The sequence below is a fragment of the Rhinopithecus bieti genome, unplaced genomic scaffold (genome assembly GCF_001698545.2).
Source record: "Rhinopithecus bieti isolate Rb0 unplaced genomic scaffold, ASM169854v2 scaffold_3856, whole genome shotgun sequence".
Lineage (NCBI taxonomy): Eukaryota > Metazoa > Chordata > Mammalia > Primates > Cercopithecidae > Rhinopithecus > Rhinopithecus bieti.
In genome coordinates, this window is record NW_016804410.1 from 423,706 (window position 1) to 495,794 (window position 72,089).

Here is a 72,089-nt window from a genome sequence, read left to right on the forward strand (position 1 = left end):
ATTAAAAAGTAAGAATGGAATTTATGCTGAACCTTGTCTCATTCTAGCAGCTAGTAATATTCATTAAGGTAAAATTATCCTAGTTTGAAATTTAAAAAAATAGATCCACCCATCTCCTTAAGGGTGCAATTCCAATAAAAGTTTAGCTTTTGTTTCTAATAATTGCATACATTTTATATATTATACTTCTCTTATGTACCAATGTATTGTTTCATTGAAAACTCGAGAAAGAAACTTTAACACTCAGAGCTTTAGGATCACAAAATGTCATTTTATAATTCAATTAATATGGATATTATTGTTACAGAAAAGTATGATAGGGTGATCAAAATAACATTTTCAAGCTTAAAAACTACATTAAGATAACAGTATAAAGGGAGAGTAGAATAAAAATCTGAGTTCAAAGAGAAGGAATTATGTGGTAATTAGGACTGTTAAAAGGGAAATTGTTCATTCATATATAAAAACACTTATTATGGAAAATTTCAAACATATACAAAAATAGAGAATGATATAGTAAACTCCTACCACCTGGCTTTAACAATTACTAGTATTTTGCCAATATTATTTCATCTATTCTGCCTTTGTTTTTTTTAGCTAAAGTTTTAAAGGCAAATTTTAGATATTTGTTTATAATAAATCATGTATTTGTAAAGCAAATTACGATAGGTATCAATTTAGTATTGTACTTTGAGTTAATTAGAAACATTACAAAAGAGTAATATTTTTTAAAGTCAATTTTTTTTTGAGACAGGGTCTCACTCTGTTACCCAGGCTGGCGTGCAGTGGTGCCATTTTAGCTCATTGAAATCTCTGCCTCCTGGGTTCGAGCAATTCTCCCACCCTAGCCTCCTGAGTAGCTGGGACTACAGTGCGCCTGGCTAATTTTTTGTACTTTTTATTGAGTTGGGGTTTCACCATGTTGGCCAGGCTGGTGTCAAACTCCTGACCTCAGGTGATCCACCTGCCTTGGCTCCCAAAGTGCTGGGATTACAGGCGTGAGCCACCACACCCAGCCTAATGTCAAGATTTTTAAATGTCAATATTTAAAATATATAATATACAAAATTTACAATATACAATAATTAGACTATTTTGTTGATTCTAAGAAGGACATTAGTTTAAAAGGATAAGCATGACACATTGCTTTTCTTAAATTATTTTGCTTTTAAAAATACATATTTTGTTTTGGACATAAGTATAAATTATAACAAGAGAAGAATATAATATTTTGCAGCTTTAGATGCCTTGTGACATCATTATAGTCTGTCCCTTCTTTACAATTCCAAAATACAAGAATTCTGAACACTAAATTTTTCGTAAATTTAGTGTATGCTTATTGGGCAGCAGAATCTACCAGAAATTATGTGAAGTTAATTGACTTAATGTGAATATATTTTTTATTGCAAATATATTCACTATGTTTGACTAGGAAGTATTGCCTCAGACCCTGATGGAGTATTACATGCATGATGAAAGGTAGCATATGTTTTTAAAAATGTCTGAAACATTTTTAACATGTGACCTCAAGGGTTTCAGGTAAGATGTTCTCACTTGCAAGTGGGAGCTAAGCTATGAGGATGCAACGGCATAAAAATGATAGAATGGACTTTGGGAACTCCGGGGGAGGGCGGAAAGGGGATGAGGGACAAAAGACTACACACTGAGTACAGTGTACAATGCCTGGGTGAAGGTGCACCAAAATCTCAGAAATCACCATGAAAGAACTTATCCAGGTAACCAAAAACCACCTGTTCCCCCAAAACTACTGAATTAAAAAAAAATTTTGGCCGGTCATGGTGGCTCACATTTGTAATCCCAGCACTTTGGGTGGCCAAGGTGGGCGGATCACAAAGTCAGGAGTTCGAGACCAGCCTGGCCAACATGGTGAAACCCTGTCTCTACTAAAAATACAAAAATTAGCTGGGTGTGGTGGTGGGTGCCTGTAATCCCAGCTACTCGGAAGGCTGAGGCAGGAGAATTATTTGAACCTGGAAGGCAGAGGGTGCAGTGAGCTCAGATCGTGCCACTGCACTCCAGCCTGGGCAACAGGGCAAGACTCCATCTCAAAAACAAAAAGCAAACAAACAAAATTTATTTTTTAAAGTTTCAGGTAAGGGGTTGTGAACCTGTAGTCATACATTTAATTTAATTTAGCTGTAAAAAATTGACATGGTATATTTTCAAACCATTTATTGCATTATTTACTTTGCAGTTGGCAGTCTGCTCTCTGTTGAGTTAATGAAATGGAATATAGTATAAAGCAAATAAGCACCACATTCACATAGCCGAGGGCCACAGAAGCAGAAAGAACTATGCTTATAAGTAAAAATACTAGGATCTTTAAATGTAACTCAGCTAACACACGACAACTTTTTTTTTTTTGGTATTAAACTTATTTTGTCTAAAATATAATCAAATGCTAAAAGCCTGCATTATTATTAGACCCATTTCCATCTAGAAATAGCAACTGATTGGTGAAATCACTAAAGAAACTCCATGCTGGAAATCTTAATCATTTGAGTTATTTCTTAAACTCCTCTTTGCTTCAAATACCTTATACTTCCCAAGCCCTACAGTCCCTCCTTCAAATAATATAAATGGGACCTTTATGGCTTAAGTAAACAACGAAACATGCTTTGTCTTTTAGAAAACGTTCTGCAGAAATTTTCCAAAATAGAAATAGTATGCCTTCTTCACATTTTGACTGTGGCAAATGTTCTATTTGTACAATCTAAAAAAAATCTCAATTGTTCAGTGTTATATCTGACAATCCCCAAGAACCAAAACCCTAGTGAGTGTCAAAAATAGGCTGAGCACAGTGGCCCACACCTGTAATCCCAGCACTTTGGGAGGCCAAGGCAGGGGGATCACCTGAGGTTAGGAGTTCAAGACCAGTCTGGCCAACATGGCGAAATCCTGTATCTACTAAAAATACAAAAATTAGCCAGGTGTGGTGGCAGGCACCTGCAGTTCCATCTACTTGGGGGGCTGAGGAAGGAGAATTGTTTGAACCTAGGAGGCAGAGGTTTTTGCAGTGAGCCAAGATAGTGCCACTGCACTCCAGCCTGGGCAACAGGGCAAGATGTCATCTAAACAATAACAACAACACAAAAAGTAATAAAATAAAATAAATAAAGCCACAGCAGTAAGCATGTGAATAACAAAAGAATCTTAAAATTTGTTAGGCCAGGCATGGTGACTCACGCCTGCAATCCCAGCACTTCGGAAGGCTGAGGCGGGTGGATTGCTTGATTTCAGAGTTTGACACCAGCCTAGGCAACAGAGCAAAACCTCATCTCTACTAAAAAAAGCTAGTTGTGGTGGTGCATGCCTGTGGTCTCAGCTACTCTGGAGGCTCAGGTTGGAGAACTGCTTGAGCCAGGGGAGGTCAAGCCTGCAGTGAGCAGTGATTGTGCCACTACACTCCAGCCTGGGGGACAGAGTGAGCCTGTCTCCAAAATAAATAAATACATAAAAATAAAATAAAATTTGCTTAACAAAGAGCGTAACACTAAAACAGCAAAATTAAAGTATTATTTAAGCCAGCTTATTGGATTTATGCTTTTCTTAGGTGTTCAAAATCAATTCTAGTTCTTAATAAGAATTACCTAAGTTATGGAGTTGTATTTACTAAGATATCTAAAATTAAAATAACATCATCAGGATGCTAATCAAAAGTTGCAAATTCTAAGATCAGTGAAAAATGTGAACCATAAGGTTTTATATTTTCTTCTAGTCTGGCAGGAGGTTTGGTTATTATTTTATTACAATTCATTTCTAGTCTCAGAACTGCTGTGTTAACTGAATAGTCACAGGACTAGGAAGAAGGGAAGACACTTTTTTTCCCTCCTCTTTCTCTAGTCTAATATTCTGGCTAATTTTTAAGTGATTTTTCTATTAATCACATGCCTACTGCTGTGATTTTACTTTTCACTGGACTATACTGCCTCCAGCCCTACTTCAGAGTGATCACTCTATCCCCTTATCCTCACCATTTAACAATCTCTCCCCAACATTTGGCCCTAACCTGTGGCAGTGCAAGAACCATGGCAGTCAGAGGTGCCAGGGCAGTTAAATCGGTAGCAGCCACCGATTTAAAATAAAAAGCAGTGGAGAGGCAGACCACAAACTAGCACGAAGTCAACCAACAGGCATAACCAAACTCCTCTTGACTGCTGTCTAATGTTCACTGTCCCTTGAACCCCATCTTGTCCTAAAATATACACTCTGAAAAAGGCATGTAAAGAGTCAGCTCTGGGAGTTCCAACAGTAGTGAAAAGAAGTAGTAACATAACATCATCATCAAGGGAGATCTCACAACTGCTAGATATTTCCGCTTAAAACAGTATCTTGTAGCATTATACAGGTTCATATATATAAGATCATTTCCCATGCTCAATAATTTTCTAAGGCAGGTAAATCAGGGGAGGAAAAGTAGAGAAACTGAGATATGCAGTGATTTGTCCAAGTATACATGACTAGGTGCATATGGCACTGATGTTTTCAGAGTATAGTGGTTTAGAGTGTACTGGGTATCCAGACTTTGAAGGCTGGAATTTTGACTTCACCATTTCTGAACTGTGTGATCTTGAGTAAGTGATTTAATCTCCTTATACTGGATTTTCACTGGGTTGTGTTAGGGATTAAATATATTAATATATGTAAAGCACTCTGGGACAATGGTCAAGCTAAGTGTGTGCTTCTATTCACTTCCCAGGAAATAGTATTTTCTAATCCCTTGATTTGTTTAAGTAAAAAGAAAAGTCAACATTTTTGCTTCTGGCTTATACTGCTTGTCCAATCTTTAGATAAATAGCCAGGTAAGATTCTAAAAGAAGCAACTAGTCTGGGAGAAGTAACTATCCTAGGAAGGCACTAAATATAGAATATATTACTCACCAGTAATAAGCTCAGAAGGCCAAAATCCACCTGCTCTCAGAATGTAAATGAGAACCCTGGTCGCTCTCTGAGCTGTTCAGGCTGCACCCTCTCATTCTGCATTAAGTAGTAATCTACCCATCCTTTAAAAACTACTGTTAACACTCTATTATCTGAAGGTAACTCAAGAATTAGATCCTCCTTGGCTTCGTTTATGTCCAATGAGTGATATACAAACAAGATTTGTTATTATTAGGAATAAAATACATTTTATAATAAAAATATTTCCTTGGTGGTGTGAGGCTTACATGGATTAATATGTATAATGCTCTTAGAAGTTCTTGATGAGTATTCCAGAAGTGTTAATTATTAGTATGTGCCCTCTTCCTTATTTTCACCCACTGACCCCTGACAATCATGCCAGTCACACACTCAACCCTGCTTTCGGCTGTTTTCACTAAATTAACATAATACCTCTGGGACAACAATCTCAAGATGTAGTTCACTGTTCTAACTTCCACATTATCCAAGGTCTCATTAAAGGTTCATCTAGGGAAGAAGCCTGTGGGACATTTGAGACATCTGGAAGTGGCTAGGTGTCCTTGCTGTAAACCCAGTCTGTGTTCTAGGGTAGAGCCCTCCCCCATTTCGGTGAGGAGTGAAGAGTCCTTGCTGAGGGCTTTAGGAATGGACTGTTGTGAGCTTTCCTTCTCACTCCCATTCCCATCCAGCCCCTTGTGCTCCCATTACCAACCACGTTTCTAAATTTTCATTTGGATAGCTTTATTTCTGACGTAGCTTAGCTAGCCATGAAGCTCTGTCTTATTTACACAATTATGAGATTGATTTTTAAAACATATATAAAAGGGTAATATGAGTCTTAAATTTCTCTTAAAAATTTTTTTTCTAGCTGTTTGTCCACATCTCCATGTTTCCATTTTCAGAACAAATTAGTTTTTCTTAAGACATTCTCTGCAGAAAGACAACACTGCATACTCAAATTCTTTAATTCATTTAAAGATTGTGTGATTCCAGAAAATAACTTGTTTTCTGGTAAGAAATAACTTACCTTAAATGAATTCCTTACTTCTCTTAAAGCAGGGAGGAGCCTGATCTCTAATATAATCTGTGGATGTAACATTCATTAGAACACAACATGGTTTGCTTTCCACTCTTTCATTTAAAGAGTTTTTTTATTAGACCTTGGCCATATATTTGGAGAGGAGGAAGAGAACTGTGATAGAGATATGGCCATGACCATCTAGTTTTCTCAATGGACAACTGGATTTGATACAAAAAGACCTCAACTCTGAGCCAACCCAAACCTGTAGTACACTGGGGGATAAAAACACAGAAAACAGCCAGGCGTGGTGCCTCATGCCTGCACTCCCAGCACTTTGGGAGGCCGAGGCGGGTGGATCACGAAGTCAAGATATCAAGAATATCCTGGCCAACATGGTGAAACCCTGTCTCTACTAAAGTACAAAAATACAAAAATTTGCTGGGCATGGTGATGCGTGCCTGTAGTACCACCTACTTGGGAGGCTGAGGCAGGAGAATCGCTAGAACCCAGGAGGTGGAGGTTGCAGTGAGCCAAGATCGCGCCACTGCACTCCAGCCTGGACGGAGCAAGACTCTGTCTCAAAAAAGAGAAAACAAGGAAACAAACAAAAAACACAAAGAAAAGTTCAGAATGGGACTTACCTGGTTTAGATGTTTAAGTTAGTAAATCCCATGTTTTATGCCTAAAGGCTCAACAGGAAGGAATATAATTAAATATGTTATGATATAAAACAATAGTGTAACTATTAGGAAATTATTAAAATAAGATTTTAAGAGAATGTTAATAAAAGTCAAATTTTGAAAGTATGTGTATATATATCTAGTATATGTTTATATGGGTACATATATGTATATTACAGAAGGAAATATACAAACGTATTAACAGTTGTTACATTTAGCAGTATGATTCTTATATCTCCAATTTTCTTTTATTCTTTCTTTCTTTCTTTCTTTTTTTTAAAGAGCCTTGCTCTGTCACCCAGGCTGGAGCGCAGTCGCGCCATCTCAGCTCACTGCAACCTTTGCCTCTCATGTTCAAGCAATTCTTGTGCCTCAGCCTCCCAAGTAACTGGGACTACAGGTGTGCACAACCACGCCTGGCTAATTTTGTATTTTTTTGTACAGATGGGATTTCACCATGTTGGCCAGGCTGGTCTAGAACTCCTGACCTCCAGTGATCCACCCACCCTGGCCTCCCAAAGTGCTGGAATTACAGGTATAAGCCATCACATCTGGACTCATTTTCTTTTTTTTTTACAGAAATATATACCCTTTTTCTTAATTTTCTGTAATAACCATATATTACTTCTAAAGTAGAAATTTAAATATATTTTAATGGAAGAGGGTTATTAGCTTAAACATGTTTGAAAATTATAGAGAATAAATGTTTTAAAAACATTCCAGGCTGGGCATGGTGGCTCACACCTGTAATCCCAGCACTTTGGGAGGCCGAGGCAGGTGGATCACAAGGTCAAGAGATCGAGACCATCCTGGCCAACATGGTGAAACCCTGTCTCTACTAAAAATACAAAAATTAGCTGGGTGTGGTGGCACACGCCTGTAGTCCCAGCTACTTGGGAGGCTGAGGCAGGAGAATTGCTTGAACCTGGGAGGCAGAGGTTGCAGTGAGCAGAGATCATGCCATAGCACTCCACCCTGGCAACAAAGCAAGACTCTGTCTCACAAAACAACAACAACAACAAAAACAAAAACAAACAAACAAAAAACACTCCAGATATTTGATAAAGCCACAATGTCTCTTCCTAATAAAATTCATTTTTCAAGAATTACTAAACTGGCCAGGTCAGTGGCTCACACCTATAATCCCAATGTTTTGGGAGGCCAAGGCAGGAGGATTATTTGAGGCCAAGCGTTCTAACCAGCCTGGGTAATGCGGTGAGACTGTTTCTACGAACATTTTTTTTTTTTTTTTTAATCAGCTAGGCATGTTGACATGTGCCTATAGTCCTAGTTACTCAAGAGGCTGAGGCAGGAGGATCACTTAAGCCCAGGAGTTTGTGAGGCTACTGTGTAGCCCGGGCAACAGAGTAAGACCCTGTCTCAAAAAAACAAACAAACAAAAAAACAAGACAATAAAAAACAACCCAATAATGGGCAAAAGATGTGAATACCCACTTCACTAAAGAAGATATATGAATTGCAAATAAGCACATAAAAAGATGCTCGGTCAGGCGCAGTGGCTCATGCCTGTAATCCCAGCACTTTGGGAGGCCAAGGCGGGCAAATCACGAGCTCAGGAGTTCGAGACCAGCCTGGCCAACATGGTGAAACCCCGTCTCTACTAAAAATACAAAAAAGTAGCTGGGCGTAGTGGCGGACACCTGTAATCCCAACTACTGGGGAGGCTGAGGCAGGAGAATTGCTGAAACCCTGGAGGTGGAGATTGTACTGAGCCAAGATCGCGCCACTGCACTCCAGCCTAGGTGACAGTGAGATCCATCTCAAAAACAAAACAAAACAAAAAGATACTCAACAGTATTAATAATTCATGAAAAGCAAATTAAAACCACAATAAGATGTCACTACATATCACCAGAATGTCTAAAATCAAAAGACTGACTAGCATTAGGTGTTGGTGAGGATACTGAGTGACTGAAACTATCAGGCATTGTTGGTGAGGATGGAAAATGATACTGGCACTTTGGAAAAGAGTTTGGAAGTTTCTTATAATGGTAAACATACTCTTGGCTGATAACTCAGCATTCTCACCCTTAGGCATTTCCTCAAATAAAACAACATATATATTTACCCAAAGACCTGTATACAAATGTTTAGCTTTTAAAATTTGTATTTATGAGAGCCCCAAACTGGAAACAACTCCAATGTCCTTTAACTGGTAAATGGGTTGTGGCAGTTCATACAATGGAATTCTATCTCATAATAAAAAGGAGGACATTCCTGGAAAAAAGGATGCCTGGCACAAAGGCTCAAGACAAGGAATAGCTTGGTGTATTGATGTAACTACTAGGATTTCAGGATTGCTGGAAGGTTGTGTAAGGGGGTAAGCCATAGTTAAAACAGACTACATACATTGTAGAGTATGCTAAGACATAGGGCTTGTATTCTTGGTGAAGGGCATAACTTCTACAATGGGATTTGGGCAGAATAAGATAAACAGGCAGACACTGAGATGCACAGAAAAGAAAATATTTGTTCAACGAGCATGAGTTAGCATATTGTCAAGGAGTCCTAACCTGCACCGGTAGGCTAGGAAGTCAAAGACAGGGAAGGGAACAGTGGCATCCTTCCGAATTTTCCAGATAGTGTAATTTACATATATAGGACAGGTAAGCTCTACATGTGTTTCTATGTAATTTCTGCATGTTTGCATTAGATTTACAGTTTCTCTTTCAATGTTCAAGTTAACACATTATTAAAATCAGAGTAGTGACTGTATAGACACTATCAGAAATTCGATACTTTCCAAGTAATCAAAAGACTATGGAGGGAAAAATAACATAATATTTTCTTCTGTCAATAGAGTTAATAGGCCAAGTGCAGTGGCTCACGCCTATAATCCTAGCACTTTGGGAAGGCAAGGTGGGCATATCACTTGAGGTCAGGAGTTCGAGACCAGCCTGGCTAACATGGTGAAACCTCATCTCCACTAAAAGTACAAAAATTAGCTGGGCATGATGGCATGCGCCTATAATCCCAGTTATAGGAGGCTGAGGCAGGAGAATTGCTTGGCCCCCAAGAGGCAGAGGTTGCAGTGAGCTGAGATTGCACCACTGCATTCCAGCCTGGGTGACACAGAGAGACTCTATCTCAAGATAAAAATAAAAAATAGTTAATAAAGTTTTAACACTATTTTACTCCAGGTTTTGGCACTAAAATATATCTTCATAAGATGAAGCTAAGAAGCATAACGCATTTCTATGTAAATGAATTACACAGAGTTTATAGGCCACCATTCAATTTAAGAAATTTGTTGAACAAATAAAGCCCATTAGGATGGGTTGGCCATAGCTATAGGAGTGTCCCAGATAGAAATCTAAAATAGGAAGAAGCTGGATCATGGTCATCAGGGAGAAGTTGGAACTAAAGAAGCAGAGGAGCTAGCAGAAACAGCCATCAGAGTTGTTCCCAGAAAGACAAGTTATAGTAATGGAGACTTCTTGCCTTTACACCAAGTTTCCTTGGCAGTCCTGCACGCTCTGTATCATGTGAATGGAGTAACCAGAGGACCATGCTGGAAGGAAAGAATGCATATCTAAAGGAATGAATAAGTAGGGGACTGAAGAGAGAGTGTAAGACAATGGATCAGTTCCAATGGGCTATACCACTTCTCTAAGAATATTTAACTAATTGGACTCGTAACTTGTGGCTGTGACATGTATGTCTAAACTTAGCTCAAGCATGGCTTTGTCCACTTTGTGCCCCAAATCTGCTAACTAGATTTCTATTGCAAGCCAAAACTCTTGTGCCCACTTTTACTTAATTCAGATTAAAAAATAGGTCTGCTTTGTTCCATGTGTCAGTGTCAAATGTATTGGTTTTCCTAACAGTTCAGTCTATTTAGAACTTTCTTGGCTTTTGCTAGTCCTACTCTCATGGAATGGAATTCTGACTCTGAGTAATGAATAATTAAATGTAAATGATTCTGCTAAAGTGGTTTCACTGGCTGTAACTAGATGCCAAATAATAATAAAGGTATTAAGTATTATGCATACCAGTAGTGACTTCAAGTTCAAAGTTCTGGTTTGATCCTTTTGGAAAAAAAATAATTTTACTGTGCCCGAGGAATGATGGTCATTTAGAAACCACATAATATTAGACTAAACTGAGCCAACTATTTCAAGGGGGGGGAAACAAAAAATTCTTTACTTATCACCTTTGTATCCATGATACAAGTAAATGTTATTATAATGATAAGGAAATGATTAATAAATCCAATCAGAACTCCTAAGAAACTATAATGAAAGATTAGAAAGACTTGCAAATATTTAATAAATAAGTGAATTGTAGGTTAACATATCAACACAAGCTGATATTAGAAAGACTTCTTCCTCCCAATACAAACACATGGATCAAATATAATAATGGAAGATTTGGTTGCAATGTCAAGCCTGAAATTGACAGGAAAATCTCCAAACTAAATTCCCTGCATACAACCACGAGTAGTAAGGGGCTGACCATCCCATGAAATGGAAGAAGCTCAGCCACTGACCCTGCCTAGAAAACTGCAAGGAAGCTTTGCCCCCTGTCTAAAATATTGGGTGGAAAAGAAGTTACCCACTGGAAGCCAGCACCTCTGCCTGCGGGTAACTGTGGAATGATCCTAAACTGAGATGTTTGCATTGTAACTGGTCCAGGTATGGTGAAATCCATCAGCCTAGGCAGGGGCAAATATAAAACTACCCTGTGGTTCAGATTCCATATCCTAAGTACATAACAAGAACACCCAAATCAAACCCCTGCTGGAGAAGAATTTACAGATGGAAATTACAATCTGCTTCAGGAAATGAATGAATCACTGTAAGAAAGTATTAGCCAGACACAACAATAGGAAAATCCGTAAGCCAAGGAAGAGAAAGAAGGATATAGTTTAGTTATAAAGATACTTTGACATAAACATTTGTAAGGAAGGAAAGAATACAATGACAACGAAAGAACAAGGCTGTATGGTACGAGTAGGCAGATTTGTACAGGAGCCAAATTGAATCTTCCTGCAAATAAAATATACACTCATGAGAAAAAAAAAAAAATACTTAAATGGATAGAGTTCAAATCTCTTTTCTTTCATTAGTTTATCTACAGCTCTGGTGGTCTTTTGTTACTTAACTCTGGAGATTAACTCTTACATACATGTTTTTTTAAACAGGAAAGACTAATTTCCCCTGCCACCCTGGAATTGCACATAGAAGATTAGATATGCGTTACACCCTTTTTTGGAAATTGATTGAAAACTCTAGTTTTGAGCTCTGGATGCCACACTAAATTTCCAGCATACTTAGCAAGAGTTTTCATTGAATTCTATTAAATTAACATAAAATACACATAAGCACATTTCTTAGCACTCTCCCAAAAAGACACACTTTTCAAACATTCTAGTTATAGTAAAGTAACAGGTAATGAGTTAATCAAATCATTATTTTAACTGTGTTATGACTGGTATATATTCTAAAACAAAATTTAAAAAATAATTTACATTTATAATTAAAGCTATGATTTCTGGTACTTATAAAATCTGTTTTAGTCTCAGAACAAGGAAAATATGGATATTCTAGTAATACTATGTAATTGATAATATCACTATTATATAAATGAAAATTATCTTATTTTTAAAAGAGTTTCACAATTTAAATACCTTAGAATGCCAAGTTAATAATAACTCTCCTACCATAGAAACGTATCAAGAATAAATTATATAATGGTGGAAATTCATGTTTTCTTTGAAAATAACCTTGTATTTAGTATATTTGGCATTACAGTTGTTTCCTTCAATTCTATAGAGAATAAATGCAAAATTGTAGTGGATGTTCAACAGAAATGACAGTCTTCCAATAAGTCACTGTTACCTGTTAAATACCTCTTGTGACTAACATCCAAATCAATAAGCCATGTAACAACGAATACACATACTATACATATACAAGAACTGCTAGGTCATACAAACTTTGACTGGGGAGACTAGTCTTTTAAAATTGAAAGAAAATAAAGGGCAAAATAGCAAAAATATACTTAAATGGAAAAAAATAATATCGGTGTCTTTATAAAAAGCATCCTATTCAGTGGCATAAATTTAAATTCTGAAGGCTCTGGGGTGAAATGTGGAAAATCAGTCCCTTTCCAAATGTAAGTTTGCATCTTAAAATTTTCCCTGATTTAAAGAACAAATTAGCACTGAAGAAGATGATCAGGTAAAAGAACATCAAAATACAAAGAACAGTTGTATTCTTTTTTTTTTTTTTCATCTCGCTCTGTCTCCCAGGCTGGAGTGCAGTGGCGCAATCTCAGCTCACTGCAACCTCCACCTCCCGGGTTTAAGTGATTTTCCTGCCTCAGCCTCCTGAGTAGCTGGGATTACAGGCATGTGCCAACATGCCCGGCTAATTTTTGTATTTTTAGTAGAGACAGGGTTTCATCATGTTGGCCAGGCTAGTCTCAAACTCCTGGCCTCAAGTCATCCATCCAACTTGGGCTCCCAAAGTGCTCAAAGTGCTGAGATTACAGGCGTGAGCCACCGTGCCCGGCCAAGTTGTATTTATTCTAACTTTTTTAAAAAAAGATAAAACAGATTAAGGGAAGGTAATGTACTTTGCAAAATACTGATTAGATAGGTTTATACAGCACCAACCATACAGCAATATTTAAATCTAACTCTGATTAAAAAAATAATAATAATAATCAATTTTCCAGTGGTGAAAATATTCTTAATAACTTTGCTAATAAAGGCTGAGAGACTGAATATGCAAATAGACAATGGCCAGAACATATATAAAAATCAAACTTTGACCAACAACCTTTAGAAACCTGTCCAGGGAAGCAACCCCCTTACCTACAATAAACAGTCCAGAAAGTCAGTCTGATATAAGTCAGAATTGCAGGAAGCCAGGTTGTTCTCTCTAGTGAAAATCCAGGAAGCTAAACAAAACCATCAGTCCCAAATCGTTAGGACTTGATTAACAACTGACAGCTTCCCTAATTGTTGTCCCCACTTCCAACGTAGAACCAACTAGAGAAAGCCGAATATGTATCCTAATCAATCACAAAGATGCTTTGCTTCTGGTGTTTGCCTGTATCCAGCATCCCCATGCCAATAGTCTCTGATCAGGGCATCCCAGAAGCTTTTCCACTCTTTTGCCTGCTTCTGAGTGTCTGCCAAAATGCCAGTGAAAATGGCTGACTCCCTTGCTATAGCAAGCTCAGAATAGCCTTTGCTTTTCTCATTTAATTGGTCATCATTTATTTCCACAAACCCATGTAAACAGAAGGTATTACTAAAGTTAGTATTTCATAAAAAGTTAACAATCATTTATCCTTATCATGAATCACGTAATGTATTAAATGTTTTTGTATGAGTTATCTAATTTAATTTCATAATATAAAAATTGTTACTGAAATTGATATATTACTATATTCATTTTACAGATGAGGGTATTGAGGCAGATGATTGAATAACTTGTTTAATACTGAGATAAGGGTCAGCGCAGTGGCTCACATCTGTTGTAATCCCAGGCCTTTGGGAGGCTGAGGCAGGAGGACTGCTTGAGTCTAGGAATTTGAGACTAGCCTAGGCAACACAGCAAGACCCTGTCGCTATAGAAAAATGAATCAAATAAATAAATAAAATTACAGAAAAAATACTGAGGTTATAAGTAGTAAATCAAGGGTTAAAATCAAGACAATTTGATTCCAAAGGGCATAGCTCTTAACTACTGTAGCAAATTGTACTTGAAATATGGAGATACGTGCATGTTTTAATTGCTTTCAGAAGAAAATAAAAACCACAAAATTAACATTTTATTGCATTTCAAGCTCATATGTGATCACAAAGTACTATACAATAGAAGAGGAAAAAAATTGGAATTCATTTATATCAACCTCTTTCTTTTATAAATAACCTAAGTGACACTGAGAGAAGTGAAGTACTTTGATCAGTATTATATATCTATTTAAACAGACAACATGAGATTAAAGCCCAGATCTTCTGACAGCCCAGATATCCAGCAGGCTTCACAGGGGGTACAGAACATTTGCCTGGTGAGATATATAATTCTTCAAAAAACTTTATGCAAGTGTGTAATGCTAGCACATTCCAAACATATTATATAACATGGATAAACACTTATCTTTCATGGAAATAACGAGTTAATGTTATTTGAGAGGTCACTGAAATTCAGCAAGTATTTATTGAGTGCCCAATCATGTTCGGTATTATTCTAGATACTTGTTTCATCAGTGAACGAAATGAAAAATACCTGATCATATTTGTTTACATTCTAGTGGGTGGAAACAAACATTACACAATAGGTACAAGAAGTGGGCAAATTCTATGTTAGACACTGATAAGTGCTACGATAAAAAGAAAGTAGAGCAGAGTGAGCTTGGGAGTACCATTTTGGGGCCTGGAGGGCAGGTCAGTCTCATTGAGAAGGTGAGGTAGTTAGCTATGCATATAGGAAGGGAAAGTGTCCCAGGCAGAAGGAACAGCCAATGCAAAATTCTAAGGAGCAAGTTCTCTTCCTTAGAATATCAGGTTGAAAATCGTTGACAAAGTGGTTCAATGCTCTAATTTGGTTTTGCCCAATTCAATCAATTGTGCAGAAACTGCAGGTGACTTTTTTATTAATGATTTGAATCATGGGACTGAGGTCCCTTCACTAGATTTTCAATTTATTTGGTAGTGGTGGGAGTTGGAAAGAAGAGCGTCGAAAGGGGAAGAGGTGGTGTCTGGGCACTGATGTTTTTAAAAGCTCTTTGGGTGATTCTAATATACAGTCATGGTTGAGAACCACTATTCCGGCATAGGTGAGAAAGAGAAGGGTGTTGTTTTTTTTTGTTTGTTTTTCATTCCTGTTCTTAGTAGTAGTCTGCTCAATATGCTTATCAAGCTTGCTGCTCCAGTTGTCACCACCTGGAACTTTAAAACCACAAATCCCCTTCACAGAAATCCTGGGACCTCCCGTCAACCCCACTGGAGGTGAAACATAGGAGAGGTCATATTTCTCTTTTATGGCTCCACTTGTGAGTTCCCCACAACACCAACAAACAAGACTGTGTATGGGTGTGAGATGACTGAAAACGTTGTTAGAGAATGAGAATGTAAGAGGAACGGAGAGAAGACGGTAGCAACATGGTTGACATAAAATGCCTAGCAAAAAGTTTTAAGAACAAGTCTCTCTAATATTCAATTTTAAATCTGGCACTGTGGTGATAGAAAATATCTCATCTCCCCAAATCTTCAGTAGAGTCATTTCATTTACATGTGTTTGGCACATTTTTGGCATACAGTAAGTGTCTGTTAGATGAAAGAACAAATGAACTCAAGGGGGCTGAATGCAAAAGCAACAGGCCCCCAAGCCATCCCTTTCTATTCCCTCCAATGTTGTTTTCCAGAGGCAACCACATTAACCTCATTGTTTTTAGTTATCCTATGTGTAAACAATCTGCTCATGCTGTGAATTTTCGATGTCTCAATCTTAGATGTTGCATACTCACTTCCTGCCAAGATAGACAAAGATTTCACTACGTTAAGCCACCACAAATTTTCCCTACTCATAACAGCTAATAAATTATATCACTAGTTAGCATTCCACTTATTACATTTGCAATTTTAAATAATATAACTAAACTCACAGTTCTTGCTTCAACATAAACAATATCTCTTCACTTTCCCAGGTAAGAATTTTGTATCCCTTACCCTTGTCTTCACCTTTGGTTCCTTTATCACACTATCATGCTTCACATTTACAACCTGTTCTGTAACTATAGTTAAACAAGTCTTGCTTTGCCTACAGGTGGACTGTATTTTTGAAAATCAGTAAAGGATATTTATGCTACATCTGTGTAAACAGTATTCACTGTCCGGGAAAGTTACCTTCTATGTCTCTACTTGTTTTTTTTGTACAGCTTTTTGTCATATATCCCACTCAACTAAATTATAAATTGCCTTTTTACTTTGTCTTGAATTGTCTTCCTTTATGGCATCATTAGACTAGGCTCTTCCAACATTTCCAGAATACTAGCAAATCCAGGAACTCCTTTTTTTTCTACAGGCAGTTCTTACAGTGCTAAAGTCTTTCAATCTGTATAGGCAGGCTTCCTGTTGCATAACTATCCTGGAAGTTGCATTCATTGCATTTCTGAATTTGTTCCACTGTTTCACAGACCCAATCCACTCCATTTCCTTCAACAAGTCCCTTGTTTGCTTGGCCTATATTCTCAAGAAACATCCTAAAAAAGAATATTAGTGAGGTAAAGCTTTCTCAAAAGTTTGTGTTTCATTTTCTTTTTCATTCTGCCCACATATTTTATCAATAGTTTGGCATGGTATAGAATTCCAAGTTCAGGAGGCGTGGTGGCTCATACCTGTAATCTTAGTATTTTGGGAGGCCAAGGAGGGAGGATGGCTTGAACCCAGGAGCTCATGACCAGCCTGCGCAACGCAGTGAGACCCTGTCTCTATTTTTTTTTTTTTAAGGTGGAGTTGTGCTCGTGTCTCCCAGGCTGGAATGTAATGGTGTGATCTTGGCTCACTGCAACCTCCGTCTCCTGGGTTCAAGCGATTCTCCTGCCTCAGCCTCCCAAGCAGCTGGGATTACAGGTGCCCACCACTATGCTCGGCCAATTTTTGTATTTTTAATAGAGACGGGGTTTCACCACGTTCACCAGGCTGGTCTCGAACTCCTGACCTCAGGTGATCCACCCACCTCGGCCTCCCAAAGTGCTGGGATTACAGGTGTGAGCCACCATGCCTGGCCCTGTCCCTATAAAAAATAAAAAAAAATAGCTGGCATGGTGGCTCACACCTGTAGTCCCAGCTACTCAGAAGGCAGAGAGGGAGGATCACTTAAGCCCAGGAGGTCAAGGCTTTAGTGAGCCATGACTGCGCCATTGTACACCAGCCTGGGCAACAGAGTGAGACCCTGTGTGGACAAAACAAAACAAAACCAAAAAAACAAAACAAAACAAAAAAATGGAATTCTAAGTTTAAAGTCATCTCTCCTAGGAACTTTTAGGGTGTCTTGTATCTTAATACTCACTCAAAAGTTTGTTGCCAGCCTGATTCTCATTCCTTTACAGAGTACTTGAACTTTCTCCCTGGAAGCTTTTAGAATCCTCTCTTCATCCTTGCTATCCTTAAATTTCATGATATATCTATGTATACACATATTTTTCTTTTTTCTGTTCAGTACTCAGTAGCTCTTCTACATTTGCAGAATCATGTCTCCCTTTGGTTCTGAAATTTTTTTCTTATTGAGCAAGTTTCATCCAACCACTTTCTCTTTTCTAACTTTCCGAACTTCTACTATTCTGATGTTGAAAATGTACATTCTTAGGATTTATCTTTTCTTTCTCTGTTGTTCTCTACTTTTCCTCTTTTCTTTAATCTTGTAGTAATGCAAATTGAGCCTACCAACTGACCTTACAGACTATGAGAGAAATAAATCTCTCATGACTTATGTTTATTCCTTCCATTTAGTTAAAAGGTTTATCCAACATCAGCCCTGCTGGGTTTAGTGGGTGAGTGCTACCTATGATTGTGAGTATTCACTCCTACTACAAGTCAAGATTCATTCTGAGTGCTGTGTATACAGCAGTGAACAAAGAAAAAAATTCCTGACTTCTTGAACTGACTTTGTAGTAGAGGGACACAGACAATAAAAAAATTAAAATGTTGCATGTCCAGTATAATTCTGGAGTCAGCAGTTGTAGCTGCAGCTTTCTGATTTTGTAGGCAGCTTTTTGTTCAGAGACAGGCAGCAGCTTCTTTGGTGGTTCGCTCTTATAGTGTGACTCTAGGAATTTTTCTCAGAGTTCTACGTTTCTTTAGCCCTCCTATGATTCAGTAGAATATGTAATACTTGTTGAGAAATTCTTTTTATCCTTAAATCATAGAGCATATAGAGTGATTTCTATGAATTCTATTCTCTGTAACTGAATCTGAACCTTACTGCTACAGTAGTCACAAAAATAAATTGTACTTTTCAGCAAGAAGCCTCCTTGGTATTTTTCTTTCTGTCCTCTGAGACCAAACTGTAGGGGCAAAGCTCATTTAAGTTCCCAGCACAGGCCCTGACCTCAATTTTGTATGTACTCAGGGAAGCATTCCTACTATTTGCCATCTAGACAGATAATTTAGCTGATGAGAATTCCAAGCTGACAGTTAAACGGAATACTGTACCAAAAAATATCAATGAGCACTGTACCAAAAAATATCAATGAGCACTCTGCGAGGCTAGGGCAGGCAGATCACGAGGTCAGGAGATCGAGACCATCTTGGCTAACACGGAGAAACCCCATCTTTACTAAAAATACAAAAAACTAGCTGGGCGTGGTGGCGCACACCTGTAGTCCCAGCTACTCAGGAGGCTGAGGCAGGAGAATGGCGTGAACTCGGGAGGCAGAGCTTGCAGTGAGCCGAGATCGCACCACTGCACTCCAGTCTGGGCAACAGAGCCAGACTCCGTCTCAAAAAAAAAACAAAAAACAAAAAAAGTATCAATGGGCTTGAGGATTATAAATCTGAAAGGCATATGAGCTTCCCAGAGCTTCAGGTTAATAAAGGAGAAATACACAAATGTAACCAGGTTAAGCCTAAAATTTGGTAATACTCACTTTACCATTTGATCTGAAAATACTGCAAGAATACTCAAAATGAAAATGAAGACATCAAGCAAAAATTTATATATGCTACTTATAAACATTCTGAAGGTGTCAGATATTATGTTTACTAGAACCCGCTGAGTTTTACACTGTCAAATTACGGCCTTTTATAACATGGCCTGTTGACAGATTTGCCTAGAATTGATGAAATACAACAGTTTATCCTGAATAGTTTACATTAGATTTGCTTTTGAAAAAATGCATAAACATACCATCTTAGTCACCTCAGGCTACCATAACAAAATACCCTAGACTGTGCAGCTTAAACAACAGGAATTTATTTACTCACGGTTCTGGAAGCTGGGAAATCCAAGATCAAGGATTAGTTGATTGCCAGTCAATTTGGTTCCTGGTGAGTGCTCTGTTGCGTTTGTCGATTTCTTGGAGAGCCAGAGAGAGTGAGCCCTGGTGTTTCTTCATCTTCCTATATGGCACCAACCCTATCAGATTAGGACCCCACCCTTATAGCCTCGTTTAACCTAATTATCACCTTATAGGCCCCATCTGCAATACAGTCAACACTGGGGACTAGGGCGTCAACATAAGGATTTTGAGGTAGACACAGTTTAGTGCACAGCACATACTTTCCAGAATTTTGCTTTTAGAAAATATACAAATATTTTATAATATTGATAATTGTAAAAACTAACCTTTATTTAGTGATTAACATGAGCCAAGTACTATGATGTCTTATAAATGTTTTCTTATTTAATCTTTACAACCAATGAGATAAATTCTGTTATCCTCATTTTACAGATGACAAACTGATGCGCAGAGGTGCTAAGTAACTTAACCAAGATCACATGGCTAGTACAGTAAAGATTCCAACACAGAGGATCCTCTTAGCTACTATGTTATAATTTAACGTATAAAATGCTCATATATTATATATCAGTAAGAAGAGTTGTTCAGTAAGGATTTTACAACAGGTGACACTGGAGACTGAGAAGGTACCACGAACTGGCACAGTTGAGTGTGTGAGATAAGCCCTGCTGTAAATATACTACTGTGGGCACTGAAAGGAGGACTCAGTTCCTATCATGTAGGTGTTGGGAGTTTTAGCTTATACACCAATTTGCACTCTCACCAACAGGATCTGAGTTGTTTCTCTACAATCTCACCAACTCTGGGTTTTATATTTAAATAAGACCTCACCTATAACTTCAAAATAAAAATATGAAAATACCGATATAACCCATCTGCTGTAAGAATAATCCCTTATGTAGTCATTGTGGCCTGTTTTAATCACGTCATTATGAAGTGCAAACCATGACAATAAATTCACAAGGTGAAATGCAAAGCTAAGATTAAGGCTAAAATTTGATATGCTCGCTTTATTATTTAACCTGAAAATACTGCAAGAACACTCAAAATGAAAACAAAGACATAACGGAACAATTTATACAAAGGTCTTATAAACACTCTGTAAGTGTCAGATATTATTTAAATTATCTGGATTGGGGAGAAGGCAAAGCAAGATGGCCAAATAGAAGCCTCCACCAATCCTCCTTCCTGCAGGAACACCAAATTGAACAACTACCCCTACAAAAAAGTACTGTCATGAGAAACAAAAATCATGTGAGCGATCACAGTATATGGTTTGAACTTCGTATTACTGAAAGAGGCCCTGAAGAGGGTAGGAAAAACAGTCTTCCATTGCCAACACAACCCCTTCCTCATTCCCTGGCAGTGGCCCTATGGTGCCAAGAGAGAACCCGTGCACTTGGAGGAGGAAGAGTGCAGTGATTGTGCAAACTGGCATGGAAACACAGTGTTCCCCTGTAACGATGGAAAACACCACCAGGCAGAACTCAGGCAGAACCCATGAAAGGGTCATCTGGACCTGCCCTAGCCAGAGGGCTCAGCCCACCCCAGTGCTCAGAATGCATTCTGGCAGACCTCATACCACAAGCTAAAGTGCTCTGGGGTCCTAAATAAAGTTGAAAGGTGGTCTAGGCCATAAGGACTGCCATTCCTGGGCAAGTCCTGGTGCTGTGCTGGGTTTGGAGTCAGTGGACATAGGGGGCACGTGACCTCGTGAGACACCAGCCAGGGCAGCCAATTAGAGTGCCTGCACCACCCTTCCTCATAACCCCAAGCAGCAGAGCTCCAAAGAGACACCTTCCTTCTGCTTGAGGAAAGGAGAGGGAAAAATAAAGAGGACATTGTCTTGCATCTCGGACACAAGCTCAGCCACAATAGGACAGGCATGACGCAGAGTCCTGAGGTCCCCATTCCAAGCTCTAGCTCCAGGATGACATTTCTAGATATACCGTGGGCCAGAAGGGAACCTGCTGCCTTGAGGGGAAAGACCCAGTCTTGGCAGGATTCATCACCTGCTGACTAAAGAACCCTTGGGCCCTGAAAAATCTGCAGTGGTAACCAGGCAGTACTTGCTGTAGGCCTTGGGTGAGACCCTGTGCTATACTAGCTTCAAGTGTGACCAAGCATATTCCCAGGTATGGTGGCTACAAGGACAGACTATTGTTTGAGAAAAGCAGAAGGAAGAATAAAGGGGTCTCTGTCTTGCAGCTTAGGTACCAGCTCAGCCACAGTGGGGTAGAGCATCATGTGGGCTCTTGGGGGTTCCAGATTCCAGGTCTTGTCTCTTAGATGGAATTTCTGGACCTGCCTTGGGCCAAAGAAAAGTCCAGTGCCCTGATGAAAGAGTCCCAGACCTGGCAGCATTTACCAAATTGACTGAAGAGCCCTTGGGCCTTGAATGAACAACAGCAGGTAGCCAGACAGTACTTGCTGCATGCCTGGGGTGGTGGTGGCCATGGGAGAGACTCCTATGCTTGTGGAAAGGGAAGGGGAGAATGGGAAGAACTTCGTCTTGTGGCTTGGGTGCCAGTTCAGCCACAGTAGAATAGAGTACCAGGTAGATTCCTAAGGGTTCCAACTCCAGGCTCGGGCTTCCACGTGGCATCTCTGAATGCCCTCAGGACCAGGGGAATCTTACTACCCTCAAGGGAAATGTAGCCTAGCTGGTTTTGCCACCTGTTTATTGTAGAGGCCTAGGACCTTGAGTGAACCCAAGTGGTAGCCAGGCAGTGATTACTGTAGGCCATGGATGAGACCCAGTGCTGTGCTGGATTTAGGTCTCACCAAGTGCAGTAACAGTGTTAGTAGCCACAGGGGTGCTTGTGCAACACCTCCTGGAGCTCCAGGCAGCTCAGCGGAGAGAGAAAGACTCCATTTGTTTAGGAGAAAGTAAGGGAAGAGAACAAGAGGCTCTGCCTGGCAATCCAGAGAAGTCTACCGGATCTTACCCAAGACCAGCAAGACATACCTCTTTGAGTCTGCAAGAGCCATAGTGTTACTGGGCTTGGAATGCCCTCTAATCCAGATACAGCTGTGGTGGGAAAAAAAAATTAGAGCACAATTCTCAAGTCCTTTTGAGTAACTGAAAAGTCTTCCCAAGAAGGGTGAGTACAAACAAGCCCAGACTGCAAAGACTACAATAAATACCTAACTCTTCAATGTCCAGACACTGACAAACATCCACAAGCATCAAGACCATCCAGGAAAACATGACCTCATCAAATGAACTAAATGAGGCACCAGTGAAAAATCCCTGTCCCACAAAGACAGAGATATTGCGACCTTTCAAAAAGAATTCAAAACAAGTGTTTTGAGAAATCTCAAAGAAATTCAAGATAACACAGAGAAGACATAGAGAAGGAATTCAAAATCCTATCAGATAAATATAACAAAGACACTGAAATAAGTAAAAGAAATGAAGCAGAAATTCTGGAGCTGAAAAATGCAACTGACATGATGAAGACAGCAGAGCCACTTAACATCAGAACTGATCAAGCAGAATTAGTGAGCCTGAAGACAGGCTATTTGAAAATACAGTCAGAGGAGACAAAAGAAAAAACAATAAAAAACAATGAAGCACACATACAAGACCTAGAAAACAGCCTCAAAAGAGCAAATCTAAGAGTTATTACTCTTAGAGAATAAGTAGAGAGAGAAATAGGCATAGAAAGTTTATTCAAAGGTTGTGCAGGATCTAGATTTTATGCAAAAGAAAAAAAAAGTTTATTCAAAGGGATAACAACATAGAACTTCCCAAACCCAAACTTAGAGAAAGATGTCAATATCCAAGTACAAGAAGGCTACAGAGCACTCACAGAATTAACCCAAAGAAGACTACCTCAAAGCATTTAATAATCAAACTCCCGAAGGTCAAGGATAAGGAAAGGATCCTAAAAGCAGCAAGAGAAAACAAACGAATAACATACAATGGAGTTCCCATATGTCTGGCAGCAAACTTTTCAGTGGAAACCTTCCAGGCCAGGAGACGGTGGCACGACACATTTAAAGTGCTGAAGGAAAAAAAAATTCTACCTTAGCGTAGTACATCTAGCATAAATATCCTTCAAACATGAAGAAGAAATAAAGACCTTCACAGGCAAACAAAAGCTGAGGGATTTTATCAACACCAGACCTGTTTTATAGGAAATGCTAAATGGAGTTCTTCAATCTGAAAGAAAAGTATGCTAATGAGCAATAAGAAATCATTTGAAGGTACAAAACTAACAGGTAATAGTAAGCACAGAGAAAACACAGAATATTATAGCACTGTAATTATGGTGTGTAAACTACTAATATGTAGAAAGAGTAAAAGATGATCCAATCAAAATAATAACTACAATTTTTCAAGACATAGATACTACAACAAGATATAAATAGAAATGAAAAAGTTAAAAGCAGGGAGACTAAATTAAAGGGTAGAGTTTTATTAGTTTTCTTTTGCTTGCTTGTTTACGCAATCAGCGTTAAGTTGTCATAAGTTCAAAATAATGGGTAATAAGATGTTATTTGCAAGCCTTATGGTAATCTCAAAGCAAAACATACAATGGACACACACACAAAAAAACAAAAAGCAAGATATTAAAACATACCACTAGAGAAAATCACCTTCGCTAAAAGGAAGACAGGAAGGAAGGAAAGAAGGAAGAGAAGACCACAAAAGAACCACAAAACAAAATGTCAGGAGTGAGACCTTACTTAACAATAGTAACATTGAATGTAAAAGGACTAATATCTCCAATCCAAAGACATAGAGGGCTGAATGGATAAAAACAACACCCAACAATCTGTTGTCTAATAGAAACATACTTCACTTATAAAGAAATAAATAGGCTGAAAATAAAAGGATTCAAAAAGATATTCCATGAAAATGGAACCCACAAAAGAGCAGGAATAGATCTATACTTGTATCAGCCAAAATAGATTTGAAGACAAAACTACAAAAGAAACAAAGAAGCTCATTATATAATGATAAAGAGGTCAATTTAACAAGAGGATATAATTTTAAATACATATCACTCAACACTGGAGCAACCAGGTATCTAAAGCAAATATTATTAGTGCTAAAGAGAGATGGACTCCAATAGGATAATAGCTGGGGACATCTCAACACTCCACCTTCAGCACTGAATGAATCATTCAAACAGAAATTCCACAAAGAAATACTGGACTTAATCTGCATGATATAACAAATGGACCTAATAAATATCTACATAACATTTCCTTAAAACATTCAAAAATTTAAAGTATAATAATATAAAGTATCTTCTCAGACCACAGTGGAATACAAGTAGAAATTAATAACAGGAGGAATTTTTGAAACTATACAAACACATGGAAATTAACAATATGCTCCTGAATGGTCACTGAGTCAATGAAGAAATTAAGATGAAAACTGGAACTTTTTTTGAAACACATAATGGAAATTCAAAATACCAAAACCTATGGAATACAGCAAAAGCAGTACTAAGAGGAAAGTTTATAGCTATATACTATTATCAAAAAAAGTAGAAAAACTTCAAATAAACTAATGATTCATTTTAAAGAACTAGAAAAGCAAAGGCAAACCAACTGCAAATTAGCAGAAGAAATAATAAAGATCAGAGCAGAGATCAATGGAATTGAAACGAGGAAAACAATAAACAAGATCAATGAAACAAAACGTTGGTTTTTGAAAAGATAAAATTGACGAATCTTTAGCCAGACTGAGAAAAAAGAGAAGACCCACATAAATAAAATCAAAGACAAAAAAGGAGACATTATAACTAATACTGCAGAAATTCAAAGCATCATTAGTGGTTACTATGAGCAACTATATCCCAAAAAATTGGAAAACCTAGAAGAAACGAAAAAATTCCTAGACACATACAACCTACCAGAATTTAACCACGTAGAAATCCAAAAACTGGGCAGACGAATAACAAGTAATGAGATCAAAGCCATAATAAAAAAATCTCCCAGCAAAGAAAAGCCTGGTACCCAATGGCTTCACTGCCGAATTCTGCCAAACATTTAAAGAAGAACTAATACCAATCCTACTCAAAGTATTCCGAAAAATAGAAGAGGAGAGAATATTTGCAAACTCACTCTAAGAGGCCATTATTACCCTGTTACCAAAACCAGGCAGACACATCAAAATAAATAAACAAATAAAAATAAAAAATAAACCGCAGGCCAATATCACTAATGAATACTGTTGCAAAAATCCTCAACACAAAATACTAGCAAAGTGCATTCAACAACACATTAAAAAGATCATTCATCATGACTAAGTGGGATTTATCCCAGATGCAAGAATGATTCATCATACGCAAAACAATGTGATACATCATATCAACAGAATGAAGGACAAACACCATATGATCATTTTAATTGATGCTGAAAAGCATTCAACATCCCTTCATAATAAAACCTTAAAAAAACTGGGTATAAAACTCAACATAATAGAATCTATATACAGCAGATCCACATCTAGTATCATACTGAATGGGGAAAAATGTAAAGCGTTTCCTCTCATACCTGGGACATGACAAAGATGCCCACTTTCACCACTGTTATTCACCATAGTACCGGAAGTTCTAGCTAGAGCAATCAGACAAGAGAAAGAAATAAAAGGCATCCAAACTGGAAATGAAGAAGTCAAATTATCCTTTTCAGATGAGGTGATCTTATCTTTGGAAAAACCTAAAGACTCCACCAAAAAACTATTAGATCTTATAAACAAATTCAGTAAAGTTGCAGATACAAAATCAACACACAAAAATCAGTAGCATTTGTATTGCCAACAGTGAACAATCTGAAAAAGAAATCAAAGAATTAATTCCATATACAATACCTAGAAATAAAATTAATTACCCAGAAATTAACCAAAGTGAAAGATCTCTACAGTGAAAACTATAAGAAATTGATGAGGACACAAAAAAGTGGAAAGATATTCCATGTTCACAAATTGGAAATATCCCTATTGTTAAACCGTCCATAATATCCAAAGCAATCTACAGATTAAATGCAATCTCTATCAAAATACCTATGACATTCTTCACATAAATAGGGGGAAAAAATCCTAAAATTTATATAGAAACTAAAAGACTCAGAATAGCCAAAGCTATCCTGAGTAAAAAGAACAAAACTGGACGAATCACATTACCAGGCTTCAAATTATACTACAGAGCTATAGTGACCAAAATGACATGGTATTGGCATAAAAACAAGACATAAAGATCAGTGGAAGAGGGCTAGGCACAGTGGCTTATGCCTGTAATCCAAGCACTTTGGGAGGCTGAAGCAGGTGGAACCCTTTGTGTCAGGAATCGATGGGTTCTTGGTCTCACTGACTTCAAGAATGAAGCCGCGGACCTTCACGGTGAGTGTTACAGTTCTTAAAGATAGTGGATCCGGAGTTTGTTCCTTCAGACGTTCAGATGTGTCTGGAGCTTCTTCCTTCTCGTGGATTTGCGGTCTCGCTATCAGGAGTGAAGCTGCAGACCTTGGCAGTGAGTGTTACAGCTCTTAAAGACAGCGCGTCTAGAGTTGTTCATTCTTCCTGGTGGGTTCGTGGTCTTGCTGGCTTCAGGAGTGAAGCTGCAGACCTTCGCAGTATCACAGCTCTTAAAGGCAGCATGGACCCAAAGAGTGAGCAGCAGTAAGATTTAGTGCAAGGAGGGAAAAAACTAAACTTCCACAGTGTGGACACGGACCCCAGTGGGTTGCCACTGGTTGACTCGGGCAGTCTGCTTTTATTCCCTTACCTGGCCCCACCCATATCCTGCTGATTGGTCCACTTTATAGAGAGCTGATTGGACCGTTTTGACAGGGTGCTGATTGGTGCATTTACAATCCTCTAGCTAGACATAAAAGTTCTCCAAGTCCCCACTAGGTTAGTTGGATAGAGTACCAGTTGGTGTATTTACAAACCCTGAGCTAGGCACAGAATGCTGATTGATGTATTTGCGATCCCTTAGCTATACATAAAGGTTCTCTAAGTCCCCACTAGACTCAGCAGCCCAGCTGGCTTCACCTAGTGGATCGTGCATGGGCGCTGCAGGCGGACCTGCCCGCCAGTCCCTAGCGGCCCCTGCACTCCTCAACCCTTGAGTGGTTGATGGGACTGGGCGACATGGAGCAGGAGGCGGTGCCGGTCGGGAGGCTCGGGCGGCGTGAGAGCCCACTGTGAGTCGGGGTGGGAGGCTCGGACATGGCGGGCTGCAGGTCCCCAGCCTGCCCTGCAGGGAGGCAGCTGAGGCCCGGCAAGAACTCGAGCGCAGTGCCGGTGCGCTGGCACCCTCTGCAGCTGCTGGCCCGGGTGTTAAGCCCCTTACCACCCTGGGCCAGTAGTGCTGGCTGGCTGCTCCGTGTGCAGGGCCCACAGGGCCCGCAGAGCCTGTGCCTGCCAGAACTCGTGCTGGCCCACGAGCACCACGGGCAGCCCCGGTTCCCTCCCGCGCCTCTCCCTCCACACCTCCCTGCAAGCAGAGGGAGGCGGCTCCAGCCTGGGCCAGCCCAGAGAGGGGCTCCCACAGTGCCATAGCGGGCTGAAGGGCTCCTCAAGCACTGCCAGAATGGACCCAAGGCCGAGGAGGCGCCGAGAGCCAGGCTGCTAGCACGTTGCCACCTCTCACCTTGATGTCAGGAGTTTGAGATCAGCTTGGCCAACAGGGTGAAACCCTGTTTCTACTAAAACTACAAAAATTAGCTGGGCGTGGTGGCTTACACCAGTATTCCTAGCACTTTGAGCACTTTGGGAGACTGAGGCGGGCAAATCACTTGAGGCCAGGAGTTTGAGACCAGTCTGGCCAACATGGTGAAACCTTGTCTCTACTACAAATACTAAACTTAGCCAGGTGTGGTGGCACGCACTTGTAATCCTAGCTACTTGAGAGGCTGAGGAAGAAGAACCGCTTGAACCCGAGAGGTGGAGGTAAAAGTGGGCCGAGATCTCACCACTGCACTCCAGCCTGGGCGACACAGGCAGACTCCATCTCAAAAACAAAAACAATGGAACAGAATAGAGAACCTAGAAACAACTCCATACATCTACAGTCATTTTCGACAAAGGTGCCAAGAACATACATTGGAGAAAGGACAGTCTCTTTAATGAATGGAGCTGGGAAAACTGGATAGCCATATGCAGAAGAATGAAACTAGACCTCTATTTCTCACCATACACAAAAATCAAATCAAAACGGATTAAAGACTTAAATCTAAGATCTGAAACTATGAAACTACTAAAAGAAAACATTGAGGAAGCTCTCCAGGACATTGTGCTGGGCAAAAGAGATGTTGTGTAATACCCTAAAAGCACAGGCATTCAAAACAAAAATGGATAAATGTGATCACATCAAGTTAAAAAGCTTCTGCACAGAAAAGGAAACAGTCAACAAACAGACAATACACAGAATGGGAAATAAATATTTGCAAACTATACATCTGACAAGGGATTCGTAACCAGTATATATAAGGAGCTTGAACAACTCAATAAGAAAAATTATAATAATCTGAGTTTAAAAAGCACAAAAGGGCCAGGCACAATGGTTCACACCTGTAATCCCAGCACTTTGGGAGGCCAAGGCAAGAGGATCACTTGAAGCCAGGAGTTCAAGACCAGCCTGGGCAACATGGTCAGGCTGTTTTTTTTTTTTTTTTTTTTTTTTTTTTTTTGTAGAAACCCCAACTCTACAAAAAAAAAAAAATAAAAAAAAAAAAAAAAAAGAAAATTTAGCTGAGTGTGGTGGTGCACACCTCTAGTCCCAGCTATTCAGAAGGCTGAAGTGGAGGGGATTACTTGAGCCCAGGAGTTTGAAGCTGCAGTGAGCTATGATCAAACCACTGCATTCCAGCCTGGGTGACAGAGCAAGACCCTGTCTTAAAAAAATTTTTTTTTTAATGGGCAAAAGATGTGAATAGACATTTATCAAAAGAAAACATACAAATGACAAGTATATGAAAAGGTGCTCAACATTACTCATCACCAGAGAAATGCAAATCAAAACTACAATGAGATATCATTTCATCGCAGTTAAAATGGCCTATATCCAAAAGACAAGCAATAACAAATGCTGATGAGGATGCGGAGAAAAGAGAACCCTTGTACACTGTTGGCAGGAATGTAAATTAGTACAGCCACTATGGAGAATAATTTGGAGAGTCCTCAAAAAACTAAAAATAGAGCTACCACATGATCCAGCAACGCCACTGATAGGTATATACCCCAAAGAAAGAAGATCAGTATATCTAAGATATACTTGCACTCCCATGTTTATTGCAGCACCGTTCACAACAGCCAAGATTTAGAAACAGCCTAAGCGTCCATCAACAGACAAATAAAGAAAATGTGGTTTATGTACACAACATAGTAGCATTCAGCCATAAAAAAGAATGAGATCCTGTTATTTGCAACAAAATGGATCCAACCGATGTCATTATGTTAAATGAAATAGGCCAGGTACAGAATGACAAACTTTGCATGTTCTCACTTATTTGTGGGAGCTAAAAATTAATTGAACTAACAGAGATAGAGAGTAGAATGATGGTTACAAGGCTGGGCAGGGTAGTGGGGAATTAAGGAGTGGAGTGGGGATGGTTAATTGGTACAAAAGTATAGACAGAATTGGATCTAGTATTTAATAGCACAAGAGTGACTATAGTCAACGATAATTCATTAAACATTTAAAAATAACTAAGAATATAATTGCATTGTTTGTAGCACAAAGAAAGGATAAATATGTGAGATGACGGATACTCCATGTACCCTGATGTGATTATTACTTATTGTATGCCTGTATCAAACTCTCATGTACCTCATAAATATATATACCATGTACCCACAAAAAATAAAAATAAAAAAAATTAAACGAATTTTCTGGATTAGATTGGCATAACTTTCAGGAATTTATGTGTTTATTTTTAATTTTTGTGGTTACATAGTAGGTGTATATATTTAAAAATATGGAACCCTTTCACGAATTTGCATGTTACCCTTGGGCAGGGGCCATGCTAATCTCTGTATTGTTCTAATTTTAGTACATGCGCTGCAGATTTAAGCACTGCTTTCGGAATTTAAGTACTTTATTTTATTATTATTTTTTTTGAGACGGAGTCTAACTCTTTGGCCCAGGCTGAGTGCAGTGGCACGATCTCAGCTCACTGAATCTCCGCCTCCGGGTTCAAGCGATTCTCCTGCCTCAGCCTCCTGAGTAGCTGGGATTAAAGACACGTGCCACCACGCCCTGGGCTAGTTTTTGTATTTTTTAGTAGACACGGGTTTCACCATGTTAGTCAGGCTGGTCTGGAACTTCTGACCTCAGGTGATCCACCAGCCTCGGCCTTCCAAAAGGAATTTAGGTACTTTAAAATGCTGTTATGTATGTTAATGGAAAAGTAACTACATGCTTCATTTTCAGAACCAACAACATTCAAATGAAATGAGCGCGTCGAACCGACAAAAGAAAAGTTCAAAAAAAAAGAAAAAGAAAAACATGTGGTGTTAGAGGGTCGTTTCTGTTTTTTTTTGGTGGAGCGGAGTCTGTTTCGTCGTCTGGCGCCCAGGCGTGGAGCTGTGTCGCCTGCAGTGGCTGCGTGCGAGTGTGCTCACTGCAAGCTCCGTCCTGCGCTGTTCACTGCCGATTTTCCTGCCTCGGTCCTCCTGAGTAGCTCTGGTTATCCATTCCAGGGCGTCCCGGCGCATGCTCGCGCTTAAGTGCCGCGCAATTTTGTGCTATTTTTATAGAAGCTGGTGTGTTGTCAAGTCCGATGTTCGCTCGATGTCGCGTGACCTGTGTTGAATCCGCTTGGCCGCGCGTGGCCTCCGTGAGTGCATGTCGATTACAGTCTGGACCACCCTGCGCGGTGTGCCCGCGGCGCCGCAAAAGTGGTTAATATACTCTTAGATTGCATAACCCTGGTGGCAGTCTGAGTCCTGATTTTCTTTTAAGCTTCTAAGACTCTAAAATACCTGCTCATTACAAGTCTGTTCAGTGACAACATTCAGTAAAACTTACATTTGTTTTACAAAATTATATTGAAATATATAAACGTACGTGTATTTTAAGCACAAAAATAATTACGGCTGTTTTGGAAGCGGAGCTAACCATTTCCGTAGAAAAGCAGATGCAATCAATCTCTCCTGGGTTTTGTCCTCCCCACCTTTAATTCTTGACAAACCGAATAAGGACACTCACTACTGAATACTTTTCTAACTCTCTATTGCATCACAAACGCCTGCAGGGGCTTAAAAAGTAGCAAGCGTTCCCGCCCTTCCCCACAGACCGGTGTGGTCTGGGGCGGGCCTGAGCACCTGGATTTTCACCCAGCGTGCTGGTAATTCCTACACTTGTGTGTGTTTGAGAGTCATAAAGAAGAGAGGATGACCTCTTCCCGGAAGCGGGACTTCCATAAAAGAACCGTGGGGGGCGGGTCCCGGGCACCTGTGGTTTGGTGAGTCCCCCAGGTGACTGTGATGCGGGAGTCAGGGGTGGAGGCACCCGGAAGCTCCCGCGGTCTACACCCCAGCAGCGCGAGGAAATACCCAAAGGTGGGTTCTCAGGCGTGGGAAGCTCGACCCTTCCTGGGGTCCTCGGCGAGGTGGCCGAGGCCGCGCCTTACGCCGGGACCTCCGCCGGGCCATCTGGGTGGCCCGAGTTCTCAGCAGCTTCTCTTCCGTTCGTCCCTCGGCCCTCTCGGCGCGCACCCACCAGGCTCACCAAATCGCACACGGAGGGGCGGCGGGGAGCAGACCGAGGTCCAGGTCCCGATTGCTGCCGCTGGGGCCGCGCTGTTTGCCGGCAGACCTCGGCTCCCTGCCCGCTCAGCCTCGGCTCCGTTAGGCCCGGCCCCTCGCCCAGGCCCCGGCTCCACCAATCGCAGACTTCGCCCGCCGCCGCCGCACCTGCGAGGAGGAGGGGCCGCCGGCCGCAGCCGCCGGCCGGCGCCGCAGGCGTCCCCTCCCTGGCTCCCGCCCCTACCGCGGCGCCCGGAGATCACCCGCCTTCCGCGGCCCTGGCTCCACACAGGCGAGGGAGGAGGAAGCCGCTATGCTGGAGGCGGACATCCGGGGGGCCACAGACGCCGGGGCAGGCCCGCCTGCAACGGTGAGGTGCGGGGGCAGGGCGCCGGCCAGACCGCCGCCCGACCGCCGAGCGAGCGGAGGCGCCGGAGGCGGGCAGCCCCGCCGGGAGCGGAGGCGGGAGGCGGCCACGGCGGCCGCGCTCGGGCGCCCCTCGCGCAGCGCTCCATGCCCGTGTGGTGCTGCCGCTGCTCCCTGGCCGGTCATTTCAGGTGACTTCCTCGCCGGGGATGGGAGGGGAGCAGGCGGGGATGCACCGCTCTCGAGCTCTTTGGCCTGGCCGGAGTCGGGACCGGGGTGGAGGGCGAGCGCCTGGACCGCAGCGTTCCTACCGCCTCGGCCGTCCTGCTGGGCGTGGGGGTGGTGTGGGGTGCGGTGTGGCGGGGTCCTTGCCCCGGGGAGCCTTGTGCTGTTGTTCCCTTTTCTCGCGCTGGACCGCGCCGGTCACGGGACTGCGGGACCGGCTAGGCCCGGGCTGAGTCGGTTACGGCGAGCTGAGACTTCCCAGTAGTGCAAAGTTTTAGCGAAGGGATCTACGAAGTGCTTGCCTCCCTAAAAAAAATTATTTCTTAAAAAGTCTTCTAAATAATGTAATGAGTGGGAGGAAGGTAGGGAACTACATTTCAATGTCATCTAGTTACAAATAGATTCTGCCTTGGTTAAGATGTTAGCCTTGGTAAGTCGTGTGTGTTGTAGAAATTTAAAGAATGAGGCGATTTTACACTCACCTTATGGGGAAAGTTTTTAGGGATGATAAAAAATAATACGTTTCTAAAATAAAAGTATGTTTTCTAGATCTAGCACATTTGGTCAACACCTCAGTCATTGGTGGAAAGACCAGACATTAGAAACTGAATTTAACCCTGGGGTGAAGAATTGTTAAGCTTAGGGAATACCTTAGTACCTTGCTTTACATGTACTGATGTTCCAGAATAATTCTATGTAAGACTTCTTTCCTGGTAAAATACGAAATTCTGATCAAGCGTTCCTAAATTACGGGTTTTCCAGATAGAATTTAGGTAACACATGAACTTAGATGGAAAGAAAGGTACATCATTTCTCTAAATTTTAAAAACTAATATTCAGTTACAAATATAAGCAACAAATCACAGTAGTATGTGTGACTGTCATCAGTAGAGATCATAAATATGTTTATATCACATTGCAGTTGTAAATATAGAAATACTGTGTATACTTATTCAAAATTATAGTAACACATTACTGAATTTATTGAATGCAGTGGAGAAGCACATATACATATATATCACTTTTACTTTGATTGTTTTAATAGAATTGGTTTTCTTGTAAATCCTGTGTATATTTAAGAACAGTATTCAGAGAAGGACGAAGCATCATTCTATAGTAAAAAAGATGGAAGGCACAGAGAAAGTTCGGAACTTCTTTTGTAATAGTGATAATCCAAGCTTGTCTAACCTCTCAATGAGTTTAGAATGAGTCTCTAAGTTGTGGATATTAAGGAAAAATAGTTTCATATAATAAACTGCTTGATTTTAACTTTTAGGTAAATTTGTTGACTACTAAGACAGCGGTTTGAGAGTATCAGATTCTCTATGGAAAGTTTTAGGAAATAGGTTCCCCTAGTGAAACTTGTTAAACTAAATAAAGCCCATGAGAAACATGCGTTTCAGAAAATATTGTGTGAAAGCTATTTGACACCTTTTGATATACAGTGTAGAATTCATATTCTTTTGACTAACTCTGGGTCTTGAATACCATTTGCTTCCTGCTGTGCACAGAAATTTGGAGTAGGGAGTGAAAACAAAGTATTTGCTATGTTTTGGTCTTGAGGGACAGAAAGGAAAACAAGCTAGCTGCCAGAGATAAACATTATGATTAATAAACCACACTTTTTATTCCAAAAACAGTTCTGTTGTGTCTAAAGGTTTTTTTTTTTTTTTTTTTTTTCTTTTTTAATTGTTTACCAGCTCCTTCAGGAATATGTTTCTGATTTACCAATGCTATTTCTCGAGCAGTTTCAGGTCAGGAGTTCAGGTCAGCATGGCCAACATGGTAGAAATCCCGTCTCTACTAAAAACACAAAAATTAGCCGGGCATGGTGGTGTGTGCCTGTAATCCCAGCTACTAGGGAGGTTGGGGCAGGAGAATAGCTTGAACCCAGGAGACAGGTTGCAGTGAGCTGAGATCGCACCACTGCACCCCAACTGGGCGGTAGAGTGAGACTCTGTCTCAAAAAAAAAAAAATACAGATTATAAAACAGGTTGTGACATCTGTATTGTCTAACATCTGAATGGATAAGTAGTGAGAGAGCTGTCCTAATTTTCCAACGGAAAAAACATCTTTCGTGTTCTGGAAGATGAAGAGTGTGACTGACTTCATTTGTGGCTTTAGAACCTACTTTCCATGTGGTAGTATACATTTGATAAATTTTAGGATCATGGTTCCAAAGACTATAAAAATTCAGTTAGTAAAGCATTTCATTTTAGTTTGAATGATCATTTAAACAAGTGCTTGTGCTATAGTATAGAAAAGTCTTTTGTTGTCCAGATACTATGTCTACACTATCCTTTGAAATGTTCTCTGAAACTTTGTGCTGTAATGTTTCAAAACAAAAAATGGAAGGCCTCTAAAAGCGTCTTAAATATCAAATAGGCTTTTAACTTGCTTCCTAACAATATATTAACTAACTTTGCATGTAAAGTGCTGTTTTTTAGTAGTTGCTAAATGTAATTGTACATATTTTCCAATTTTAATTTGTGTCTCAAAGAAAAGTGGATTTTATTACTCAAAATAAGTTCTTGTTTTAAATAGAATATCAAATTGGAAATCTAGAGATTAACACTGTTCATAGACTTGTGATATACTGTGCATGTACTATAAAACTTGTACAGCAATACTGCGTTTACAACTTAAGCTCTAAATTTTTTAGAAAGAATAATTACTGAAAGTCTTGTTTAATTAATGTTTTATGTAAAACCATTGAATCACACTTTCTGTTTTTTGTTTCCTTGTTTTTCTTTGTGTTAAACCACTATCAAATAATAGGCAGGTTTACGGCAAATAGTTTATCACACAGTTTATACCAGTGGCTCCTGAAAAATCAGAGCAAATTACCTGTACTGTGTAAATTTAGATAAACTAATGTGTAGGAAATTTGAATAAACTAAACTTTGGTTCTTCATTGCTTGAGGGCTGCACACGCAAAAAACTACTAGACCTAATATATAAATTCAGTGATATTGCAGGATGCAAAATCAACATACAAAAGTGAATTGTATTTCTATACATTAACATTGAACAATCTGAAAATGAAATTAACAAAGGAATTTCATTTATATAATGGCATCAAAAAATGAAATACTTAAGAATAAATTTAATAAAAAATGCAATACTTGTACACTGAAAACTACAAAATGTTGAGAGAAATTCCATGCCTTTGCTATTGTGAATAGTGCTGCAGTGAATGTACACGTGCATGTGTCTGTATAATAGAATGATTTATATTCCTTTGCGTATATATCCAGTAATGGGATTGCTAGGTCGAATGGTATTTCTGTCTTTAGGTCTTCGAGGAATCACCACACTGTCTTCCACAATGGCGGAACTAATACACTTCCCCCCAACATATAAGCATTCCCTTTTCTCCGTAACCTTGTCAGCATTTGTTATTTTTTGACTTTTTAATAGCCATTTTGACTGGTGTTAGATGGTGTCTCATTGTGGTTTTGATTTACGTTTCTCTAATGAGTGATGTTGAACTTTTTTTCATATGATTGTTGGCTGCATGTATGTCTTCTGAGAAGTGTCCGTTCATGTCCTTTGCCCACTTTTTTATGGGGTTGTTTTTTCTTGTACATTTAAGTTCCTTATAGATGCTGGATATTAGACCTTTGTTGGATGCGTAGTTTGCAAACATTTTCTCCCATTCTGTTGGTTGTCTGTTTACTCTGTTGGTAGTTTCTTTTGCTGTGCAGAAGCTCTTTAGTTTAATTAGATACCATTTGTCAATTTTTTTTTGCTTTTGTTGCAATTGCCTTTGGCGTCTTCCTCATGAAACTTAGCTTATGCCTGTGTCCTGAGTGGTATTGCCTAGGTTGTCTTCCAGGGTTTATACAGTTTGGGGTTTTATATTTGAGTCTTAAATCCATCTAGGGTTATTATTTGTATGTGGTATAAGGAAGGTATCTAGTTTAGATCTTCTGCCAATGGCTAACTAGTTATCCCAGCACTATTTATTGAACAGGGAATCCTTTCCCCATTGCTTATTTTTGTCATGTTTGTCAAAGATCAGATAGTTGCAGATGTGTGGTCTTATTTCTGGGTTTTCTCTTCCATTGGTCTATGTGTCTGTTTTTGTACCAGTACAATGCTGTTTTGGTTACTGTAGCCCTGTAGGATAGTCTGAAGTCAAGTAAGGTGATGCTTCCCGCTTTGTTCTTTTCACTTAGGATTGCCTTGGCTATTTAAATTCTTTTTTGGTTTCATATGAATTTTAAAATAGTTTTTTCTAGTTCTTTGAAGAATGTCATCGGGAGTTTAATGGGAATAGCAATGTTATCTATAAATTGCTTTGGGCAGTTTGTATGAATTTGTATGGCCATTTTAATGATACTGATTCTTCCTACCCATGAATATGGCATGTTTTCCCATTCGTGTTACCTCTGATTTCTTTGAGCAGTGATTTGTGTCATCTCTGATTTCTTTGAGCAGTGGTTTGGGGGTTTCTGATCAAACTGACTTTGATCAGAAGCCTCCAAAGGTACAGGAGAACCTAACCTTTGCACCTACTTTGGAGAAATATCAGGGACACAGCAGAAAATAAAACATGTTAAATGCAGTTGCCAAGAGGTGTAAGCAGGCACAGGCAAGACAGCCGATGCATCTGGATCTGATCAGAGGCAGTAGTTGGAATGAATCAGAAATCGATGGATTGAGCATATAAAACTTCCTCACAAGGGTAGGCTTGCACTGTGAGAAAGGTTTTCCCTTAGTAGCCATGTCTGATTGGTGTCTGTTTTGGTCAAAAGAGGCTATGTAAGAGGAAACCAAATAATTGGGGTACAGGTTACTTTCTTTGCTTCAAGAAAGCTCTCAGTGTGTCCTGAGTAAGTCTGCCCTATCCTAGGGTAGATTGGGATTATAGGGAAGTAGAAATTCCTGTCTCTGCTTGATTCTTTTCTTTGTGTCAACCTCCTCTGGGATCAGTGAGTTCAATCCTGTGAGATAACTGATCCATCCCATGCTTGTTTATCATTTCAGAGTAGTAATAAACACACCCACTAGTAGGTACTTAATTTAATACTTCCAGACATTGTGGTTGTTGCTGACTGTATGAAGATAAAATTAATTAAGGGATTCTATTCTAAAGTAATCTGTAGTATAATGCAGAACATTAGCTGTGTTCAGGAGATACTCCATGTATTGCATGAAAATGTGAGAATGCCAAAACTAATTTCTAGAGAGCCAATTGAGAAAGAAAAATTGGAAAATAACATTAAGATATAATTTTAATATATTTTTGAAATATATTTAATATATTTTTGGTAACATAGCGAGATCCTGTCTCTACCAAAAAATATTTTTTAAAATTAGCCAAGTGTGGTGGCACACCTGTAGCCCCAGCTACTCTGGAGGCTGAAGCAAGAGGATCACATGAGCCCATAAGGTGGAGACTGCAGTGAGCCATGCTTGCGCCATTGCACTCCAGCCTGGGTGACAGAGCAAGACCTTGTTCAAAAAAAAAAAAAAAAAAAGGTGTATATATATAATATATATATATTATATATATATATATATATATAGTATATAATGGTAATACATTTCTGAGTAAAAATGTATAAACCTAATTTTCTTATACCAAAATGCACAATTTATAATGTATAAATACCATAACTTTTCTTAAAATATGTATGACTATATATTGTCTTTAATGCACTCACCTTTTAAAAAGAAAAATGTAGAGGAGAAACTAGCCCTTTCTAGACTAGTTTCAGAGAATTATGAACTCCCCAACACAATGCTGTCTTTGATCATGAGAGAGCTGCTTATTTCATAGGGACTTGACTACAAGATACTTGTGAGAGAAAAGCAGCTATTAATATTTGGAATTGTTGAGAAAAGCAGCTATTAATATTGGGGATATTTGGCCTTCAAGTTGGTATAGGTTGACATGTAGCGAAGCCATTAATTTGAAAGCATTAGTCGGAAGGTATTTCTTTCTTTTATGGAACGATTAAAATATTTTATGTCAAAATCAACTCAGAGTAGAGATTGATTTTTGTAAAGGCTATATTGACTATATCTCTTTTTATTCCCTTTTTTTGAAAGAAACTATAGTGACACTGAAACTGAAGGAGAGATTTTTAATTCCTTAGTGCAATACTTTGGTGATAATTTGGGGCGAAAAGTTAAAGCGATGCCATTAGTTGAAGAAAATTCTTTACTGGAAGATTCATCAGTGACTTTTCCTGTGGTAATAATAGGTAAGTTATTGTATTTTATCTTCTAAAATTACAGTTATGACCCTTAATACTTTTATAAATCTACAGTTAGTACAAGTTCTTAAGATTTTATTGAAAAGTGTTCTTAGGTGGTTTGATATGCTAAAAAACTAATAACCGAATCTTTGGAGAGTAATTGGTTTATCTGATTTTAGCATCTATGTTAAAATGCAGTGTCTTTTTACTGAAGAACTGATATTACTACATTATTTTAAAATACCTCCTACATTTGTATTAATTATATGACAGTGTCATGGTGATGTGATATTATTATTAGAGCTCTGAAAAGTGTTCTATGTATATTATTGGATAATACCTTACAACTTTGTAGACTTCCGATGTTGGTAGGGCAGATACAGACAGAGAAACTGACACAGATATTGAGTAACTTGTGCACGTTAGTAACTGGTGCTCAATTAGCAATGACATTACAGTACTCTAAGGTGATGTTTATAATTACTTTAACCACAACATCACTATTTTATATCCTTTGTAACACCTCAACAGATAGGCATATAAGATATTAAAAATTTAACTATTAATACAACCTAATTCAGATTTAGAAACTTGTATAATTTAGTTTTATTGCATGCATTTAATTACCTGTTGTGTATATTTTTCATCTAATATACAAACGCGAGGAATTCAGACAAGGAATATAGTGTGACGCTAACTAAGACAAAGGAGAGAGTTAAGGCATATAGGTGACTTGGGGGCATATGACTTCCTATGTTTCTTTGATAGTTTGTTTCAAAGTTAGTAGGAAGGGGAGAAAATTCATGTCCTCTGGCTTGTGGGAGATACTGTAAAGGAAGGAAAAGAGGAGAGCAAGATTGTTCTTCTATACTAGGTTCTATACTAGATTCTCCTCTACAGTATATGATAGAAATGACAGTTTTTGTAATAGTTCTCAACCAAGAGATATCAGGGACCATAATGTTATGTTTCATTTTCCCCCTTACGTCTAACCTTGGTTTTCTGTCCTGAATGAATGGAGGAACCTTGTCTTCTTGTGTGGCTAGGCTGTGGGAAGGTCAGAAAAGAAAAACTTAACCTTCATTTGCACCTGCCCACTCCACTCCCCACAAAACAGCCTATCCCCATTTTGCCTCAGCTAGCTGTGAGTAGCTTAATCTCGTGTATATTTATATAGTGTCATTACTGTTGACAATGGCACCACCAGCCTGAGCATAAAGAGCTAATTAATATATGTTTTATGTTGCTGCTGTAACAAATTACCACAAACCTAGTGGCTTTAAACAATGGGAGTGTATTATTCTACTGTTCTGTGGGTCAGGAATTCAACATGGGTCTTCCTGGGCCAAAATCAAGGTGTTGGCAGGACTGTGTTGCTTTCTGGAGGCTCTAGGGAAGAATGTTTCCTTTTCCTGGCTCCCTTCTGTAGCTTCAAAATCAGCAATGTTGTTTCTTAACCTTCTTTCATTGTCATGTCCCCCTTTCACCACAACTGAGAAAAGTTCTCTATTTTTAAGGACTCTTCTGATTAGATTGGGTCTACCTGGGTAATCTAGGTTACTCTCCATCTCAGGATCCTTAGTCATATCTACAAAGTCCTTTTGCTGTGTAGTAACATTTGCAGGTTCTGGGGGATAGGTCTGGGAAATCTCTGGGCACGGTGGATCAAACCTGTAATCCCAGAGCTTTGGGATTCAGGTGGGCTGGATCACCTGAGGACAGGAGTTTGAGACCAGCCTGGCCAACATGGTGAAACCCTGTCTCTACTAAAAATACAAAAATTAGCCGGGTGTGGTGGTGTAATCCCAGCTACTTGGGAGACTGAGGCAGGAGAATTGCCTGAACCCAGGAGGTGGAGGTTGCAGTGAGCCAAGATCGTGAGAGCTTGGGTGACAAGTGAAACTGTCTCAAAAAAAAAAAAAAAGAGGGCTGGGCCTGGTGGCTCACACCTGTAATGCCAGCACTTTGGGAGGCCGAGGTGGGCAGATTACAAGGTCAGGAGATCGAGACCATCCTGGCTAATAGGGTGAAACCTTGTCTCAACTAAAAATATAAAAAATTAGCCGGGTGTGGTGGTGGGCACCTGTAGTCCCAGCTACTCGGGAGGCTGAGGCAGGAGAATGGTGTGAACCCGGGAGCCGGAGGTTGCGGTGAGCTGAGATTGCGCCACTGTATTCCAGCCTAGGCAACAGAGCGAGACTGCGTCTCAAAAAAAAAAAAAAAAAAAAAAGATTAATTCTAAATATTTTTTTATTTTTCTTTCAGTCTTTAAGGCTTCCTATTCTAGTATTATAAGTTGAAATATTCCTCTGCTTTCTCTATTTCTAGTATTCTTATGGTTTTACTTTTCTTACATCTTTGAGTATATTTTATTTGGGGTAACATATTAGGCAAGGAACAGGATTTTTTCTTTGTGGCTAGCAATTCTTTCAGTTGATTAAATTTTTGAAAGGCAGAGATAATAAAGAAGTGGCAATCCAGAATAAAGGAATTGTTGATTCATAAATGGAAGTAGTTCAAGTAATCCAGTTTGGTTTTAGTTAAAGCATATAAACATATAGGAAGGTGATATCAGCATTTAGGACTGGAAAGATGGTCGAGACTTGAATGTGTGTAATCACCTGGCAGTTTCTTGCCTGCTGCACAGCCAAAACCAGTTCACTGAGACCATGGCATTGCAGTAAAGAGTTTGACACAAGGCCAGCCCATATGAGAGAACTCCAGTTATTCAAATTAGTCTCCTTATAAAACTCCTGATTGGTCGGGTGCAATGGCTCATACCTGTAATCCCAGCACTTGGGGATGCCATGTTGGGTGGATCACGAGGTCAAGAGATCAAGACTGTCCTGGCCAACACGCTGAAACCCTGTCTCTACTAAAAATACAAAAATCAGCTGGGTGTGGTGGCACACGCCTCTAGTCCCAGCTACTTGGGAGGCTGAGGCAGGAGAATCGCTTGAACCCAGGAGGCAGAGGTTGCAGCGAGCTGAGATTGCGCCACTGCACTCCAGCCTGGTGACAGAGCGAGACTCCATCTCAAAACAAAACAGAACAAAACGAAAAAACGAAACAAAACTCCTGATCCCTCCTGATGGCTTGGAGGTTAGAATTTTTCAAGGATAGTTGGGTGAACAGGGGACTAGGAAATAGGGTGCTGCTGATTGGTTGGGGATGCCATGCTGGGGTATCAAAAATGGTTCTCCTATACTGAGTCCAACTCTGGGTGGGGAGCCACAGGACTGGTTCAGTTGAGTCTTGGGTCTGAGTCTTGAATCTTGGGAACAGTAGAGCCAGACAGTCATCAGAAATGCAAAAGTCTGAAAAGACATTTCAAAAGGCCAACCTCAGGATCTACAATAGCGATGTTATCTGTAAGAGCAATTAGGGAAGTCACACATCTTGTGACCTCTGGCTACATGACTTTTCAGCAGTACAGAATTATAGACACTCTGCCTACATCTTAGCAGAATTCAGGCACCTCTCATAATCCTAACTTTGTGGCCTTTCATTAGTTTTAGAAAGGCAGTTTAATTTTGGGAAGGACTGTTACCGTTCTTAAACTAGAAATTCCTTCCATGGTTAGCTTTGCCTATACCTAGGAATGAGTGAAGACAGCCAGCCTTTGAAGCTAGAAGCAAGATGGAGTCAGCCATGTTAGATTTCTCTCACCGTCATAATCTTTGCAAAAGTTACTTCAAATGGAGAACACTGGATAGTCAGAAACAAACAACTAAGACCTTTAGAATGGAAGGTTAACATGATGAGGATTGTGTGTTACCAAAACTTATCTGAATGGAGTATGTGGAATGATTGGAAGTGGGTGAATCTCAGGGCAGAGAAACAGTAGGAGACTTGTCCTTTAGGTGAAAGTACAGGAATGAGAATAGCAAAGACAACTGACAGGATATGGGGGGCACACTAGGTTTAGAACCAGAAACTGATTAACTTAGAAGTTTGCTAGTACCATATTTTGAGATAGGATAGGGTTTGAAGGAGAGGGCACCTCAGTGAAGGGACTTATGAGCTTGCTTTTGAGCACATTATGTTTCAGTTATTAGTGGGCCACTCTGTCAGGTAGAGTCAAGAAGTAGAATGGAAATGTGGGATATATCCTTGGGAAATAGGTCAATTTAGAGAACTGATTTTGGATGTCAGTAGCATAGAGAGTTGAAGCCTTGAGTAGATGAGATTCCCAAAAGAAAATAAGAGAGAAGGCAAAGGTAAAAATCTCATGAAATATCTGGTTTTAAGAGATTAGAAAAGGAAGAATTGGTGAGGGAAAAGAGCCATTTTCAAAGTAGGAAAAAAGCCAAGGAACGAGAGTATTAAGATGCATGACCTACCCCTTTCCACCTTTTATTTTTAATAGGAAATGGACCCTCAGGAATATGCCTTTCTTATATGTTATCAGGCTACAGACCATATTTATCATCAGAAGCAATACACCCAAATACAATCTTAAATAGTAAATTAGAAGAAGCAAGACATCTTTCCATTGTTGATCAGGTATTATTTCTTACATGTCAATTTAAAAAAGTTGTTTATGCTGAAACAAGACTAGTTTTTATTTATATAAGCTTTGTTTCTTAGTTGAAACCCTTTATTCTAAATAACACCTTATATAATTTTTATTTTAGATTCGTAAATATATTCTGAGTTACTTCTGTTTATTTTCTTGAATTTATTAGAGCAGAGTTTTCTGAATTATTTCTTAATGGAGATTTAGTAGGTGCTCTGTGGTCAAGTTTGGGAGTACTGCTTTTTATCATTGGAGCATCATGGTAGACATTAGAATATACTATCTGGGAAATGCTGGCTTTTTTCAAACTCTATCTCCCTTTTGTTCATTCAGGACTTAGAGTACTTGTCTGAGGGCCTTGAGGGCCGATCATCCAATCCAGTTGCAGTGCTTTTTGACACACTTCTTCATCCAGATGCTGACTTTGGGTATGATTATCCATCCGTTTTGCATTGGAAATTAGAGCAACATCATTATATCCCTCACTTAGTTCTTGGTAAAGGTCCACCTGGTGGAGCTTGGCATGTGAGTATATTTTTCAGCATTTTAGTGTATGTGAATTATTTGTCTTGATAATACCAAGTTGATTCTTAAGCATTATTATAATGTTATATATGATGTTTATAACATTTTTATTTGAGAAGAATTTTAATGCTGTTCAGTTAGTTAAATATGGGTTTATTACTAGTAGCAGTAAATCAAGCCAAATTTTATAACTGGTACAGTCTTAGAATAAGCATGTCTCTATACTCTCTTACAAGAATTATGTAGAAGACATTTTATGAATGTTTTGTTTAATAAAAATTTAAAACTCACTTATTCATTTTAGACTTTACAGAATCTCACATATTTCAAAGCAGTATCCATTATTTTCTCACATTTTCAGAATCTTAAGTGAAAAACATAAAGGAGGTTGTATTAGTCTGCTTGTCTGTGATAACAAAATGCCACAGAATTGATGGCTTAAAAAACATACTTAGTTCTTAGTTCTCACAGTTCTGGAGGCTGGAAGTCCCAAGATGAAGGTTCCAGCCAGTTCAGTTTCTCATAAAGGCCCTCTTCCTGGCTTTCAGATAGCTGCCTTCTCAGTGTGTCCTCACATAGCAGAGAGAGAGAGATTTTCTCTTCTTATGAAGCCAGTAATCCCATTCTCAGGGACCCACCCTCATGACCTCATCTAGCCCTAATTACCTCCCAAAGGCCCCGTCTCCAAAAGCATCACACTGGGGGTCAGGACCTCAACATAAGAATTTTGAGGGTAGATACAATTCAGTTCATAGCAGAGGTTAAACCAGAGAACCAGTGAATTAAAGATTCACTCAGTACATTTCATTAGTGGGCCAGTGAGTAATAATTGTTCATCCTTCCTGTGTTCTTAGCAGTTAACACTGTGTCTAGTGTGTAGTGAGTGTTTATTTGTTATACAAATTGATGTTAAGTAATTTAGTTTGCTATGTTATAAATTACAGACTTCATGGGAACTTTAATATATCACATACCAAATTTTTAGTAGAAACTTCAGTTGGCTATTTGTATATTAGTGCACTTTTGCACATCTGAAAAGTTGTTTATGTTTATAAAATGATTGTTTCAGGGTATCAGGACATTCCTAGATTAAATACATCATGGGTTTCTTTTAAAATCTTTATTCTCTTTTTAATAATGAGTAGCAACTACCAAATTGTTGCTTTTAGCTTAAGTTTTATGATGTTTACTTTTTAATATCAACTTTAAGCTTAATTTATTTATAGTAAGCTGCATCCATTTAGAATGTATAATTTGATGAGTTGTGACAAATGCCTGTAACTGTGAAGCCACCAATACAAGATAAGAAAGAATTCTGTCATGCCCAAAACTTAAGTGTTTATATTTGCTGTTAATTAGTAGCATTCTTAAAAAAAAAAAAAAAAAAAAAAAAAAGCCATATTGTATTTGGAGGTGGGAAGGGATTTAGACTGCCTTCCTCTGAATCCTGGAGGGTTTTATTTATACTTAGCAGGAATGTGCAGGCGATAATTGATGTTTCATTTCTCTTCATTATGTATAAAAAACGTTAAAGATGGGATAAACCCTTGATTACCAACAACACATTTTGAGCCGTGATAAAAGTTAAAATATTACGCTAAAGTGCAGTTGATTTTTTCAGCATGTATTCACTAGAAAGGCTGTAAGTAAGTAAGATTTCAGCGGTGTACCAGTTGTTTGTGAGGTATCAACCTCTGTGAAGGTTCCTGATGGTTCCAGACATAATTACTTGATCACTATCTGCATTCATATCTTAATCTTACTGTGCTTGCCTGTAGTACTTATTTATCTGTTTATGCGAATCCATCTCCCTTGCTATAGTTTATGTACCATCCTAATTAACCTGAGGTCGTGGCTTAAGATGTAAACTCCTTGAGCTCACACCCCTCTCCCTACTTATCTTCATATAGTTCTCTTGTTTCCTTGTGATCTAGTTTCTCAGCCTCTTCTCTGCTTCCAAACTTCTCTCTCTCTGTGGCCCCTTGAACCAGATTTAGTGGTAAACACTTTGTTTGCTTTGCCGTATCTTTAACCTTCAGTCAGATGCTGCTTGTGCTCCCTTTCTTGAAAGCTAGCTATTTCCTAAAGGTACCATTCCCACGCAGGCCCTCTGAAGCGGAGCCTATTCATTCTCCCAGTAGCCCATGTCCTATCAGGTTGGCCTAATAAGGGTTGGTCTTCTCTTCACACCCTATGCGCATTGTTAAAAGCGCCTGTTCCATTGAACAGGTCATAGCCATTTTCTAGCTTTCTACCATTCCAGGACTGGTCTCCAGACTGTGTCCATTTCTGACTTTTTTGTGACCATGTTCCGAGACGGTGTCTCTAGTTACTGCAATCTGTGGCACCTGTCTTCCATTATATCCCAAGTTTTATTATCACCTTGAATAATTTTACCTCTACAAACATGACACAGAACCAAGATCTTAACCTTTTAGTTTCTTGGTCTCCTCATTCTCAACGATGTTGTATTCTTCTTTGGCTACTTACTCCAGTGGCTCCATTGTAGATCTTACCTCTCATAACTACTCAACTTGTAAAAACCTAAAATCTCCAATGTCTTCCTTTCTGATCACAGTTTCCTGTTCTTCAAGCTTATCACCCAGTTATGCACACTCTACATAATCTTTGAATACAGAGCGTGCTCCAGGCCGTGATCTTCATATTACTTATCCAGCCCAGCTTCTATAGTCCATTGAGTTAACTATTCTCTTTAATTCCCTTAACCCATTGTCCTTGTATCACATGGGTTTGTCAGATAGGCAGTTCATCTAACTATCCAGTTTATCTTTTCTTGAGCAGTCAGACCCCCAGAAAAAAAAAAAATACACAACTGTGAAAATATTCTCTACTCTCAGTTGGGGCCAAAACACTACTATAAGCTTCGATATTTCCTTACTAACTTCTTTTCAAACCTTTATCTCTTTTTTCTCTTTCATGCTGAGATAGAAGTGCTCTTGGTTCTTATTTTACAGAGAAAATGTAATCCATTAGGATTGAACTTTCACAATTTCACACTCAAACCTAAAACTTACACATTAATGCTAATTCTTTTTTTTTTTTTATCCCGTTATAACGGAAGAGATATTACTACTATCTAAGGCTCACCTTCCAGCTACATTGTGGATCCCTATCTTCCCAAGAACATTATTTATTTGATTTTCCCCATTTCTTTTATATCTTCAGTTTATCTGCCAGCTTCTATTGGTCAGTATGTAAACATGCTGAAATTATTTCCATCTTTAAAAAAATTTTAGGTGCCAGCTGATCTTCATCCTTTGGTTTCTAACTAACTTCCTGAAAGAGTTGCCTATACATCCTTCTCCCTGCTTTGCCTTCTGCTCCTTATTCACTCTACCTTCTGCCACTGATTTTCCATTGGAACTATTTTTTCTGAAAGTCAGTAACTCTTTTTTGCTTAATTTGATGATGAGTCTCTAAATTTATCTTTTCTGACCTCTGCAGCTTTTGACAGTGTTAATATCTTTCTTAGGTTCTCTGATTCTTCAGTCTCCTTGTTTTTCTTCCTGTTTGGTCACTCCTTTTCTGATACCTTTGTGGATTCTTGTCTTTTTTGTTGTTGTTTTTGAGACAGCGTCTCACTCTGTCACGCAGGGTGGAGTACAGTGGTACAGTCATAGCTCACTGCAGCCTTGGACCCCTGAGCTCAAATGACCCTCCTGCCTTAGCCTCCCAGTGCTGGGATTGCAGGCATGTGCCACCACACCCAGCTGACTCTTATTCTTTAAAAATGTGCTTCCTAGACCTTATGCCAAGCCTGGGTCTTTTCTTCATGCTCTTCATTCTCCCTGGGTTATCTTACCTACTTCAGTGGCTTGCATATTGATATTGATTCCCAAATCAGAATTCCCAAAATCAAAACCAGCCCAGGTTGCTGTTTCTCATATATTCCCTTGATTATTCTGCAGGTGTCCTGAGACTTAATGTGCCTAAAGCTAACTATCTTTATCATCAAGTTCCTTCAACGTCCTTGTCATTAAATGACATTCTTATGTAGTTACTCAAGCCAGGAACCTGAGAGTCTTCCTTGATTTCTCTTTCTTCAACTCTCATTTCAAATTAATCACCAAATCTTTTTCATTTCTGATTTTTGGGTCCATCTATTTTGTTGCTAATATCGGTCACCACTATCTTTCACCAGAATTACTGCAAACCCTTTCTAAATGGTTTTCTTACTCATTTTGTCTTCTCCAATCCATTATCCATACCAAAGCTAGACTCATCCTTCTAAATTACCTAAGATGTTACGCCAATGCATAAAACTCTTCAGTTGCTCTCCATTCATCTAACATATAGTATGTAGACTTTGTAATGTATCTCACCATAGTCCGATCTAGCCCTTACTTAGGTTTCTTATCATATTCCTCTTTTTATCTCTGACATTCTGTTCTCTAGCATGCTTTTGTTGGGGAGTCCAAGTTCATTCTCAGACTTGAAGATTCAGTAGGATTCACAGGACTCAGTAAAGATGGTGTACTTGTGGTTAAATTTTACTACAGTGAAAGGATACAGATAACAATCAGCAATGGGAAAAGTCTCACGGGGCAGAGTCCAAGTGTAAGTTTCTAGATATCCAATCGTAGTAAAGTCACAGGTGTGGTGTCTAGGGATGTTTTCTGTGGGGTCAGTCATATAGGCCAGCAGCTCCCATGTGACTTACCTCTGCCTCCCAGAGCAAAAACTGATATTCACATAAATCACATTGTTACGATAAACTCTCAGGGTTACATTGGTATAGCATCGCCAAGGCCTTAGCCATGCAAAACCCATGCTCATCAGGTAGAGTATTCAAGGGCTCAGAAGTTATTTCTGAGAAGGTGGCAGCCAAGCTTGGTCCTGAAGACAGGCCTTTCTTGGTAATGTGAAAGGTTGGAACAACGCAGGCCTGCTAAGTTAATCCTATCAGGCACAAGGCTGAATTTCTTTTGTCTTCTTGAAGGACATTCATATTCGCTGTCTTTATTAAGCTGCCACATGAATTTTTATTTGGCCTTGAATGTTTTCCCTTTCTATTGGTACACTCCTCAGCCCATTTGTGTCCTTGAAGAACCAGATGCTTTCTGTATGCTCCTACAGTACTTCTATTTAGTTTGCATCCTTTAATACTAGTCTCCATGACAGCTTGTCATGGCATATAGGTTACGTGGGGAAAAAAGAAAGGTAGGAGAAAAGAGATCAAAGCACTAGGGCTCTCAACCAACTGGAAGAACTTGTGCAGTGGGAATAATGTTAAGAAATTGTTGTCAGAAAGTGAAATAGTGGTTTTTTTAAGGTTTTAGAGTTACAGGTGAAACTCTCAGGTTCCAAATAATCTCCGATAACTAACACATTCTTAACAGCTCCTTTTATGATGATTCCAGGTTCTGAACCTGGTATCAGGGTTAGCTTCCCTCAAAGCAGGGTGGCAGCTTGCTACATTCTCTTTCTTGGGTGATTTGTATACAGTCACAAATGATGCTTCACAGGGCCTAGCATATAGTAAGTACTCTGTGAATGTCAGTCAGTTACAATAATAATAATATGTCCCATTTTCAAACTGGGTGTTATAGAAGCAGGGCAAGAAGTTAGGAGAAAAGAAGCCACTGCCTAAAAGAGTTGATTGAAAGAGATCATAGAGGTCAAGATATAATAGATACTTGGCCTTTGGGCTTTTCTTGCTTTGTATTGAACAAAGCAGAAATAAGTAGGTCAAAGGAGCTTGATGGCAAGCAGTGCCTCAGCATTGGGTATATTTCTCAGGCATCCACTGCCTATTTCTGTATCTTTAAGAGATGCTGCTGTATCCACATCAGCCTAGATTTTAGAATTATAGTTGATGGAGGGGGCAAAAGCTTTGTTGCTAATTAAAAAAAAAAGTTAATATTAAAATGGAAAGCCATCTAAAATTTTGGAACTTAATGAACATTTTTCCTTTCGTTCAAAAAGTGAATATAGTGAATTTTTGTTTCCCTGACATAATATTGTACATCTGAATTATGTTGATCATAGACCAAAGTTACCAACATTGTGGAGGCATTGGGTAATATTGTAAATCTGTTTTCTAAATGTGTAACTATATGAAAGAAGGTTGTTGGGATAATATCAAATGATGAAGGCATATGAAAGTTTATTGGAGTAATGTTTTTGAGGTAAGTTATCCAACCATTTAGGACTGGGGGAGCGTACCTTATCCAGAGTCATAATTATTGTAAATGAGATGGATTTGGTTAAAAAATAGACAAACAACAACAAAAATGTTACTTCTTGTTTTTTGACTGTACTTTTTTTTTTTCTTTAACTCTAATAGAATATGGAAGGCTCCATGTTGACAATCAGCTTTGGAAGTTGGATGGAGCTACCTGGACTTAAATTTAAGGACTGGGTATCAAGTAAACGAAGGTAAAGATTAAGCTGTATTAAAATTCTTTGGTGTACATTGAAAAGAGAATGTGGAAAATTTCAAAATATTTGTGATTTTGTCATGGCTGAAGAATATAAATGTACATGTCTTTCAAATAAAAATGTGTCCTTGAAACAGTGATTATAATATGCTAGTTTTCATTTAGAGATGTTATAAAACTAAGCACAGAGGTAAGGGATTATTGCAGATTGGTTTCCTGTGACTTTTTGTTAATCATGGATTTATCTACTCTTGTTAAATCATCCTCTGTTTAGTTGCTTTCTCATCCATCCATATATTATTTTTCATACTTTATGAGTTGATATATAACTTTATGCATATTTCTTATATGAACACCTAAACTCTGCATACCTAAAGTGTTTGACTTTTAGGGTAAAGACTGTATGTTGTATGATTGATAATTTAAAATTATGGATAAACTAGAATCTGGCTTATGGATGGCTAATTGGGTATGAAGGGACATATTTTTTTTAAAAAAGTATAAGAGTAGAACTGAGGGCCTGGCAGAGTGGCAGCATTTTGGGAGGCTGAGGTGGGAGGATCACCTGAGGTCAGTTCGAGACCAGCCTGACCAACATGGTGAAACCCCGTCTCTACTAAAAACACAAAATTAGCGGGGCATGGTGGCGCATGCCTGTAATCCCACCTACTCGGGAGGCTAAGGCAGGAGAACTGCTTGAATCCGGGAGGCGAGGATGCAGTGAGCCGAAATCGCGCCACTGCACTCCAGCCTACGCAATAGAGCAAGACTCTGTCTCAAATAAAAAAAAAAGTAGAACTGAGAAGAAATCTCATCTTGGAAAATTATAAATGTATTTATTTTAAGGGAAGGATCCCAAAATTTTAAAAGAAATATGAAAATCCTATCAGTCATTTTCAAGGATAGTAAATATTAGAGAAGAATTACTAATACAGAGAATCTACTCTAATTTGACTACTCACAAAAACAGTAAGTGAAGCAAGAAGTCACATAACCTTTGTTAGAACAGGATGTAACATTTGATTACTTCAATTCCTGCTAGATAACAACCATGTTAATTCATAGAAATTTTCCTTAATTTGAGGAAATTCAGGGAGAGCAAATTTATATCATCATGGGTAATTGAGATTAAACCTTTCAAAAAATTCATTTTAGATTTTTAAGAAGAATTATATATGGGTTTGAAACTTGAAGTAAAATTAGGCAGGTTGTACAGTTCTTGATCTTCGTAAGTTGGCAAGTGAAATTGCTTAACACATTCTATACTTTGTAAAAGGGTAAGAAAGAGAAAGCTTTATGATTTATGTACCAGAAGCATTTACTTTTCTAAATTATGAATATTGTGTTGAAGTGATATGTGCAGATGAATTTTGTGATAAATTAGGTTTAGTTGCTGCCTTTGCATAGTGTTGAGAGAAGACTCTTAGGTCTCTAGAGATTGGTGGAGTTTGAGTTCTGACTCTGTGACTTCTAGTATTGTGATCCTGAACAAATAAACTAGTCAATTTTCCATTCTGTAAAATGGAGATGATAATACAGCCATGTATTGCTTAATGATGGTGATACGTTCTGAGAATGGAGTCGTTAAGTGATTTCATTGAGCAAACATCATAAAGTGTACTTACACAAACCTCCATGGTATAGACTGCTATACACTTAGGCTATAGGATATAGCCTGTTGCTCCTAGGCTACAACCCAGTACAGCATGTTGCTGTACTGAATACTGTAGGCAGTTGTAACACAATTGTGTTTTTGTATCTAAATATAGAAAAAGTACAGCAAAATATGACATAAAATATTAAAAATGGTATACATGTATGAGGTGCCATACCAAAAATAGTATACCTGTATAAGGGCACTTACCATGAATGGAGCTTGGAGGGCCAGAAGTTGCTTTGGGTGAGTCAGTCAGTGGTGAGTGAATGTGAAGGCCTAGCACATTACTGTACACTAAGGTACACTTTATAAACACTGTACACTTAGGGTACACTAAATTTATTTTTAAAAAAGTAATTGTACCACAACTTTAAGATGGCTATGATGTCACTAAGCTGTAGGAGTTTTTCAGCTCCTTTATAATCCTTTATGGGACCACTGTTGTGTATGCTGTCCTTTGTTGATTGAATTATGTGACACATGACTGAAGAAGTAAAAATCGAAAGTTAATTCTAAATCTTAATTATAATTATTAAATTTTAAAAGAAAATTTTGTGAACTTCCCATTACAAGTTACAAACAGTCTCTGATTAATCATGGTTTGACTTAAGGTTTTAGACTTTAAGGTGGTACCAAAGTGATGTGCTTTTTATATAAACTATACTTTGGGTACCAATACAGCTGTTTTGTTTTTCACTTTCAGTATAGAATTCAGTAAGTCACATGAGATATTCAACACTTTATTATAAAATAGGCTTATTGTTAGATGATCTTGCCCAACTGTAGGCTAGTGTAAGTGCTCTGAGCACATTTAAGGCAAGCTAGGCTAAGCTTTGATGTTCAGTAAGCTAGTTGTTATTAAATGCATTTTTGACTTAAAATATTTTCAACTTACACGATTGGTCTATCAGGACAAATCCCATTGTAAATTGAGGAGCATACATATCATGAATTATGTCAAGTAATTTGTTTCTCATCTCTGATTGGGGCAGGGGATTTTGCTTGTTGCTTTGAACTTTGGAAAATGACATATAGACTAATGCAAGTTTTTCATAAAGAACAGTTATGTTTTAGCTCTGCTTATGAGTAGGAAAACACAGAGTGAAATGTCATCTATTATTTACCTAGATGTAAGATGACTTTGTTTAGCAAAAGACAGATCTGAATTATTTTCAGTTATTAGGAAAATAGCAGTGTATTAAAATTCATTTCAAGATGGTATATTTAATTTTAAGAAGCATAGATATTACAGTTAGACCTGCTCAATGATTGTCATGAAAATAATTCAGTTGATAGTTATAGATTATAATTGTGAGATAAAGTAGTCCAATTTTCAAATATCCACATTTTAATACCTTCATTTAATGAAAGTTTATCAAGCAATGTGTTTGAACAGACACTATGCATGGCATTGGGGAAACAAATGCATTAAATATAGTCTCTGCTCTCATGGAACTTCTTCCTCTTTTACTAAAAGTAATTCATGAAGATTTTGAACTAAAAATAGAAGTTTTGTTTTTTTTTTTTTTTTTTTAAGTGTTAGGATAATGTATAGCTAAGACAGTCCAGCGGAATTAAAGAACTATAAAAGCTTACTAGGTAGATAATAATCATGTAAACTGAAAGTAGTATCCTTATAGGATATTTGTCCTTTTCCTTTTTTAGGAACCTAAAAGGGGATCGAGTTATGCCAGAGGAAATAGCTCGCTACTATAAACATTATGTAAAAGTCATGGGTCTTCAGAAGAATTTCAGAGAGAATACTTACATAACTTCTGTATCAAGACTCTACAGAGATCAAGATGATGATGATAGTCAAGACAGAGATATTTCAACAAAGATAGAGAAGTCAAACTTTATCAAGAGAAACTGGGAAATTAGGGGTTATCAGCGAATAGCTGATGGTTCTCATGTTCCCTTCTGCCTCTTTGCTGAGAATGTAGCACTGGCAACTGGAACGTTGGATTCTCCTGCCCATCTGGAAATTGAAGGGGAAGATTTTCCTTTTGTGTTTCATTCAATGCCTGAATTTGGAGCTGCTATAAACAAAGGAAAGTTGCGTGGCAAAGTGGATCCAGTGTTAATTGTAGGTTCTGGGCTTACTGCTGCTGATGCAGTACTGTGTGCTTACAATAGTAATATTCCCGTGATTCATGTGTTTCGCAGACGAGTAACTGATCCAAGCTTAATTTTCAAACAGCTTCCCAAAAAGCTGTATCCTGAATATCATAAAGTTTATCATATGATGTGTACTCAGTCATACTCTGTAGACTCAAATCTTTTATCTGATTATACCAGCTTTCCTGAGCACCATGTGCTTTCCTTTAAGTCGGACATGAAATGTGTTCTCCAAAGCATTTCTGGATTGAAGAAAATATTTAAGCTGTCTGCAGCAGTAGTATTGATAGGTTCTCATCCTAATCTGTCTTTTCTGAAGGATCAAGGGTGTTACCTAGGCCATAAGTCAAGCCAGCCAATCACATGTAAGGGTAATCCTGTGGAAATAGATACATTTACCTATGAGTGCATAAAAGAAGCCAACCTTTTTGCATTGGGTCCTTTGGTTGGAGACAATTTTGTTCGATTTTTAAAGGGAGGGGCACTGGGTGTTACACGCTGTTTAGCTACAAGACAGAAGAAAAAGCAGCATTTGTTTGTTGAAAGAGGAGGAGGAGATGGGATAGCTTAAAGCAAGTTTACAAGTAATTAAAATGGACAGTTTGCTGTTAAAGATTTTTAATAGTGGTTTTGCAGTGTGCTGGCTTGAATTTTCTGGACTTGAGTTAACTGAAGGAGAGCCTCAAACTATAGTAACTTCATTTTTAAAAGTTACTAGAATTTGTTATCTTGATTTATATTGTAATGTTTCAAAGGTGTCAGTGTCAGACAAATAGAAACACTGCCAACTTGGTGTATCTTAAGCTTTCACTTAAACATTCTTTTCTTCCAAAACTTATTTTCGTGATCGTTTTGGTTATTTATTATACTCGATTCCAAAACAGTACAGCCTTGAATCTATAAAACTGTGCAGTCATTATGCCAGAAATTATCTTAAATATATAATGGGCCACCTTGCTGTTCAAAGGGTGGTGCAAGGTCCTGCAGCATCTTCTTCATCTGTAGCTTGTTAGAAATGGGCCCTACAGCTTACTTCCTGCATTTTAACAAGATCCCCAAGGGATATGTATGCTCATAAAAATTTGAGACACACTGTGTGTTAAATGAAAATGATATAAGGTATGTATGCTGGGGGTGGGGTGAGGGTAGGAGGCATTTACAACTCAGATTTTATTTATTTTGAAATTATCAATTGTATAAATCTAATTTATTACCAAATAGGGTCTTTTAAAAAATATTTTTATTGTTGAAACCTTGACAGGTACTTTATATTCTAATCATTTCAACAGTCCAATAATGTGTTATATACTTTGACATCCAAGAACTCACCAAGATATTTTTCAGAGATTTATTCTAGATTTAACTATCATAGCATTTAACGAGTCTGATTTGTAGTTCAATAAATTGTGGGTTGAACTACTTATCCCTGTGTGAACACTGAATTACTTTCTGTCACTGAAACTAAGGTATTTGGGTGTGGTAAGTACTTCTAAAATTGTTATACTGTTTGGGCATTGTCTAAATTACTAAAGGTTAAAATAAAAATAAAGTCAAAATTTTTCTTTTCCATTCCAAAGGTGTACTTAGAGATCTATAATAGTATTCATTGGAGATGACATAGCAGCTCATATCATGGTTTATTGGATTTATGTGTTCTAATTATCTTTATATAAGTGTGTTTACTGTCTGTGTTTTCACACAAACCGCTAGAATTTTTAATGTTAAGACAAAACATCTGAAGTTCTCCATGGCAAATTGAATTTTCAGTCATTTTCTCTCTCTCTTTTTTTTTTTTTTGGTACAATTACTTCATCTGGAATGTCTTCATTGAACTTCTCATTATTCTAATTTTCTTAGAATTAAAAGTGGATTACGTGGGTTTTTCTGTTCATTTTATTGTAGTATTAAATGCTTAGCTTATTACGACCATAATTCACTATACAAATATTACTGTATAGAATATATTTGCGTCATCAACTAATTGCTTCAGATGAATTCTTAGACTTTTGATAACATCACACCTAATTTAACTTGATTTTACAAGCTGTGCAATCCAGTTTTAGTTTTCTATTGTGATAACTTCTTTTTTCAAACCAGTTTCACATCTTAATGAAATAACATTCTCTGACTGCACTTGCTTCAGTACTCTCTTGCTTGCCTGTTTTTGACCTCTGCATGAGTTGGATTAGATGTTTTTCTTACTGTCACTTCTAAATAGAAAATGACAGTGTTATAAAAAAGGGAAGGATAAAACCTTTGACATCCCCTTGTGTCTCAAAAGTCCACATTTATTCAAACAATGGCTTTTTTGTGATGGGGTTATTTTTTAAAAAAAAAAAAAAAAAAGAAGACTTCAAGAAAATAAAGGTTCAGTGGAGCTGCAAATAAACCTGGTGAATCATTTCATCTTTGGTAATCTCCCATTTCCTGAGTTCTTCCTCAATCCAGGCTGTCCTGTATGGTATATAACATTCAGGCATTTTCTCTGATATACTATACTTTCATATTCTATAAATTTCTGTCCTATAATTCCAACACTTTACATTTTTTACTTTAGTATCGACTAGCTATTCATGGAAGGGAAAAATCACTAAATACTTATCTAGTTATAGCATGATGTGAGCATCTCCTCCTTATCCCTCGATGCCTGGCTTGGTGTCCGTAATTAGCAGATGTTGAAAGACTTGTTTACAAAGCAGAATTTATTTGGGGATTTAAAGTGCAATGATACAACAAAAAGATTTAATTACAGCTTCCAGTGTTTTGAGTATGTGAACCATATGCAACTACTTTTTTGAAAATCTAAAGTTTTATGTAATACATTGCTGTGGCATCAAATTTTAGTTGGTTGTATTAGTCAATAGGAAGTGGTGGAAAATTTCTAAATAAATTCAGCTATTAAATAAAAGCAACTTCCACTAAATCTCAGCATTTGGAACACTGGAGAACCCAGAATGGAACAAAATTAGACTGAATGTAAATGTCATTTAAAAATCTCACTGGCTGGGCACAGTGGCTCACATCTGTAATCCCAAAACTTCGGGAAGCTGAGGCAGGTGGATCACCTGAGGTTAGGAGTTCAAGACCCGCCCTGCCAACATGGTGAAACCTCATCTCTACTAAAAATACAAAAGTTAGCCGGGCATGATGGTGTGTGCCTGTAGTCCCAGCTACTTGGGAGGTGAGGCACAAGAATTGCTTGAACCTGGGAAGCAGAGGTTGCAGTGAGCTGAGACTGCACCACTGCATTCCAGCCTGGGCCTCAGAGTGGAACTATCTGAAAAAAAAAAATACTAAAAATCTAACTCAGTTACAAAGGCTGCTTGTTGCATAGAGCCATTTTGATCTGATCATACAGTCTTTTAAGTTGTGTACATTCCTTGGTGGGGGGGGATAAAGGGTCTGAGTCCCCTAAGGCTAGTCTGAAGAGTATGTGAAATAAGGATTAAAGAGATACCCTGATTATTTTGAACAACCCCCTCTCCGCCCCCCGCATGCAGGTTATTCAAGAGAAATGGTGTCTTTGGGGAAGGAACAGGGTAAAAAAGGTAAAGATGATGACTGATAAAGCATAAAAAGAATGAAAACCTTCAAATTAAAAATAAAAGGATGGCATCCTGGTTTTAATCATGATGGAGTAATAAGAATGGGGCTTACCCTTTACTGTAATAATCAACTGTAAAACTCTTGAAAATACATAAAGCAGTGTTTTCACACAGTTGTAGACAGCAGTCCAGGACTGATTTTTAAGAGAAGAAACAAGCGGTGAGCTCCATAATCACCCTGACTTTCTGCTTGAAGGTACTTTGCAAACTAACATAAAGTGGAGTATGTCTGGTTGGGAGAAAATAACACAGTATAGGGTTCCTGCTAAAATTTGCTGAGCAGAGTACTGGGGAGGAGGAAGCTGCAGAGAAGCAGCTGCAGAAATCTGCATAATTTTCTTACATCTAGCACAACACTAAACAGTACAGGGAGAAACCATGGGGCTTTAGGGATTAGCAGCTATAAGGGGCCGAGTGGAGACTTTGAAGGTATTCAGTTCTGGAAGACTTTGGAATTCTGGCCAAATAGCAGAGCCACCACCTCAAGTATTCAGCTGAAACCCCAAAAAGGCCATGCCCTGCAAATAGGGGTACCTTAATTTGCCCCAAACTAAGCCGCAACAGGATCAAGCAGGTCGGTGAGTAAATGAACTGCCTGCCAGCACAAGACTTGACACTCCTCAAGGAAGACAAAATCCAGACTGTAACAGCAGCATCAATAATGTCCAGCACACAGTAAAAGATTACTGGGTGTCCAGACAAGAAAATGTGACACAATCAGAAAAAACAAGCAATCAAAACAGATTTAAGAATTGATACAAATGTTGGAAATCGCAGACAAGTACTTTAAAACAGTTAATATGTTCAAAATATTAAAATGACACTGAAGAAGTGGGGAATCTCAGAAGAAATACTAAGAAGTGAACATTGTATAGCTGGAAAGTACATTCTGAAAAGAAAAATTCACTGGATGAGCTTAACATACAGGACACTGGAGAAGAAAAGATCAATGAACTTGAGGGCAGGTTAATATAAACTATCCCAACAAAGCATAAAGAAAACTAAAAAAACAATTGCCAGACTTGATGGGATAGTATCAAGTGTCTAACATGTATAGTTGGAATTCAAAAGGAGAGGAAGACTGAGCCAGAAAAATACATATTTGGAGAATAAAAGCAGAAAATTTCCAAATTTCATTTAAGAAATCTACAACCCATAGATCCAAGAAACTCACACTGCAAACAGGATAAAAAGGAAATCACACCTATGCACCTAACAGATTGCTGAAAAGTAGGAAAGTTTAAAAGCTGTCAGAGAAAAAAGGGAACAATGATGATAAGAAATACATGACTAGAAAAAATGCAATCAAGAAGACAGTCTTAAATATCTTTGAATTGCTGAAGTAAAAATACTGCCAAACTAAAATTCTATATCCAGTGAAAATATTCTTGAAAACAAAAGTGAAATAGTCATTTTTGGATATGTGAAAGTTGAGAAAATATGCTGTCAGAAAACCTGCACTGCAAAAGGTGGAAATTCTTCACACTAAGGTACATGATACCTGCGTGTATCTACATGAAAGAAAGAAAAATGCCAGAAATGGCAAATAAAATTATCTATTTTTCTCATTTCTTGAATTATTCAAAATCCAGTTGACTGTTGAGAATGTGTTTAAGCATAAACAATTTAAACAAAAAGTAAAAAGTTGTATGATTTAGGACATGTAGAGTAAAATATACAATAATTATAGCACTGTACAGAAAGACAACTAGAAGTATACTTTCCCCCTCCACCCCCGAGAGAGGGCATCACTCTGTCTCCCAGGCTTGATTGCAGTGGTGTAATCTTGGCTCACTGCAACCTCAACATCCCAGTCTCAAGCGATCCTCCTGCCTCAGCCTCCCAAGTAGCTGGGACCACAGGCAAGTGCCACCACACACAACTAATTTTTTGTAGAGATGGGGTTTTGCCATATTTGCCCAGGGTGATCTTAAACTGAGCTCAAGCGATCTGCCTGCCTTAGCCTCCCAAAGTGCTGGGATTACAGGCATGAGCCACTGTGTGCGGCAGAAGTATACTTTTATCAGGTGTATACATTATACAATTAGTGGTGTGTTATTTTAGATAAGAATCCATATCCTTATGGTAACTACTAAAAACAAGTAAAAGGTACAACTATAAAGCCAATAGAAGAGATGAAATGGAATACTAAAAAATAAAGAAGGCAGAAAAAGAGAAACAAGGGACAATGAGAAAATAAGCATGATCATATACTCCAACTTAACCACAGCAATAATTATATTTACATACAAGTGGCTTAAGCACCACAAACTTAAAAGCAAAGATCATCAGATTGAATAAAAAGCTTCAACAAGGTTTACAATAGCTTTATCCAAATATAAAGATACCAATAGGTTATAAGTAAAACTGGAAAAAAGACATACCATGAAAACACTAATAAAAGACTTCAAGACAAGTATTAGAGATAGATATTTTATCACAAAATGTTTAGTTAATGGAGAACATATCAATTCTAAATGTATATGCACCTAATTATTGAGTTTTAAGATACATAAAAGACAATGGAGAACTAAGACAAACTCACAATCATAGTTGGAGATTGAGTAGACAAAATCAGAAAGGATGTAAGAGATATTCAATGGCATTAGCAACCGCTGATCTGACATTTATAGAACAACTACACTCCTAAACTGCAGAATACTCCTTTTTACATGCAACCAGAATATTCACCAAAACGGGCCAACAATATGCTTGCCCATAAAACAAGTCTCAAAACATTTAAAAAGATTAAAATATTACTGAATATGATCTCTGACCACAGTGGAATTTTAGAAATAGTAACATATAGAAATAAATAACAATTAACTATTATATCTTTCGGTAGATGGAAAAATTATATTTGGAAATTAGTCCATATGTCAGTGAAAAAAAATCACAGGGAAATTGGGACATTTTTTGAGCCAAAAGATCACACAAGTAACCAAATTTGTCACATGCAGCTAAAGAGGTGTGTTGAGTGCAATTCTAAATACTCAGTTTTGAAGATGGGTTTAAAATCAATGATCTACAATGGACTAGGGAAAAAGAGCAAATTAACCCTAAGTAAGCAAAGGAAGGAAAGTGAAAATCAATGAAATAGAAAAAGGAGAGGCCGGGCGCAGTGGTTCATACCTGTAATCCCAGCTACTCAGGAGCCTGAGGCAGAAGAATCGCTTGAACCTGGGAGGTGGAGGTTGCAGTGAGCCAGATCGGGTCATTGCACTCCAGCCTGGGTGACAGCGAGACACAGTCTCAATAAATAAATGAATGAATGAATGAATAAATAAAAGAAAAAGGACATACACTAGAGAAAAATTAATGAAATTAAATGTTCTTCAAAAAAATTTAATGTAATTTATAAAGCTCTAGCTAGATAAGAACTAAAGAACACAAGATTCAGATAACAAGAGATTCTACGACATATTATAGACATTTTAACACAAACACTATAAACTTTTATACCAATACATTTCACAACTTACTGGAAAATATGAAGTCCTTAAAAGACAAACTACTGAAACTACTAGAGGCAGAACATCTATAGCTCCTTGAGATAAAAAATACAGACATTGATAGCCACTGTAATAGGTAAGAAAAGAAAAGTCAAAACAATCGGAAGAAGTAAAACTGCCTGTATTCACCAATGACATGATTGTGTACTTAAAATCCTAAGGAATCTGCGAAAAAAAAAAAAATATGCCAGAATAGGTGAGTTTAGCAAGTTCACAGGATCCAAATTCTATACACCAAAAGTAATTGTATTTTCATATAGAATAAATAAATCATTGCAAGATGAACTTTTTGAAAGTATCACAGTACCAAAAAATGCTTAGGGACAGATTTAAAACAGATGGCCAAGCCTCTACAGTGAAACTACAAAACAATATGGAAAGAGTAGATCGATCGAAGTAAATGAATAGACATATTACATGCATGGAATGGAAGACTGAATATTTTTAAGATGTCAGTTCTTCACAAATTGATTTTTAGATTCAGCACAATAATTCTAGCCAACTGTTGGGATAGAAATTGACATGTTCAGAGGACTGATATATCAGACTTCTAGACTTCCTACATAGTCCTGACTTACCATTTTTTGACTAGATGGTAGTATAAGAGTGATACACATTCAATAGAAAGCCTACTTTGAATTTTGGTCTTTTCCCTGGCTAGTAATGTGCCCATACAATACTTAATCTTGCAATGCTGGGCGGCAGCAGCAAGCCACAGCTCCCAGTCAGCCACAGCATCAGGAGGGTAAAAACTGATTCTTGCTCTTTGTGAATAACACTATTCCTTCTAAACCGTTAGTGTCAGTGCCCTTAGTGCCTTCAACCAATGCTTCTACTCAAGCCTAATCAGTAGGGAAATTGATAATCCTGTTGCTGTAGTATTCCCCATCATGCCGCAATTTTAGTGCAATGCTTCAAACATTCTTCAGGCCCAGTGTGCTTTCAGCTGTGTATGTTAATAGTGAGTAGCTATATAATCATTCTGTTTTTTGCTTTCAGTTTAGTATTCAATAAATTAGATGAGCTATTCAGTACTTTACAATAAAACAGTCTTTGTGTTAGATGATTTTGCCCAACTATAGGCTAATGTGTCATGAGTACATTTAAGGTAGGCTAGGTTGATGTAGGTTAAGGTGTATTAAATGCACTTTTGACTTAAAATACAGTATTTTCAACTTACGTTGTGTTTATCCCAACTTAAGGAGCATCTATGCAGCTACTGTAATTCAAGGCAGTGTGGTATGAGTGCAAGGATGGACAAACATTTCAATGTAACACAACAGAAAGTCCAGAAACAGATCCACCATTATGGTTAACTGAGTTTTTACTAAATGGCAAGGTAATTTAATGAGGAAAGGATAATTCTTTCAATAAACAGTGTTACAATGACTGGATACTTGTATGGGGGAAAAAAGAACCCTGATCCATAATTCACAACATACATATCAATTCAAGATGGATCACAAATATAAAAATATAAAGTTTATATAATAAAGCAGAATACCTGAAATCTTGGGGTTAAATTGGAGAGAAAAAATACAAAACATCAAAGAAAAAAATTAATTTGACTTTGTCAAAATTTAAAACTTCTATTCATCAAAAGACATAAAGAAAATACTCAAGCCAGAGACTAGGTGTAATATTCTTAATACATATATCTGACAAGAGACTTGCATCTAGAATGTATAAAGAATTTCTATGAACCAATTATAGTTATCAGGGATATACAAATTAAAACCAAAATGAAACAGCACTACACACCCATTGGAATGGTTAAAAGGAAAAATACTGACACCACCAATATTTGTAAAGATAGGAGGTACTAGAACTCTCATTCATTATATTCATAAATTGACAAATATAAAAATTTCTATAGGTAGGGCAGTCTTCCTTAGAAAGGGATTGTGGGCATGACAGAGACCAATATTAATCTGTCCATTATATTCCTTAACTGTAAAATGGAGACCATATGTTCCACCAGCTTCACTCGGTAATTATGATACATGGCTATTAACAGACTCAAATGACTCCATTTTATCAATTAATATGACCTGTCAATTCTGCTTCTAAGGTACCCCATGTTCTATCCAATGTCATACCACTATCATAATTTCAGTGTTCATAACTCTCTATAATATTTCAATAATCTAACTGATCTCAATGCATACAGTAGAAATTGCAGATTGACTTACCTAATTCCTGCTCCCTAGGAAGGCTGAGAAGCTTTAAAAAAAAACCTTCATTTCCCTAACTCCCTTGCAGCTGGAGTTCCACCTGCAAGTAGCCAGAACTTGGAAGTAAGTTTAATTTGGTTCTGGCAAGTAGATGCACTTCCACAAGATTTGGAAAGTGAGAGTGATGTAGAGGCCAACCTCTTGTCCCTTTTGTTGCTTCTGTTTACAAGGGAAGTCATGGAAATATGGCCTCCATTCCTCACTGTTCCGTTTCTCATTCTCCAGACAACTAAGCAGTTGTAGTGATTCTTGATTGGAGCTTCCTTCTTGCTGGATCACAGGTACATGAATATATTCTCGAACACAGAGTTGAAAATCACTTGTCAATAAAGTTTCAAAAAAGACATTCGTTGTTTCTTACCATTTCCCTTTAAGGTAGAAAAAGAAAACAATCTCACCATTTCTACTTTGTAAGCAGGAAAACTAGGACTCTAAATAAGCTCAAAACAGATACACACCCAGCTCAGTAAGACCACCAAAAAGGGGTACAGGTCTTTCCATTCTGGGGAAAACTAAACCCATGTTTGATGAAGTCTCCACATGGTATTCAGTTTCTAGTACTAGAATAACATGTAGGTGACATCTGCACCACTGAAGCCATTCTGTTTGGATCACTAGAGTTTAGGTAAGACTACAGCATAATGGAAAAGAAATAGTATTAAAAGAAAAATATATTGATATTCCTATAATTTTTAATATAAGTAAAAAAGCAAGGTGTAGAACACTGTGTATGTTATGCTATCATTTGTGTAGGAAATTATTTAAAAATAGGAATTTGAATAGGACTCAAATATCCCTGGAAAGATTCATAAGAAATGAGTATCATGAATTTTTTCTGAGGGGAACCAAGTAGCTAGGACAATGGTGGAAGGGCGACTTTAGTCTTTACATACATTTAGAATTTTGAACTGTGAATAAATAACTATTTAATAAACAAAACACATTGAAAAATGAAAAAAAAAAAGATGCAATGACAAAGCCTGAAAACAGAACAAATGTTACACACAAAAGAATCAAAGTTTTGTGCATTTTATTTAATAAATTTAGGCCATAAAATACTGTAACTTAAATCTCTTCTATACACTATATATATTAATATAACCTTATTGGCCTGAAGTAGATGCTTACTAGAAGTTTTTCCATGGCTTCTTTTTAAAATCCTCAGTTATCTTCTCCTTTTTAAATAAGGATTGTATCTGCAAAGAAAGAAATTGGGTTAAATGATACTTAGATAAGGGATAGTATTTCTTTTAAAGGTAAAGGACTTTCAAACTGTAGTCACACTTTGGCGAATAGGATAGGAATGACAATTTTGTCCTTAGGATCAGATATTAAGCACAGACATTTTTATTTTCATTTATCCCTTTGATGTTGCTTTGATGAAAATATGGTAAAACCAAACAAAAAAATCAACAATAACAAAATCCTGTAAAGCTTTAAAATAATTAATGAAAACAGTTTAAAATGAAGGTATGTTTACACTTCTTTATGGCTTCAAAGATCCCCATTCCTCCACTTAATAAAAGCATATCATCTGCATAAAAGAGCATAATCTCCTTAAAAGTAATTAGCACTTTACAACATTTTCTCCTACAGCAGTTAAACAAATATGGCTGAACAACCCATCTCATTTGACTAATGACAAATCAGTACTGTTTGTGAACATTTTGTTTTTTGAGACTGAGTCTGGCTCTGGAGTGCAGTGGCGTAATCTCAGCCTGCTGCAGCCTCTGCCTCCCGGGTTCAGGCGATTCTGCTGCCGCAGCCTCCTGAGTAGCTGGAACTATAGGTGCATGTGCCACCACGCCTGGCTAATTTTTGTATTTTTAGTAGAGACGGGGTTTCTCCATGTTGGCCAGGCTGGTCTTGAACTCCTGACCTCGTAATCCGCCCACCTCAGCCTCCCAAAGTACTGGGATTACCCAGTCTGTCTGTCAACATTTTTACCAGTAATTTATACTCTCAAGTATGAAATTAGAGAATCAATCTAATTGGCTGCAAAATAGACTCAAAAATAAAGTATTTCTTCATTCTGTCTTTAAGTTGGGAAAATATTCCTCTCCCCTAGCTGATATCTACCTCTACAGTATTTTACTAATATTTCAGAGGCAATTATTATAATAGCTTTGTTAGGTCTGCAGGAATGCTGAAAATGTATTAAATCAGAATTAAATTATAATCACATAGTACAACTCTAAAACCTCCCACAAAAACCTGCTTTGAAACTCTAATCCAGCCTTTTGTTTTTATGCATGTGCCAATTAAAACTAAACAAATAGTCTGATATTTTACTTGTCTTAATTCAAACTCAATCATAATTCTACTCAGAGCTGAAAAAATCTCACAAATCTACACAACAGTTTCACACAATTCAGGAACCGTCTTTTTGCCTGAATGACCCCATACAAATTTTAAGTATCTTATAATACAACTTAACCCCAAACCTCAATGCTATATTCAATTAACCCAACTGAGAGGTGCTTAAGTAATAAAAATAAACACTTATGTTAGGTGAAGGGAATAGCTGTCTATGAGGACACAAGAAACAAATTCTTAATTTCTATGAGTAGAACTAAATTTTATACACATCTCTCAAAGGTACATGAAAAAGCTGAATCAAACTTTACCTAAAAAGATCATCAGCAAGAGACTCTTCTTTTGCATGTTGATTTTGTACCTGTCAAAATTAACATAATATCAAACATTTGCTCAGTGGTGAATATATAGTTAATGAATTGCTATGGTGATAGGTCACTGTCATCTTAGATAGAGATTCACATCCTAGAGGTCACCAAGTCTATGAGTTCTTGCCTCTACAATATTTAACAGATCTTCTATATTTTCACTCCATGCTAATATTATTACTAAAGAGCTCTAATTAAACAGCTTTCTCCCACCAATCTCCACTCAAAGACAACCAATGTATATTGCTAGCTTGCTGAGTTTCTAAACACTTTTTCCAGCAAAACCCTTTTACTAAATGAGATTTCAGTGCTTGGGGATCAGACCACTGATGAGACTAAGAGGGCAACATTTACCCCACCTTCAACTACAGCAGCTCCACAGTTAAAAGGGCTCCTGTGTTCTTGGTCCCAAATCAGGGCTTAGAGGCTGCTGCTAAATTACCTCTCCTCTAAAGTCCTTTTAAATACAAACTCACTAAACTACTACAGCACCTTACAGAGTCAAAATCAAAAAATCCCTGTGCTGAGTGCATCTTCCTAAATAAAGTCCAGCTATGTCCCTATCATATGCCATTTGAAACCCTTCAGTGACTTCTCCCACCTACCAAGGAAAACACAAACCCTTGCATTTGACCCACTGAAATGTGCAAGGTTCTTCATAACCTGGTTCCATTTTACTTTCCTAATCACTTCTCAACCTCCTCTTCGTGGGCTCTGTATGCCGGTTAAAACTGAATCACACAAAAAAGAAAAAAGCAAAACCAAAACAAAACCCCAGAATCATCTCCTAATTCTGTGACCTTCTATCTGCTTTTGTTCATGTTTCTCCCTCCGCCAAGGAAGTTAATTCCTTTTTTCCCCCTCTTCCCACATGTAATCATCTTTAAAGGTACATTCATTCAATACTTATTTAGTGCCTCTTTAGCAAAGGCTTCCTAATCCCCTTCTTTCCAAAACAATGCCCGCTATGAAGAACTCTCCCAAAATTTCAGCTACGGAATTCCCAGGATGCTTATCAATTTCTACCTTCTGTTATAATTATTTATGTTTGCACCCTATCCTCTCTAAAAGACCAGAAGTTCCTTAAATACAGATAGAGTAAGTCCTGACTTAATGTTTTCGATAGTTTCTTGGAAACTGCAACTGTAAGTGAGATGACAAACAGCAGATCCTTGAATCATGTTGTTTTGTTGTACTAATGAGAAATAATACTGTTTATGTCATTTCGCTTAAAGTTGCAGCTTCCAAGAACCTACTGACAATGTTAAGTAAGGACTTACTGTGTTTATTTTTACTAACTTACATTTGAATGCTTCCAGATACTATCTTAATCACTCTCTCTCTCTCTATATATATATATACAATCTCACTTCATTTTCATGTAACTTCATTACTACTATTATACTATTATCTCAATTTTAATCAATGAGGTAACAGAGACTTAGGTAACCTGCAGAAGATAAGGGAACTCAGATGGAATAGCTGGGATTTGACCAGGTCTGCCTTATTAAGAGCACCAGCTCTTAACCAGGCTGCCTCAGGGCTTCTGAATCTCTACAGCAAGCCTACAAGAGTGACTTGCAGGGATTCAATCTTACAGACTGATTTTTCTATCATATATGTGAAACAAAATTACATCTTATCTTTTCAGATTTTCTAATAGGGATAGCAGAACATAAATGGGAAGACATAGTTTTAATAAAACAGTTGTCAAAATAACTACTGGTATCATTTTTCTAAATATTCTTAGAGGTTTCCTGGGGAATAATTTTAAAGTTGTAGCATAGTAAAGAAAAAACAGTGAGGAGAAAGCAGTTTTATTTCATATATTTTAGTAAAACATATAAAATAGTATTGAGAAACAGAAATGCCTCATATTACCGGCATTTTTCAGAGGTCTGCGGTAACTACTACTCATAGTCTTTCAAATTCAAATCAGGTTGGATACAGTTCAAATAATTTTTATGTTTGATATACACAATGAAAGTATCTTAAATTCAAGGGAACTTCAGGAACTGACACAGTGATTATGAAAACTAAGACTGGTGGGTCTGCAGCAGAGGCAGAGAAAGAAGGATGAAAAAGAAAAATAGGAAGGGAATATAGAAAAAGAATAGCTGCAGCCAACAGGGAAATGAGATGGCAGTACAGAACATTTACATAAATAAGCAGTAGCCACGCAGCAAAAGAAAGTCAAGTCTGTTATAGAGTAAGTCCTACCAATAGCATCTAAAATGATTCTAGCAAAAAGAGAAGTGATTTGGTGAAATCATCTAGAACACAGTCCATCTAATTCCTAATGAAATAAGCAAAAAATAGAAAAAAGTGAGCAGATGTATGATGCATCATCATTCTCTCAACTTCTTCCCCATCTAAAATTAATCAAACAAAACTTGACCATGTTAATTAATGAAGGAAAAGAGTTTAAACCATGTCATACACTTAAAAAGTGCAGCTGTGCAAAGAAGCAAATGATTCTGATGCAGCTGATTCCTAATACTGTCCCAATCCATTAAAAGTGCTACAGAACTGGTCAAACCTGAGGATTCTTACTAATGCCCCAAATTTGGGGAAAAGGTAGCCTCAACAGGGAAAACAATTGCTAGTGGGCTGCTAGGAAGGGACTAATGGTATAGAAGGTAAAGAAGTGGGGCTGACACTGACTGAACACATAGGCTCCAAGGATCCCTAACAAATTAGGTAAACAACCCAATAATGCTAGGTTATTCTCTTTTAGCTACGCATACTCCCTGGTACAGGACATTTAATTAAAATCCCAGGAGACAGCTAGCCCAAGCTGCACACAGCTCTAGCTGAGCCCTTCCTCTCCCAGATTCAATGTCTTCAGACAACAGAAACTAGATGGGACATGCCATGTGCCATTGACTGTTTCAGCATGATGCCATGCGACAGTGAGGCACAAGGGAATTCTGTTCTTTAATTTTTATTTTATTTATTATTATTTTTGAGACGTGGTCTTGCTCTGTCACCCAGGCTGAAGTGCAGGGGCTCCAATCATGGATCACTGCAGCACTGACCTTCTAGGCTCAAGCAATCTTCCCACTTCAGCCTCCTGAGTAGCTGGGACTATGGGCACATGCACTACCATGCCCAGTTAATTTGTTGTGTTTTGTTTAATTATCATTTATTTATTCTTTTTGTAGAGACAGGGTCTCAAGATGTTGTGCAGGCTAGTCTTGAACTCCCAGGTTCAAGTGATCCTCCTGCTCCCAAAGTGCTGGGGTTATAGTCATGAGCCACACCATCGTGCCTGGCTGAATTCTGTTCTTATGGGCAAGCTAAGAATGTTATAAGTAATTTTGATTATACTCAACTTCTGTCTCACAAACTGGCTTCTGAATGCAATCCCTGCATAAGATGGCATATGATCCTTTATGTAGCAAACAGAATATCTGGATAAGACATTTCCCTTTACCCAAGTAAAGACAAAAACAGGAAAGGGATACTGGAACAGAACATGCAGAAAACAGATAAAGAACCTAATCTGCAGGAAATAATAATCCATGAATAAAAAGCAAAATAGAAATATGAAAGCAATGAAATAACAAAAAATTAGATGTTAACAGAACAATGAAATGAAAAAAGAACAAATGCTAAGTAAAAGAACCATAATAACAGCCTTTCAGAATTAAATAAATTAGAAATAGCTAACACTCTAACACTTTCCACTGTTATAAATGATTTATATGTAGTATCTGATTTAATCCTCCCTCGTATGTCTGTGAAATAAAGGTACTATTATTATTATCATTCTGCACAGATGGAAACAGAGACATCAAGTAATTTGCGTAAGGTCACATACCTGGTGAGAAACATTACAAACATATCTGAAATGTAAATTTTTGATACAGTGAAAGAGCCTAAGAAAACCACAGTGAATGCAGAAAAAACAGATGTGGAGGACAAAGGTAATCCAATAAAACGATAGTTACGTCTTAAATGTAGAGAGCCCAGCAAATATAAAATATTTTAAAATATATAATAGAAAAAAAAGTTCCTTGGGAAAGAGAATTACACCTGCAAATCAAAACAGCATACTGTATGTCAGGAAAAACTAATGGAGAATGATCGACACTGAGATGTATTCTGACTGTTACTGGCTTTCAAGCTTAAGAAAGACAGCTGTGGTCATGCAAGTCACCTAAAAAGGGGACAAACAGGACTGGCATAAGGTGAGGGAAGCTAGGTGGGAGGAAGTACTAATAATGTCCTCACTTTTCGCTGTAGGGAGCCAACAAATAATTGTATATGTGAAGTTAAATATGAAGTTTAAAACAACTACCAAATCTGACTTACGGTGGTTTTTATAGTTTTCCTCCTTAATATTAGACAGATCTCACAAAATATCTTGGAGGGAAGAAACATTTACAGAAATTCAGCAATGCCTTCAGTTTAACTTCTTCCTATCAATGTCTCCCTTCCTTCCCAGCCTGTCCCTGCCTCTCAGTACTCCTCAATGAAGAGATATCTGGAATATTGTTCACTTAACTGTTTAAACAGGTAATTTCTGGGCTTTAGGTTTTCACATCTTCATTCTTTGTGTACTGCCATAGTTCTGTGGAATGCACATGTTATAAAATAATAAAGCCAATTTATTCTTTAAAAAAAAAGGAGAAAGGACGTGATTTCCATTCTTTCATTTTTTAAAAATAAGCATCCTGAATGACCTTAACAACTCTACTTCATGGGTGACTTTCCTAAATAACCCTTTTTTAAAATAACTGATAGAAAAGCATTTTAAAAAGTGAATTACACTACACCAACTATAAAGCAAAACAAGGAACACTGAGAGATTAGCAAGGACCACAGTCAGCTTTTGCCTTGCCCTGTGAGTATCTGCAAGTCATGAAAAACCTGAACTCTGCTTTAATGTCTACATGGGGTATGAGTGATACGAAAGAAAACCCAAGATGGTGACTTTAATAAAAGACCCAGCACTAAAGGAAGAAAGAGAAATAAACCTTACAACACAGAAGGAGCTAGCAAAGAAACTTGCCCATCTTCATCCTGGCACTTAGTGAAGGAAAGAAATAAAAATCTCATTTGAAGTTTCTAAACAAGCTGGCCTTCATTCACTCAGGCTTCTGGTCCAAATATTAATACATACTAACTGTCTGGGTGATTCAAAGAATCACAAGAAGATATTTTAATTTAAAGTGGTCTCATATTGGTAGAAGAAGACTGGTAGATAAAAAACATACCTTTTCTAGGGGAAATAAATCTGAACTTAAGACTCAAGAAAACCTCACAGATTTGAGTTCAAAAGAAAACAATCGGTTCATATTCAAAAATCACAAAGCACAAACTTGAAAACAAGGTACTGTAAGAGCAGAAAACAGATCAAACATTTTAGTAATGGTATCATTAGGCAAAGAATATAAAAGGGGAAGCTTGAAAAAGAGCAAGGAACAAGAAGATTTAGAAAGAAATAAAACAGACTTCCAGTAATGAGAAAATAAACGAATGGACGCAATGCCAACTAGAGTTGAAGACAGAAGTAGTAAATTGGAAGATGACCTGCAGCAGTTGCCAAAAATATAACCCAGAGAAACAAAGGCATGAAATACACAGGAAAGGCAAATGGAAAAGAAAATTTAACTTACATTAAACTGGAATTCCAGAAGGAGATAATGGGGAAAACAGCAAAAAGGTAACTAATATTCAAGAAAATGAATGAGAA

General features: G+C 38.0%; 2 protein-coding genes across 3 annotated transcripts in view; one reads left to right on the forward strand and one right to left on the reverse strand.

Annotated features, from left to right (window-relative positions):
* Positions 1–31,888: 31,888 nt before the first annotated feature.
* Positions 31,889–57,276, forward strand: OSGIN2 (oxidative stress induced growth inhibitor family member 2). Of its 2 annotated transcripts, none has more exons than XM_017867903.1 (6): positions 31,889–32,146; positions 38,985–39,139; positions 43,503–43,639; positions 43,986–44,177; positions 50,485–50,576; positions 53,901–57,276. In XM_017867903.1, the coding sequence occupies exons 2-6, from the start codon at positions 39,073–39,075 to the stop codon at positions 54,922–54,924; spliced, it is 1,512 nt and encodes a 503-aa protein (XP_017723392.1). In that variant the 5' UTR covers positions 31,889–32,146; positions 38,985–39,072; the 3' UTR covers positions 54,925–57,276. The 2 variants fall into 2 exon arrangements, with proteins under 2 accessions (XP_017723392.1, XP_017723391.1); XM_017867902.1 differs by lacking the exon at positions 31,889–32,146 and adding an exon at positions 32,573–32,889.
* A 5,500-nt stretch (positions 57,277–62,776) lies between these two features.
* The window catches only part of NBN (nibrin), a 52,718-nt gene continuing 43,405 nt past the window's right edge, over positions 62,777–72,089 (reverse strand). The window contains exons 16-17 of the mRNA XM_017867907.1: positions 66,332–66,381; positions 62,777–64,900 (exon numbers count right to left, since the gene is read on the reverse strand). Coding sequence (XP_017723396.1) covers positions 64,870–64,900; positions 66,332–66,381 — 81 coding nt within the window. The 3' untranslated portion in view covers positions 62,777–64,869. The remainder of the gene's footprint in view (positions 64,901–66,331; positions 66,382–72,089) is intronic.

What these genes read in the sequence shown, in the direction of transcription:
- OSGIN2 (XM_017867902.1), top strand. Translation starts at nt 32,846, where the DNA reads ATGCCCGTGTGGTGCTGCCGCTGCTCCCTGGCCGGTCATTTCAG. An exon ending in ATCTTTCCATTGTTGATCAG is followed by an intron (nt 43,640 to 43,985) that starts GTATTATTTCTT and finishes TTGTTCATTCAG; the next exon opens with GACTTAGAGTACTTGTCTGA. An exon ending in TGGGTATCAAGTAAACGAAG is followed by an intron (nt 50,577 to 53,900) that starts GTAAAGATTAAG and finishes TTCCTTTTTTAG; the next exon opens with GAACCTAAAAGGGGATCGAG.